We start from the raw sequence: 72,089 nt of genomic DNA on the forward strand, positions 1-72,089 counted from the left end.
TCTCAGGGTCTTTATACCCCGGGGGCCAGACTGTCCGGTCAGGTGCCGGACCATCCGGCCGCTTGAGAACAGGCAGGCCGAGGGCTTCGGTCGGACTGTACGGCTGGGGGACGGACAGTCCGGCCTAAGCAGACACGGGAGAGTTCAAGGGAGCTGAAGCGCGATTCGACGAGAGGTGTTGACTTTGTTTGAGGACCAGCACAATCAACATTACATAACAATGATCCTCAATCAAAAATCAACCTTTTCGCAATCTAGAAAACGAGTTTTCGCAAATCACATAAATTTTTCACAATAATTTTCACAAACCAAGGTTTTTGAAGTTTTGTATTGGGGAAAATGTTCGAGCCTTATTCCTGGTATTTGAGACCAATTCTATACAAGAATTGAACTCTAGAAATACGAAGACTCATGTTGTTCTAACATGTATATGAAATTGGCTTAACTATTGAGAAGTTAAGTCGGTTTTCATGCAATGTTGCGAGAATCCAAGATATTTAGTTCATTTCTCAACTCAAAACATTTTCTCATCTAAGGGCTTGGTGAAAATGTCGGCTAGTTGCTGTTCGATCCTCACATGGGTTAGGGAGATGTCTCCTTTTGGTTTCATGGTCCCTCAAGAATTGGTGCCGAATATCGATATGTTTGGTTCTTGAGTGTTGGACCGGATTGTTGGCTATTTTGATAGTACTCTCATTGTCATAAAGGAGGGGGATCCTAGTCATGGTGTATCCAAAGTCTTGAAGAGTTTGTTTCATCCATAGGAGTTGGACACAACACACACCGGGGGCTATATATTCGGCTTCGGCGGTGGATAAGGCTGTGGAGTTTTGTTTCTTGGCTGACCATGAGACTAGAGACCGTCCAAGGAATTGACAAGTCCCTGTGGTACTTTTTCTATCAACCTTGCACCCGGCATAATCTGAATTTGGATATCAAAGCCTTAGGTTTGGAGTGTGAATAAATACCTTAAGATTCTCTTAACAGCCACCAAATAACATTATTTTGGAGCGGCTTGAAAACGAGCACACATGCATACGCTAAGCATGATATCGGGCCTAGATGCACAAAGGTAAAGAAGGGAGCTGATGATAGAGCAATATACCTTCACATCTACCTCCTTACCATTGATGTCGAGGTCGAGGTGCCCATTTATTGGCATTGGTGTCTTGATCGGTTTGGCACCGTCCATATCAAACTTCTTGAGGACATCATTTAAATACTTCGTTTGAGATATGAACGTGCCATCCTTGAGTTGTCTTACTTGTAAGCCGAGGAAGAACTTCAACTTCCCCATCATAGACATCTCGAACCACTTAGTCATGATTCTACTAAACTCTTCACTAAAGGAAATGCTAGTTGAGCCAAATATTATGTCATCTACATAAGTTTGGCATACAAACAAATCATTCTTAAATTTCTTGGTGAAGAGAGTGGTGTTGGCCTTTCCGATTTCGAAACCGTTCTTGGTTAGGAAATCACGAAGACACTCATACCATGCCCTTGGTGCTTGCTTAAGCCCATATAGAGCCTTGTGTAGCTTGTAGACGTGGTAAGGGTGCTTTGGATCCTCGAAACCTGGCGGTTGCTCCATGTATACCAATTTGAAGATTGGTTCATTGAGAAATGCGCTTTTGACGTCCATTTGGTATAACTTAAAATCATGGTTAGCTGCATAAGCTAATAGAATACGAATGGACTCAAGGCGGGCAACCGGCGTAAAGGTTTCACCGAAGTCAAGTCCTTCGACCTGAGTGAAACCTTGTGCCACTAACCGTGCTATATTTCTTGTGACGACCCTATGCTCATCTTGCTTGTTCCGAAAGACCCACTTGTTCCCGATGACATTTTGCTTCGGCCTTTCCACAAGAGACCACACTTCATTCCTCTTGAAGTTGTTGCGTTCTTCTTGCATGGCCATCACCCAATCCGGGTCTCTAAGCGCGTCTTCCACTTTCACTGGTTCCAAAGATGAGACAAACAAGTAATGTTCACAGAAATTTGCAATTCAGGATCGAGTCGTTACCCTTCTCTCATATCACCAAGGATGTTGTTCACCAGGTGATCCCGTTGTACTGTTTGATGAATTTGAGGATAGTGTACCGTGGGGGCCGAAGCCGATTCTTGCTCACATGCGCCCACGGCATCAATCCCATCTCCAAGGTGTCACACCCGGAGTTTCGTCCTAAGCCTAAGTCGTAAAAAGAAATCCGTAAATAACAATTGGCTTAATTAACTCAGGAAAAATCCCTCTAAAAGGAATTAACTCAATTAAATCGTGGCTCGCAAATCGACTAACAGGATTTAAATTCAAATTGCAGAAGTATAAAATTCGGCCAAACAAATTAATTTAAAACTCGGCAAAAGTGGGGTTTTCCTTTTTCTCTCCTTTTCCTTTCTTTTTCCCTTCCTTCTCAAATTGGGCCGAAGTCCAATTTTCCTCCCTCTCTCTTTTTCCTTTTTCTTTTTCTTTTTCTTTTCCTTCCCGGGCCGGCCCAGCCGAGCCGGCCCGTCTTCCCGCTCGGCCGGCCCAGCCGAGCCGGCCTCCCTCCGCCCGCCGCGCGCGCCCCCGCCTGGGCCGCGGCCTCGGCCCGTCGCCAGCTCGCCCGCTCGCCGCACCGCGAAGTCCGCGCCGCCTCCTCCTCTCTCCCGCGCCACTGACAGGTGGGGCCCACCTGTCAGTGACCGTTCGCCGCGCCGCGCCCGCGCCCGCGCCGAGTCCGACTCCGTCCGCCGCCGCGCCGCAACCGCCGCTGCCGCAACTGCCGCCGCCGGGACCGCGTCGTCGCCGACTCGGTCTCCAACCTCCGCCCGCCCTAGCCGGTCGCCGCCACCCTATAAATCCCGAGTCGCCGCGCGCCGTCGCTCGCTTACCATCGTCGCTCAAGTCGCCGCCGCGCCGCCGCCGTTCGCCGCCGCCGCGCAATCTCGCCACCAGTCACCGGTCGTCGCCGCCTAGCCGCGTCACCACCTCCGTCCCTCTGTCGCCGGCTTGTTGCCACCCTCGCCGTCACCAGGGAGCCTCCTCGGCGCCGCGCGTTCCCTCGTCGCCCGGCCGCCGCCGCGTCTCGCCCGTCGCTGCCGCCGATCGATCTCCACCGCCACCACCGATCTCCCGCACCCGCCCGCGTCGCCACCTTCGCCTCGGTCTCGCCGACCCGTCCGCGCCCTCGCCGCCGCCGGTGAGCCTCCGCACCCACCTCCCCTCTTTCTTCCCCCTTTCCGGCCACCGCCGCCGAGTCGCGTGCCGTCGCCGGACGAGGCCGAAGCCCGCCGCTCCCGTCGGCCACCGTGGTCGTCGTCGCCTCCGCGTCGCCGACGCCTGGCCGCCGTCTCTTGCGCCCGCGCGTGCCGCGCTGCCGCCGCTCCCGCCGGTCGCCGCCGTCCGCCGAGCCGCGCTCTCTCTGTTCCCTCTCGCTGACGAGTGGGTCCCACTCGTCAGTCGCTCCCCGGGCCCGCGTGTCAGCCGCCCATTCCCTCTCTCTCTCACCGACAGGTGGTCCCCACCTGTCAGCCGTCAGTACCCTCTCTCCTCGCTGACGTCAGCAGCCCCATTAATTGCGCAATAATTGATTTAGGACTTTTCTGTTTAGTTAAAAACCCAGAAAACTTCTAAAATTCATAAGTAATTCATCTAGTCTCCGTTTAGGTCCATTCAAATTTCATTAAATTCATAAAATTATCAAGAATCCATTAAAAATAGTTTCTTTTGCTGTTTCAGTAGAGTTTGTGCCTGTTTTATTTATTTTTGTGCTTTGTCGCTTAGATTCGGACCCCGCCGAAGAGCCGGTTTACTTCGAGATCGTCGCCGAAGTTCCCCAAGGGCCAGAGCAAGGCAAGTGACACTCATCCTTGAACATATTGAACCCATTATTGCAAATTCCCCGCTTTATTATTTCAAATATGCATTGTTTTAATTAAAATACTTACTTTATGCTATTTTCGGGTAAACCTTGTTATTATGCCGTTGTTTATCCAACTTTGTTCGTTGCTGGACCAGGGGTAACTTGATTAGAGTCAGGCCTAGGTTAATGCTTAGCCATGCTTAGAACAAATAGCTCATGGGATCACATATAATTATGCTTAATTCTGGATAGCCGAGATAATGATTCACTACCCGGTTCGGGTTAATGTCAACTAAAATATTGATAATGGTGGGCTGTGGGTGCATGGTTTCGAGAGTCGCACCCATGGTAATTAAGGACCGGTTCACGGGAAACCCTGGAAGTAAATAAGTGCTAACCACATGCCGAAATGGGTAAGGTGAGATTTGAAGCATGACTTCGAACTATTTGACGTACCCAGGCAAGGGTAGGCGTGATGGAGTATGGACGGGCAATCGTGGTGTAACGAAAGCTTCTCCTGCTTCCGGATCTACTGAGGCACAAGAGGGGACCGCCCGACTTGGTGTAAAGGAGGGGGTGAAACCTGAAGTGTGGTACGATTAAATAGGGAGGGTTGTGTAACGGGTCCTATCACGGTCTCCTTTCCGGTATGCCGTGGTGGTATGTCGGCGCACGTTCAAGTGTAGTGGAGTCGTGTCTTGTGGGTACAGTAGTACACCTCTGATCAGAGTATAAACTATTCGAATAGCCGTGCCCACGGTTACGGGCGAACTCCCAGCTTCACTGTGATTAGTGAACCCTAATAACTTGAGTAAAATCTGGTATCACTTGGGACTACTGCAACGTGGTGTAACGTTGAGTAGTGGTTGGGCCTGTCGCAACGTGGTGTAACGTTGGACAGTGTTGTGGAATTTTACAACTGTTTACCTATTTATGCTTCACTGTATTTAATTACCTTTATTCTTTAAGCTCTGTTATTTATTTAAATTGCTGCTTTATCGCAACTAACCCTAGCCTGTCCTTGTTAATCCCTATGCATCATTTGTTTTCCCCTTGTCCGTGTTACTTGTTGAGTACGGTGGTTTGTACTCAGCCTTGCTTAACTTTCCCAACCCAGAGCTAGAAGCAGAGTCCGATGGAGGTGCCTCTCAGGAGTGAGCTGTTCCGCCGTCGAAGTGTTGCCTGTGGACTGGAGCCGTACCCGCTGGAGCTAGTCTACCCCTTTGTTTTTCTTTCCGCTGCATTTCCGCTAGAATAAGTGTAATTTTCAGTTGTTTCTAAGAACGATGGTTATGTAATCAACATTGTCTTTTTGTGTACCCTGGCTGGTCCTGGACAGGGATTTAATACACAATTAAGTTCAGAAATTCGTGTGAGGAATTTCTGGGCGTGACACAAGGTCCTTATTGTCACCATCATCATCAACTTGTACAGGATCATCTTGGGTTGAGGACTCTTGTTGAATGTCTTGTTCTTTCTCTTGCTCCCCCTCAACCTCCCGGGGTTTTATGTCTCCAATTGCCTTGTTGTTTATGTCCTCCCATGAGATTCCAATTCCTGCATCATTCACTTCAACTTGCTCTACTTGAGAGCCATTAGTTTCATCAAACGTCACATCCCTTGAGACCTCAACAATACCGGTGGTTTTGTTGAAGACTCGATAGGCATGTGCGTTTGCTTCGTATCCTAATAAGAACCCTTCATCGATCTAGTTTGGAAGCAAACTTGGAAGACCTAGGTCTTTTGCTAAGAATGAAGCATTTGCAACCAAAGACACGATAATAAGATACGTTTGGCTTTTTACCGATTAGATGTTCATAAGCAGTTTTCTTAAGAAGCTTGTGGAGGTATAAACGGTTGAGAGAGTGGCACGCGGTGTTGACGGCTTCGGCCCAAAAGACATCTGGTGTCTTGTATTCATCAAGCATTGTCCGAGCCATCTCAATGAGTGTTCGGTTCTTTCTCTCCACAATCCCATTTTGAGGGGGATCATAGGGAGCGCAGAACTCGTGCTTGATTCCCTCTTCTTCAAGAAATTATTCAACTTGGGTATTCTTGAATTCTCATCCATTATCACTCCAAACTCTTTTAATCTTCACTTCAAAATCATTTTGTGTCCGCTTGGCAAATTTCTTGAAGATTTCTTGAGTTTCGCTCTTGTCATAGAGAAAGAAAACTCAAGTGAAGCGAGAAAAATCATCAATAATTACTAGACCGTGTTTGTTACCTCCCAAGCTTAGATAAGCTATTGGCCCGAAGAGGTCCATGTGCAATAGTTTCAACGGTCTTGTAGTTGTCATGATGTTCTTTGAAGGATGAAACGTCCCGACTTGTTTCCCCGCTTGACAAGCACTACAAACTCGGTCTTTCTCGAAAGAAACATAGGTATGCCAAGAATGTGCTCCCCCTTTAGAAGAGTTGACAAATTCCGCATTCCGGAATGACCAAGGCGACGATGCCAAAGCCATCCAAGAGTCGATTTGGCGATTAAGCAAGATTCGAGATTCACTCTATCATTGTCGAAGTCAACAAGATAGAGATCTCCCTTTAATCTACCCTTTAACACCTCCGATTTGTCATCTCTCCTAAAACGGTGACATCTATATCCGTGAAAAGGCAATTGAATCCAAGTTTACACAATTGAGAAACCGAAAGTAGATTATAGCTAAGCGACTCGACAAGAAGAACATTGGAGAGGAATTGGTCCTTGGAGATGGCAATTTTACCTAAGCCCATTACCTTTCCTTTGCTGTCATCTCCGAAGATTATGTCGTTGCAATCTCCACCGTCCTTGTCGAGTGAAGTAAACATACTCCTTTCTCCGGTCATGTGATTAGTGCATCCGCTATCGATCACCCAACTTGAGCCACTGGAGGAGTATGCCTACAAGAGTCAGGTCAAGCATGCAATTTAGGTATCCAAACCTTTTTAAGTTATGGTCCCTTCACAATGTCAATCAAATCTTTTGGAATCCATAAGTTTGCCTTTCGCTTCTCATGTCTTGATCCAATGAAGAGAGCAACCATATTTCCACGGTTGTTCTTCATGATCTCTTATGGGCCATAGAGAAGTCTAAGCTCGGCCGGATCCTCATGAGTTGAGGTCGGTTTTTCCTTGTCGCTCCTACCCTGTTGAGGTCGGACTGTCCGGTCCTGGGGGTTGGATCGTCCGGCCGGACCTCTTTGCCAGACAGAGGGGTCTGGTCAGACTGGCCGGCCCTGGTCGGACTGTCTGGCCTGGCCTCTCTGGTGGGCAGAGGGCTTGGGCCGGACCGTCCAACCCCTAGGTCTGAACCGTCCGGCCTGGCCTTTTTGCTGGACAGATAGCCTCGGCAGGACTGTCCGGCCCTATCCGGCCTTCCTGACCTCAGTGCTTCTTTTACCTTCCTCTTCACTCTTGGACTCCCCTTCCTTCACAAATACTAGGCATGATTTACCATTAATCATGACCCTTTTTGAGCTAGTATTTGTGTTAGGGGAATACCCAAAACCACGCCTATCCTTGTTGTGATGCGTGGTGATAGTCTTGAAGAGGGCTTACTTGGATTGATAAGTTCGAATACATCCGAACCTTACCAACGTCTCCAACCTCTCATTCTCCTTTTTCAACTCCTTGAGAGCTGCATTGTTAGTCTCAACAACACTTAAGTCAATAGTTTTTGCATTTCTCACATTCAAGTATGGTATTGACTATTGTGTTGTCTCTAGAGTCGGAGAGGTTGTGCTTAAGATTGTCAATTTCATTCTCAAGATCATTGTGCCTCAAATTCATGGACACAATAGTTTTCTCAAGAATTCTATTGACATTCTTAAGATTGGTTATGGCTTGATTTGCTAATATGAGTTCTTTAGACAAATCATCCATTTCCTCCTCATTTTTGGCAAGGATCCCTTCAAGAGATTCATTTTTCATTCTCTCGTGAACTAGAAGATCCTCTTGCCTCTTAAGCGAATTTTCTTTTTTCTCTAGCGCTTTCATGAGTTTAGCAATATGATGAGTGCAGGTTTGCTAAAATTTCTAAGCATATCATTGTCATCATCATGATCTACATCATAATCATCACTAGTATCAATACTATGCTTAGGGGCAAGGAATACCTTGCGCCCTTGCGCCATAAGACACAAAGGCGTATGATTGTTGTCGTCGTCGCTCAAGTTGGGAAAGAGCCGCTCCGTGCTTGATGAAGAGATAGCCACGGTGGGGACGCCTTCACCCTTAAAGCCACTTGCCTTGGACTCATCTTCCTTCTTGTCCTTATCATCGCTTGAGAACCATTCTTCTCCAATGTGTGCCCTTCTGGGCCTTCTCTTGAAATACTTGGGCTTGGTTTCCTTGTTCTTGGCGAGCTTGGGACAATCTGCTATGAAGTGCCCAAATTCCTTGCACTTATAACAAGCCTTCTTGGATTGTTGCCTGGATTTGTCTTCACCTCTTCTTCCATTGCTCTTCTTCTAGAGAAAGCTCTTGAATTTGTGAACCAAGAGAGCAAGCTCTTCATCTTCACTCTCCAAGTCGCTTGAGCTTTCCTCCCTTGCCTTGGAGATGGACTTCTTTGCCTTGAAGGCCACTTTCTTGTTTTTGGCTTGAGCGGAGGACGAGTCGAGCTTCTTCACTTCTTTTGCTTCTTCTTCAAGGAGCTCGTGGGAGATGATTCTTGAGAGCACATCACTTGGGGACATCCTCTTGAACCCGCTTGACTCACGAATCAATGTCACCAAGGTGGGATTCCTTGGTGCTATTGCTCGGAGCAAGCGCTTCACCACCATGTGATCCGTCAAGTCTTCACTCCCAAGGCTGTGAATCTTGTTCACGATAAACATCATCCGGTCATACATCTCTTGCGGCGTCTCATCATCTTCCATAACGAATCTACCAAGCTTCCCTTCAAGGAGTTCGATTTTTGATTCTCGAACTCCTTATGATCCCTCGTGAGCCACTTGGAGAGTATCTCATATCTCCTTTGCTTCTTCAAGTTGATCAACTTTATTGAACTCCTCCGGACTCAAGGAATTGAGGATTACGCTTGCCGCTTGAGCGTTGCGGTGGATGAGAAGCTCTTGTGCTGATGTGAGCTCTTCTCCTTCATCCGGTACGTCGTTCACCCCTGTACACACAACCTTCCAAACACTTGGATGCAAAGAGATCAAGTAAAATTTCATCTTGTGCTTCCATGCACCATAGTAAGTGCCATCAAAATAAGGAGGGCGACCGGAAGGTAAAGACACATTAGTACAGGGAGAGGGGTTGAGTTTAGAGTAATCAAACTCAAAGGTAGCTCCCTTCTTGGAGGTATGTGACTTTTGTGAAGAGTCTTCTCCTTCTCCTTCATTGACGTCTTTCGAGGTTCCGCTAGTCTTGTCTCCCATCTTGGATCACTTCAAGCGATTAAGCCTTTTCAGAAGAACAGGCTCTGATACCAATTGAAATCCTAGGGAGATAGCCTAGAGGGGGGAATAGGCGACTTGAAAAATCTTTCGAAATGCAGCGGTTAGTAGGTCCGGACCGTCCAGGCTCAGGGGCCGGACCGTCCGGTCGGCGCTCTCGGGTTGCACCGAGAGCTCTGGCCGGACTGTCCAGGTATGAACACCGGACCGTCCAGTCAGTGAAAGAGAGGACTATTCAGTTCTTCTTTCTTGGTGGAGTTCCTACGAATGTGTAGTGCTTGTGTGTTGAAAATGAACTTAGAAAGAACACAGAAACAACGAAAAGTGAAGGAAGGCACAAATATGAACACGAGAGATCTTTTTTACCCGAAGTTCGGATCCTTCGATCATACTCTCCGTTGAGGCACATCACTGAGCGGGATCTCTCTCGATCCTTTTCCTCTCTTGGCTTCTTCACACAAGATCGACACGGGTCTCCGAATTCACTCCTAGGCACTAGCAAGTCATTGATCGACCACCAAGGTCAAGATCAACCTCTTGCCTAGTCCTTGGATGCAATTTGCTCTAACCTGCAACCTTCTAAGAAGAAGCACAAGAATTCACTAGAGAACTTGCCTTTTTCCTTGTGGGGATTAGGCGCCAACCTTCACAAACTTGATCCCGGGCAATCCACAAGCTTGGAGGCTCGCGGGCGACGCCTATCCGTCTAGGAGCTCAAGCTCCAAGAGTAATAGGCCTGCACGTCTCCACATGCATCCATTTAGTCACTCAAGACCACTTGAACACTTTCTTGAAGGCTAAAGAACTCTCAATATCACTCACTAATCCCTTTCAACACTACCTACCCTAGATTCTCACTCAAATCACTCTAGGAGGTGTTAGGATTGGTGGGGGAGGCTTGAAGAGGGCTAGAACCAGCCTAGGAACCCTATGATTTGAACTGGAAGCCTCACCAACGGCTAGAATCCCGAGGTGGATTATATAGGGCTGTCAAACGTCAGCTAGCCATTGGAAAAAGTTACATGGGCCGAATCGTCTGGCCCACACTTGGGTTCTGGAGGCTGCCTGGGGCCGGACTGTCCGGTCCTGACCAGACTGTCCGGTCCAGGCTTTTTGGAAATTTTTCTTTCCTAGCCTCTAACACTCACTAATCACTCACGGATGCATGTGTTGACTAGGTGACCCCTCTTAATAGTACATATTATCCTATGTCTCAAAGCGAAAGAAAAAAACGTATTTCTAAGGCTTCAAATCCATTCGCTTTTCATCTTGTGGGTCACTTCTAGTCTAATTTAAACCTTTCGCAATAGAGCACAAGTAAAGCTTCGCTTTACTTCTCTGCAATCACAAGCGGTTAGCGTACACATGGTTTGACTAGAATTGTCATTAATCATCCAAAACCCGCTTTAGGGGCTAGATGCTCTTTCAACGGGGACTAGCTGCTAGCGGTCACCGATATAGGCAAGCATAGGGAGAGAGAAGGCGCTGCCAAGTGCTGTGAGAGAGGACTAGGTACTAGGTACAAGGTAGCAGGGACTAGGTACTAGGTACAAGGTAGCAGAATTCGGGCAAAGATGGAGTCAAGGCAGTGACCGGTTGTTGAAAAAGTATATCAAGGCCTAGAGGGGGGGTGAATAGGCGATTTAAAAATTAAACCAAAAAAACGAAAGCCGAGACTTTTGGAAGTTCCGCTCAGGGGCATCGGAACTTCCGGTCTTCGGAAGTTCCGTTGGTCTTCGGAACTTCCGACAGCACTAGATCTAGAACGAGAAATGAGTAGATCTATCCAACCAAACATTAAATAAGCAAACCACCACCAAGCTTTGCACAATCAGCAACTAGAGTACGTGTGGCAATCAAAAGCAAAGCTTTAATCATAAGTTAGAGTGAAATCACCACAACTAGAGATAGAGACATTTTACCGAAGTTCCAATCTTTGAGGGGATTGTACTCTCCGTTGAGGAGCTCAAACTTGAGCCGGGTTCTACAACCCTTTCCTCGGGGTTGCACTCGTACACTCCCCCTCACTCGAGGTGTCTCTTTCCTTTCGGAGGTGAGACCCAACATTCACAAACCTTTCCCGGCGCAGCACAAGAACTCTGGAGGCTCTAGGAACGACGCCTAGCCGTCTAGGTGTTCTCAACCACCAAGAGTAACAAGTTAGCAAAGAGATCTTGGGGATGAATCTAGTGCTCAAGAAATTTCTCACGAAGTCAACACCAAGCACTCAAACTAACTCAAAACAACCAACTCTCGCACACACAAAATCCAAATCACTTAGATCCGTGGAGAGAAGGAAGTGGGAAAGTAAGGCTCAAAGTGAATCTCAAGAAATCAAGCCAAGGGCATATGAATAAGCAATGGGAGTAGCAACCCTAGCTTTGGGGGTTGCGGGGTATAAAACCTCTCAATTTCTGCCCGTTGGGGGCAAAAGATTCTCTCTTCAGAACTTTTGGAGGTCTCCTTCGAAATTTCCGGTCAGTTTAAAATAACAGCCCCCAACACTTAGAAAATTCAAAATCAACTGCGAAAAGTCAAGTCGACGGAAGTTTCGGTCAGAACCTTCGGAACTTCCGTGAATCTAACAGATCCGATTCTGGCTTCTTCGGAACTTCCGTGATTCTTACAGAACCGATTCTGGCTTCTTCGAAACTTCTAAAGGTCTCCTTCGGAACTTCCATGAATCATACAAAACTGAATCTGACCTCTTCGGAAGTTCTGATAGTACCTTCAGAACTTTTATAAATTCCAGCACAACTTCAAAAAGATAGAAAAATGCACTTCAAAAATATTTTCGAGCACCGGATTCATTCCTAGATTTCATTTGCGCACCCCTCTTTATAGTACGACATTCCTAGTTGACTCAAATTCAAAGTAAACACACACGCCAACACGAATATACCAATTTTTCTTCTCTTTCCACGTGGGCGGCGCACCAACTTTTTCATAAGGACTATTTATACCTTCACATTCTCACACACATTATTAGTCCTTATCATTTGATTGTCATTAATCACCAAAACAAATTAGGGGCCTAGATGCACTTTCAGTTGTCGGGTCGACGAAGCGCCCTATTCACGAGTTTCTCTATGCGAGGTCAGAGGATGTTGATTAGGGTCGTGGAACTAAGGAGACGAGTAAAGCGCTAGTGCATTTCTAACTTATGGGCTAAATGGCATTTATGAGATACATTTTCCTACCATGTGTTCTTTTTCATAAAATTTTTATAGAAGTACGATTAATATAGAGCAAGCGCTGAACTAAAAAACTGAAGTGCCAAAACAGAAGTGCCAAAACATACAAAGTTGTAGGCCCATTGAGGCTACCAACGAGTTGCGGAGGGAGAAGCCATTTGACTTTGTTTGTTTTTAATTACGTGGAGAACTATACTCCCGCTAGAGATAAGAGCAAGGTCAATAGAAGAGCTTACTACTAGCTCCAAAATCTTTATATGTTATTAACAACAAACATATAACTAGCTTGTACAATAATTATACAAATATATACTATATCATCAATATATGATCAACCTCTCATACATACTCGTGTCTTAGAGTTTGTGTTGTAGCTGGCTGTAAATCTATAGCCTATATTTTTTTCTTTCGTATCTTCTCGGCATAACATAATAAATATGATGTAGTAATAATTTATATAGATCTAGCTCCCATTAAAGGTGTTAACGGAGCGGATTTGGATGAGTAGTGGTCATACCATATCCTAAACCATAATTTTTAAATAGATGCGGATCTTTTCGGATACGGATTATTGCGGATGTCAGAAAAGGTGCAGAGTCGGCTCGAAAACGGATTATTATGACCGGATGTGATATGTGCATGCAATCAATACATTGTCATTCAATATTGGATGAAAAATACTTAGTGTTATTGATGAGCTTTAGATTGAGTGCTTTATGGGCTAAAAAAACTCAGATTATCTACCAAAATGACTATTAGATTATCCGGTAAGAAAATTAGTTAATTCACATCCACCAGGTATTAACGATATCATCCGTATCTGAATCCACGACTCACTATTTAAATCTAACTACATATCCATTGAATAATAGTTACAAACTCGTACTATATTCTCAATTTAAGCGAAGTCAGAGACCGTTAACACCTCCCAGCGCCCATCGCTTACCATGCACATGCAGCAGGCTCATGCATGCCAGCGGCCAACTGCCAAGCCCATCCAGCTGGCGAAGTGGTCCCCATCACATTGGACAGCGACGCCGATGTGGTTTCGACGGAAGGAGCAGGACTGACTTCTCCGGCCGGCCGAGGCTCCTTCCTTCGCGGCGAAGGCTTTTTGCAGGCCGTTATAATCCCAAATCAACCAACCAACCGTCCCCTCGCGTCGCCAGCAACTCCGACGATGACCGTGGAGGCGGAGCGCGACGGCGAGGAGCAGCGCCGCCCCCTCCTCTCCGCCGCCGCCTCGCCGCAGCCAGGTAGGCTCTCCGATCCCCGTTTCGGTTTCTCGCTTCCGAACCCGTCCCCGGCCTGTCTCGTGACCTCAGCCTCGTTGGGATCCCGTTCCTGCAGCGGCGGAGCACCCGCACCAGCACCAGCACCAGCAGCAGTACCAGTACCTGGGCCGGAGCAGCTCGTCGGCGCTGCGCGGAGGCGGCGGCGGCGGCGGCGCGGGCTGGAGCGTGGGGCCGGAGATCAGCGCCGCGGAGGTCAGGTCGGCCGCGTCGATCTCCTCCGCCAGCTACTACCCTCCGCCGCCCGCTGTCCACCACGACGTGTACCCGCCGGACATCCACCCCCCCTCCCCGTCGACTGCCCCTACACCTCCGCATCCTCACGGTGATTCAGCGTCGCCTACTCTTCTCATCTCTGTTCATTAGCTGGATTTGTGTGCGCTGTACCAACAGGCTGGTTTTAGCTGCAGGAGGATTAGCAATTGTTCCTCAAGGGCCGTATCCGTATGGCGGCGAATACCAGCCCTCTCATGATGGCAGAAGGTGAGCACTTCCAATCGAAATTGTGTATTGCTGCTAGGCCCGTCAACGAGAACCTGCTGCAGCATGATCATAGCGAGAATGGGCTGTGTGAAGTGTGAACATGGTAGGGAATTGGTGATCGAAGACTATGTACTTAACCCCAATGGGTACTATATATTCCCTTTGGTACCTCTTTACACCTTTCCATACCAAGTGCTTGAAAAGGTGCTTAGGGTAGCCAGCTAGTTGCCCAGATATCTTTCCATACCAATCGCACAGGAATGTGCCACATTTCGATTTGGTCTGGTAGTTGCCAGTTGTATAGTACCTACACAAATGGCATGGTCAGGCCACAAATAGTTTGACAATTTGCTTAGCTAATGTAGCTACTAAATTACACATTCTTCTATTGCAAGTACTGAGAATTTTTTCATGTTTGTGTTTAGGCCAGTTATTGTTGAAGTGGTCAAATAGTTCAGTGACCTTTCGAACCTCCAAGAACATCTGCTCTTATCGACGTAACTAATCTTGTCTTCAACTCCCATTATTTCACATGAATAACTATGAAAAGATAATGTCTGTGCCCATCAAATATGACATTAAAAATATCTGTTGGGCTGGCTCTCAGACAAAAGGGGAACACTTGGAAATGAGTGAATGAGAAATAATCACTGGGATGCAAAATATTTGACAAGATGCACCAGAAATATATTATTTCAATTGAGATGGACGGATCCTAGCTCTGAAATGCTGTTTTTTTTTCCGCATCTATCCTTCATGTGCAGCAGAGGGTTCAACAGAGAATGCTGGTTGCACCCACAAGCCAACCCAGAAATAACTTTCTTGATGCTAATAACCTCATATTCTTAGTACATCCGTGCCACAGCCGATATTCAAATCACAATCAATCTGTATTTCCAAACATTAATTATACAATTGTGCATTATGCTTAAGCATTTATCTTTCAACAGCACATGCATGCCTAATTTGTGACAGTACTAAAAATGCATGGCAACAGCTAAATTATTGTCTTTATATTAATCAACTTATGTAGCTGATTGCTATTTGGTTTGTCCTGTTGTCCCAAATCTCAGATAAAAGAAAAAAAAGTTCTACTCTTGGTCTGTTGTCTTGTGCAAATTTAAGGATGTGCCAGGAGGTTATTTGGGTTGTAACATGTAGTTGAGGGATAATGCATCTTCAAGGAAGAAAGCTCTATAGACGTAGAATATTTTTACTACCAGATTGTCAGACAGATAAAAAGGGATTGACAGTGTAATTACCAGTTTTAAACTAGCAGCTATAGTGATTTCCAATTTTTTTCTGATGGCAAGAGAAAAGAAACTATAACTTATCTGCCTATTGTTTCCCTTTTGTTCCTTTTTTTCTTTTGCAATGCTTCCTTTCCCAAGACTATACCAATTGTGAATTATTCACATGGAAATTGGAATATGCTGACAGGGATGTATTGGATGAGGTAGAGATCCGCCAGCTCCTTATTGATCATGTTGGGCACCGATGCTGCTGGGGAAGTAGGCCTGCTCGCACATGGAAAATCACCTCCATTGAGGATTGCAATGTGTATGTTGGAACTTTGGAAACTTTCATCGAGGAAAGGGATACTGTAACTAACAAGGAACCATATCAGGGTGGGAAAATAGATGGACGGGACAAGGGTCATGTGCTTGGAGTTTGGGAACTAGATCTGAGGTCTGAATTTCCTCTACTCTTTGTACCAGAAAAAGAAGTAATGGTCAAGATTCCTCATTCAGAAGTAATTGAAAAATGCTTAGGTACGATTTTTATTCTGTAGTACTCATTTAATCATAGTTTCTTTCGCAAATTGTGTAATTTCTGTATTTCCTAAGTACAACCATGGTGTTTCTTTGTTCTGTCATAGTTCATATCTTTTCTGCAAATATCCTTCTATGCATCAGCTAAACTTCTGAAATGTATTTCTCAGTCCCATCATATATCATCACCTTAATTCTTTTGTTTATGCTGTTACACCATTTTGCCATCATATACCACTTTGCCACCTATTTAAATTTGTAAATCCTTATTTTGCAATAAAAAGAAGAAATGATCCATTTATACTTATTGACTGATTGCTAATATGCTAAACCTAAATCCTAAAGAAAATTGCTGAAACATTTTTCCAGCTATAATCTTTGTCCTCTTACCTTTGTTGATCTCAATATTTGGGGACAGAGGATATTGTGTTAACTGACAGGATAGCAGAAAATAGGAGAATCTTTCTTGATCTCAATATTTGTGGACACAGGATGTTGTGTTAACTCACAGGAGAAAATAAAAATAGGAGATAGAGTTTCAATTGGCGTGGGCCATCTTAAAATTATTTGGAGTTTGGCTCCTTGAATATATTTTTCTTATCAAACACCTCAGCTTCCTCTGTTATACCGTAGTTGTTCTATTGTATCATGGTATATATGTTTCGCATGTTACATTTCATAATTTATTCATCATTGCCCTTTCTATTTTGAAGATTGTAGTTTTCTGAGCAAAATTTTCTCCTAGATTGCGAGGGGCGTGGAGAGATGCCATGTCCTACTTGCAATGCTGGTCAGGAGCACGGATTTTATAAGGCAAATCAGATGACCCGATGCAGCACATGTCATGGGAGGGGTTTACTCGCTCACCAAGATGGATCTGATACAGTGTTAGTCCTGCACTTCTGCTACTAACTTTTATTTCTTTAACTCTACATCTTGCAGTTCATATTAGCACAGAATATAGAGGCCACTATAGAAGCACATCCCACATTAATTGCCTAATTCTGGCTGCCTGTTTTATTTGAGTTTGTAAAATTGTGTGCATGTTAAGGAAGTATTATGGCATCTGTTCTTTGGTCCACTAGACATCTATTTGTGTTACATGTCAATGGTTGCTAGTTTATCAAAAAAAAAAAAATGGTTCATGCTGAATTACATAGAAATAGTACCCTAAGATTTGAATATACTTTCATATTTTTGAGATGTTTTGCATGTCCTGGTAAAAATATCTGACACTTTGTTGTAAATGCTCACCTTTGTATATCTTTGCAACAGATGCGGAATGTGTAGTGGTAAAGGAATGTTGCCTTGCATCGCATGTGGATCACGTGGCCTAGTAACATGCAAGACATGTATTGGCTATGGTTCCCTCCTTGCTAAAAGCACTGCTCATGTTCGATGGTAATTTGATTCTTTTTCTGGTGACGATGTTTCATTAGTGTTTACATTAAGAGGGTGTATACTGTATAGTAACAAGAAAAATAAAACCAAAACATCTGATGGCTGAAAGTAACTTATAATTGCTCTAATGCTTTATGTCATGATAACATGGTCTAACAGTTCAATAATGCTGAAATAATATCGTTAAAAAGTGTAGCAGAGAATTATTTGTTGTAGATCTTGTCAATTGATGCTTTAATTGTGAGCCTGGCCTATCGTATTAGTTTTATACTTTTCTTTTGGAGAGAAACGGGCTATCATATTAGTTTATTCATATTAAATACCTCATTGGTTAATGTTCTGGGAAATTATTTGTTAGTATTTCTCTTGCTGGGGGCTTTACAGTTGTATCTTGAAGCTACTAGTGTATCTCTAACTTATGAACGGCATAGTACGTATGGCTGGGTTCTTTTTGTTGATGCAAGATAAAAGATTATTTGATTTTTTTATAGCTTTTTAATAGTATAAACGATAAAATTAACTACTACTAGAAAATTGAAAATCTACTCTACACCGGTTAGATGATTAACTTCTATATGAAAACTTTTTGTAAAAGAATATACCATTTAGCAGTTCAGGAAGCGTGCCTCCTTTACGACTATTGTTGTCGGTGAGCTAGAGCTTATAACGTGATGATATGTGCATTACAGTTTGAAGGCACACCACTATGATAGCTACAGGGAATTTCTTTTATGCTTTTTCTTCATGTTTTGGGGCAAAAGTACTTCGAGAAGATTTTCAGTAATTACATGATGCCTTGATCTAACTTGCAATTCTTCTATTTCCAGGAGAACACTGTCAGCAAGAAAAGTGAGCGCAACTAGAGGAGCTGCCTCTGTGCCTGACGAAGTATTTCACAGAGCCCAAGGGGTTCAGCTATGCAACATACAGGCGTACCAATGCACTCCTGCATTCTTTGCCGATTCATACCAGCTCAACCAGTTCTCCTCAGAAGTTGTAGCTAGCCGTATTCCAGTCCCACCATCCGCGAGGGTCATTTCCGAGAGACACATCATCTCCGTTGTGCCTGTGATCCGTGTCACAATGTCTCGTCGCAAGCAATCTTTCAGCTTCTACGTCGTCGGCTACAGTAGGGATGTTTTCATAAGGGATTACCCTTCCAAGTTCTGCTGGGGCCTCTGCTGTTGCTTTGAATGGCTGCGTAACTAGTTATTTGTTCCCATGCGACATATTTTGAGTGTGCAGTATTTTCTTTTATATATTATACAAGCTGTGTATAAAGAGGATTGAAATAAGCATGACAACCATGTTATGCATTTTTATACTAGTACAGAAACTGTATCCGAATCTGGTGCTTCTGCCGTGTAGACCATAACTGCAACTACTGCTCGATGTGAATAAAATCAGTCATATTGTGATCAAGATATGGTTGTATTTTAACTTTTGAAAATATTCCAAATGAAATTTAGAAAAGAATTGGCTCAAAGCATAAAAAGGAACATACTACATCCGTTGTTTCAAAATAAGTATTTCTACTTTATTTAACAGAGATTAATGTTGTGAAGAAATGACTCTAGCGTCACTAATGGATGAGGTGGGAGGATAAGTGAGGATCGATGAAACACTACGGTAGTACTGGAAATACTTATATTGTGGTTTAAGATTTTATTTAAATCCTAAAATTACTTATATTTCGAAACATATACTAGAGTACAAATCTCTAAAATATGCATAATTTTATATTATTTTCCCATTTACTACTATTAAATATGTCCAGCAATTAACTATGAACGTCTTTACGGCAACTCATTTAACACATCATCCTAATGACGACTTCGTTTGACCCTACCTCTTCATTTCAATGGGATGATCATAGTAAACTTGCCTTAAATTTTACATAAATTTAAGCTGCTAAATGTATATGCGAGGAGTACCAACATAACATGAGAGGATATGCAGGTCATACAGTGTTGAATACAAGAAAAGGGCAGCAACAAAAATGATGTCAAAATTATTCAAATTTACTTTAAAATTTGAACGAAAAGTTTGTGCTCAATTACATTAAATAATGTATTATCATAATAATAATATTTATTCTTATAAAAATAAATATATTTCTAAAAAAGCACTGATGGTGCGGTAATGGGCTGCATAACTACATTCACTATGATTCAAAGCCTACATGCGGTATATCTTAATAATTGAAAACCATTTCTTGATCATTCTTAGGGGTTAGCGGTTGTGTGAGTTTAGTTTACATGTGTGTGTCTTCCATGTAATAGTAATATAAAATAAATTGATTTGTATTCAAACTAAACATCTTGCTAATTTTATTATCTACTTATTGACTTTTCGACTTTCCTTAATTATAATTTTTCATTTAGGTAGATTGTTGTTTGTATTGCAATTTTTTTAGCTAATTGTCATGTAAAAACATTTAATAAATAAAGAGGATGATATAGACGCACAAATGTGCGATATAAATATGCTAACTAATTTTTTAAAAAAGCATTTTGATTTTTTTTGTCACACCACGGCGGCGTGACCAAACCCTTGGCCACGTCCAGCACAATTCTTTTCAAGATGCGTAGGCGTCTTGCAATCACAGCAACAAGGCGTGGCTGAAAGGTTTAGAAACAAGTTACGGTATTATCTATTTCTAAACCCTTTTATAAAATGGCTCAGATTTAAAAAACAAGAAAAAATTTTTGAATACATCTGCTCAGAAATTTCATATTGGATTTTGGTCAGAATTTCAACAGCTTTCATATTTAACGCGCCGTCCTCCTCGAACGCCTCTTTCTCCTCTCATTTGCAAATAACCCGAACGCCGCGAGAAGAATCCATTGCGAGTTTGCGACATCGTGCGCCGGGAATGATGAAGCTCCACTGGGATCCGCACCCGGGGACGACGAAGAAGAAGCCGTCACCCTCGGCGTCGGCGTCGGCGTCGTCGCCGTCGTCGTCCTCCACGTCCGCTGTGGCGAAGCTTCTCATGCGCTGGCGCGGCCGGAGCGCTGCGGCTAAGGACGAGAGCATCGAGTTCTTCTCCACGCTACGGAACGGCGAGCCCGATCGAGGCGCCTCGGATCATGCCGGTGAGATTGCCCCCGCCATGAATCTTTCCTCGTTCTTGCAGTCGTCGAACACCTGTTCTTGCCTATGCGTCTGATGCTGAAAGACATCGAATTTCTGCAACGAAGGTCGGGGAGGAGCTCCTGAGGGGAGGGGAAAGGCGACGAGCGCCGCAGTGTCCGGCGCCGGCGCCGGCGACGGCGACGGCGAGCAGCTCCTGTCGACGGGAAAAGGGAAGCATGATTACGATTGGTATGGATGAATTGGTGGCGGCGCATTGGGGATGCAGACGTCGACATTTGGGTGAAAAAAATGGATCCTCTTTGTCTTACGTTCCGTTTTCCCGATGTGTGGTGCAGGCTTCTGACACCTCCAGCGACGCCACTCTGGTCGCCGGCGACGAGCGCCGCCGCAGGAGACCGGGTCGCCGCGGAGGCGCCGAGCCGGCTGGGAAGAGCTAGCTCGGCGTCATACGCGAAAGGCAATTCACGGGTACGTGTGCATGTTCTTGTGCCATTCCAGATCATTTATTTTCTCCCTCTTTTTTGTGCTCTCGATCTCGAAATGTAAATTATTCTTCGATCCGTTTTCTCTCCCGCGCAATTGCAACGCAGTTGCCGCCGACAGGGAGGGAGAACGGGATCCCGGCGTCGAGGCTGGCGAGGAGCACCTCGGCCTCGACGGCGTCGCAATTATCCGGTCGGCCTTCGTACGGGCGGACATTGTCGTCGGCGTCGGTGTCGTCGCTCAACACGGTGAGCAACGCGTCCGTGAGCTCCACGCCGCGGGGTTCGTCGTCGGCGACGAGCCCACGCACGCCGGCCACAGCGAGGAGCGCCCCGGCTGCTCGGTCCCGTCACAGGGACAGAACACAGGCGCTGCACGTTTTCGGCTCCGTCGCCGCTGGCAATCCCAACGCGTCGTTGGCGTCAAGGTCCAGACACCCGTCGACGGCGGCGCCGACGAGCGGGGCGGGCCCACGCGCGACACCCGGCGCCGCTGGCACGTCGAGCCCGAGGTCAACCACCGCGGCGTCTCAGCAACCCATTTCCGCGACCAGACGTGGCGCCATCTCCTTGGCACGTTCGGGGCCCACACGGCAGAGCACCGCAGGGTCAACGGCGCAGCCCGCATTTCCGCCGCGTGATGTCAACCTTGCGGCGGGAGCGTCCCGTGTCGCGCCGCCGCCCACCTCCAGCAGCAAGCCGAGGCCGTTGCCGGCGTCGGGGAAGCAGCGCAACGGCATGGCCGCGGCGAGCGCGGCTGCCCAGAGGTGGCGCCAGGCCCCGCCCACGGCGGCTACTGCCGTCGCCGGGAGGAACGCACGGAGAGAGGAGCCGGTAGCCCATGGATCATCACGAAACAGCGACAGCCGCCGGAAGAACGACGTAGCCAACACCAGCGCCGCCGCCCGCCGCACTGCTGAGCTCTCTAGCCCGCGCAGCACGATCGGTGGTTCTCCGGCGAGCACCGGCGGTCGGAACAAGTCGAGGGACACCGACGCGAAGCGCCGCCTATGGCAGGGAGCAGCGGCACGGCACCTCATCGCGGCGGCGGGCCGGGACAGTACTCCCACCCGCCGGAGCAGCCGCTCATCGGTGGCGACAAGAAGCCGCCTGGGGATCATGTCCGCCCTCTCCTCCGGTACCGACTCGATAACTCCCACAGGACGACGGTCCACGCCGGCGAAAGGCAGGCCGGCAGCCGCCGCCACGGACGCAGCCTCCCAGCGGGTCGCGGTGCCGGACGCGTTCCCGAGCACGCGGTACGACGCCATGCTGCTTCGGGAGGACCCCAGGAACCTGACGTGGCTGCACGGATGCGACGAAGACGACGAAGAGGTCGGCAGCGGAGGCCTTGTTGAGGCGTCGCTGGAGTCCTTCGACGTGCCGGCCGGGTTGAGCAGCACGGGGCTGCACGGCGGCGCGACTTTGAATTTTGGCGCCAATTTGGAACGGGGCCACGTGATTTAGGATGCTGTATGTTCTGTACAATATGTATATAGATTTTCCTCTTTTTTTTTTCGTTTGTGGAATGGGATTTTTTTTTTTTGGCATGATGGGGTGATCAAGGATTCTTGATGCCGATTGAGAATTGCTGACCAGAGTGCACAGTGGAGCTAGCCTGTCCGGTTGTAAAAATAAATAAATAAAGGGGGTGATTGTTTTATTTTATAAAAAAGTCAAATGATATATTTACAAATAAAAAATAATTTATGAATAAACTTATATATATATATTTTTAGCAATCTAAAACCCAAGATGGTGGAAAAACCTTAAAATCAACTCTAAATCTACAGACGAGAGTGCAATACTAGTTACCAATCTGGACTTCTTTGTTACCAAAATGGAAAATCAACTTCTGAATATGAATTCGGACTTAGATTAGGACTAGATTCATATCCAGTAGTTGCTTTTATAAAAAGGATAAAACTGCTATTACGCCATCTTCAATATGTCCATTCGCCCATATGGCATCCTAAAATTTGTATTCGCTAGAATAACACTCTCAAACAATTCAGCTTGCTAAATGAACATTTGGCCTCTTTGCTACATATAAAAATATGTGCATATATATTTGTATCAATGTTATGACCCAAATGTCCCTGGTTGACCATACTATAACAGGTGAGTTTGCTGGCAATTTTGCTAGAACGAGGAATTAAATGGAATGGTTTGACTTAAATCCGCGAACTAGTTATCCTATGAGATACTTTAGAACATGTTTGCAGGCTAATAATTTTAAATGCGACAGAGTGATTTAAAATTAAGAACTAATCAATACAATATTGAGCGAAAATCAGCAGCTAATCACTAAAAATACCAATGATAACATTTAAATAGTTTATATGGAGTAAAAATTTGCATCTCACTAAACAATATAAACAATATGGATAGTTCATTCAACGAGGCTACAACATCATGAAAAAAAATCAATACGAGGGGGCTGAGCCTAGGGCGGCTACGGGGACGAAGCCGTGCCGGCGGTGGCAGGGACGACTCAGCTCGCGGCGGGGCCGAGCCCACGCCGGCAGCCACGAACTCGCAGCGCAGCCGGCCGCCGCGCCCGACGACGTCGCAGGCCGTCGCGGTGGTGCATGGCGCCGGGGGCTTCCCACTCCTACGGGAACGGGGAGGGAGCAGGTGAGCGGGGGCGCAGCGGGAGAAGGCGGCGGCGGTGGCAGGGACGAAGCAGCCCGCGCCGGTGACGGAAGGGACGAAGAAGCCCGCGGCGGCGGCGGAGGAGGAGGCGGCCGGGACAAGCCCGCGCCGGCATTGGCAATGCCGAGCACGCGGCAGCGTGGACGGCGAGGTGCAGCCCGTGACGGCGGCCAGATCTGGTCGAGGCGGTGTCGCGAGATGTGGCGGCGGCGCGATGGGGGTGGCAGCGGCGGCGTGCTTCGGTGGCCGAGTCGGCGGATGGAGGCGCCGGCGCCGGTCTTGGGTGGAGAGCTTCGGCGTCGGGCTTGGGTGGATGTGGCGGAGACTGGGAGTGGATGGAGTTGTCCGTCCTATGACATGTGAAGGAATAGGAGGGTAGTTTCGTCCGTATTTTTACAATAATACCTGTAATGTCTTTACTTCATACTAGTATTGAACAAAATCTATTTTAGAGGTTGCTTCCTGTTTGAGAGTGGCATTCCAGCGAATACAAATTCTAGGATGGCATATAGGCGAATGCACATTTTAAAGATGGTATAATAGCAATTTTCTCTATAAAAAGAGTGTCTCTATTTGGGAGAGCTTAGTGCTCCGAGAAGTAGCAAAGATACGGGGAAAGTTAGTTTCCACTTATGCCATGATTTTTCTAGATTCTATAACTATAGATTTTGGATGAAAATTTTGATAATTTACGGGTGAAAATTTTGATAATTTAAGAGTCAGATTCTGGGATAAGATGAGAAGTTGTTGAGAGGCAAATACTTCATCTGTTTTATGTGGTAAAACTTATGTTTAAATACATCCATAGATCCATGCATAAGCCGTATATATGTGTCTAATTTAATAGTATCTATATCAATCTAAGTAAATATAGAAATTTTTATATTATAGAATAGAGAGTATTGAGCATCTATAACAATTAAGCTTTTGACTTATAATTCATTTTTTCGATGATATAGTTGTAAAATATCATAATTTTAGTAAGAATCTTAACTGTTTTAGAACAAAAGAACCTAATAAAATTTGTCAAAAGCTGTTGATAGGGCCATAGCATCGAGTAGACCCATCTGAGACGAGAGGTGAGATGTCATTGAGGTGGGGAATGAGTCCACTTTAGGTCCCTCAACTTATCATCTAGTCTGCTTTTCGTCCTTAGGCCGTAAAACCGGATACAAACGGTCGCTGAACTAGGCCGAAAAACAGATTAAACGATAAGTTAAGGGGTCTCAATTAGACTTATTCCTTGAGTGGTTCCGTGGTAGTGTCTCGTCTTTATGTGTTGGGTTGGGCTTGGGCCTAGGGGTAGAAATGGCTGGTCTGGATAGCTTCGGCTAACCTAGATGATCTTCAAGATGAATCATGTGGGCGTTGATGATATGTATCGAATTCAGAAATGAATTCAAATGATAATAGACTATACTCTTCGTCTGAGAAAAAAAAATCAACTTCTACTCGAAAGTTCGTTCTTTTTTTTTTGCAACGGAAAGAGTACTCGATTACATCCAGAAAAAAGGACTAGTTCATTACACTTACGAGATGTAATCAGCAGCTAGTTTAATCCAACTAACTAGGTTATCCCATGGTCATTCGTGTTTTTGTTTACAGGCCGAGGATCGAGATGGGTGACGTGTCCATGAGGATGGTAGTACACTGATATACTGTATACACGGTTGTTAAATTTAGGAGAGATTATTGATATTGAAAGCACATTTTCAGGGGCTAGCTACCAGACTTGAGAGCACATTTCTTCGACGGTTTTCTGCCCATATGCTATCATGTTTCGATAATTGGCATATGCATATGGTCGATTCATATTTGCTTCTGTATCTATATTCGATAAGTCTAAGGGGAGGGGAGATGAGCAAATGGCCAGAAGGAGAGGAAGGGAGGAGGGCCACATGGGGCTCCCGTTGAGCTCACGGTGGCAGTGACACCCAACAAGAATAGATCAGTGGTCGTCATATGCAACATCCCCTAGGCAACCTCTATGGTCATGGTTAGAGCATCAGGTTTCCCCAACTTTCTAGATTCATAGGAGTGATCATCAGAGTAGGTCCAGGAGTACAATGTGTGTTTGAGGGGCGGGAGGAGAGGAGGGGCATAGCATGGCTGGGCTAGATCTATATGTAACAACTTTAGGTAAAGATGGTTACTAACTCGTTGGATCAAGAGGTGCTTACTGAGCTCGTTATCGTCATAGCCAGATCCGAGGTCTTTCTCTTCCTCTCCATGTCCTCCAATCCCCACTACCACCATGTATTGAGCCTATGAGCTCTCTCTTCCTCTCGCCATCACGTTGCGCCACCTATTATCAGCCAATCTTCTCCACCATAACTCTTTTATCTCTTTCCTCACGCCAACACCAACGCACCATCGATCCAGCGAACCCACTCTCCCTACCTCCCTCTCCTTTTACTATCCTAACAAGCCATCACCGTCAACTCTTGCTACTCGAACTGAGCTCCTCTAATTGTTGTTTAGCCAAGCCTTCACCTTTCTCTATTGGCTATCACCTTCCCCATTGCACTATCCTCATTAACACCTCCCACCATTGACGTCGCGCCCATCCGATAAAATTGATTCCCTACTGCTCTCTTCCTCTTTGTCACACGTTGATGGGAGACAAAGAGGACCAAAGAAGAAGGTTCATGACGAGGAAGAGAGAGAGGTGAGGAAAAAGATGACTTACACGTGGGTCCCACTTTTTGTTGACTATGCCACATGGATGCTATGCTAGGAAAAAAAAGTCAGGTCAAGGTGCGATGGATACCACATAAGTAAAAAAACCCTTGCCTATAAAATTTAAGGGTTGGGTTTTACGTGGGATTTCATAAATTGTTAAGCTAAAAGTTAGTATAAGGTTAAACAAAGTTAAGACAAGACCAAAGCCCTTGGCCCATTGCTACCCGTAGGTATGACGTATATTTAGAGGGAGTTAAATCGCACTTACTCCAATGATAAATGGTTGGTGACTACTGCGCCGGCTAGTGCATGTTGGAGGCCTGTCAGTATGAGCTGCTTACAGGCCTTGGCCCAGTGCACACTGGGCTAAATTTCTAACGTATTTAGGGCGGCGTGGCCAGAGGGTGCCGAGGCCCAGATCCGCTCCTACACAGTGCTTATGAATATTAGCTCGGGTTATCACTCATCAACGGTTATAAGCTGACGGCTACATGCATATCTAAAAGGAGTCAATCTTCCAAGAATTTTAAGTACATGTAGTAAATAACAATTTTTTTAATCACAACCGTTGTTATAGTTTTGCCCCCAAAAAATTAACTGACACATTATTTTGAATAGATGACATGTGATTATAGGTAGAGGTTGTGTTGTTCCCTAGCGGAGCTTCCTACCGTAAGTTAAATTTGATAATCTAAGTATATGGTATGATTTATTGTCATAATTATACTATGGCATATTTTGTTAATCCTTAGCCCCACATGTACCTTTTTGCTAACCAAAGCAGACCATAAATGTGGCGGAGAAATCAGGTAAGGATACTCAGGTCCTGTTTGTTTTAGCCAGAAATTATTACTACTACTTCCTTTTCTTACCCGGCCAAAAAGCTATAGATTTCAAATAAGAGCACATCGACTAGGGCCCAACTATTGCTTTTTTTACTAATAGTTAGCAGGTGTCCTCGTAACTAATCTTATTTCGTTTAACTATTAGTAGATGACCTTCCCTTCTATCAATGTGATAGGAAATCCTACTACCATCGGCAAATCATAGGAGCTAATCCTCACCCGGGAGGGGCCCCGTGGAATAGGCGTACATGGAATTATGGGCCCCCTACTAGTAATTCACCGTCTCGCTCTTATGGGAAGACAGAAAGATTGGATTCGAAAACTGCCTCCTCAAGTGGAGTGCCCTCGGCGGCTAGGACACGTTGGGTACTATTTGTGGAAAGTGATGTCTTCTGTCCATGTTGCAGGCACTTTCAGGCCAAAGTGATCCTTTGCCATACTCCAAAACATTCTTGCATGGTCACATTCCACTAGAGCATGGAACAGGGTCTTCATCTCATGACCGCACAACGGGCAATTACTAGTCTCCTTCATGTGACGTCTTCTCATCTCCCCGCAGCTCGGGAGAGATGAAAGTCGGCCTTAGTGATCCGACGGTGCCGAGTGGAAGGGCCGTCGCTCAACGGATAAAAGTTACTCTAGGGATAACAGGTTGATCTTCCCCAAGAGTCCACATCGACGGGAAGTTTTGGCACCTCGATGTCGCCTCTTCGCCACCTGGAGCTATAGGTGGTTCCAAGGGTTGGGCTGTTCGCCCATTAATGCGGTATGTGAACTGGGTTCAGAACATCGTGAGACAATTCGGTCCATATCCGGTGTGGGCGTTAGAGCATTGAGAGGACCTTTCCCTAGTACGAGAGGACCGGGAAGGACGCACCTCTGGTGTATCAGTTATCGTGCCTACGGTAAACGCTGGGTAGCCAAGTGCGGAGAGGATAACTGCTGAAAGCATATAACTAGTAAGCCCGCCCCAAGATGAGTGAATAAATTTGCTTTGTCGAAATCCCTATAATGAGTAGCATTTGCTGTTGCCGAATAAACCAACTTTAGGATGGGATAAGATGCTCGATAAGGCATGAGGTTCAATATCATAACAGTTTCTTCGTTTTGATGGTACTTATAACAACGAATTGAGCATATATCTGTACATGCTGGTACGCGTGATTTAGTACTAGAGACACATTATTACCTAATGCTACTGATAATGTACTGTCTTTTATAGTTACAAACAACCTATGTTTCCATCTTTTTAAAGTTGTTTACTAGTTATCTGTCCGAGAAACAAAATATCACACAATTAAAGCCTGCAATGCACAGAACATAAGGCACATACATACCACTTTAGCACACTTTGCAGAACGGCATATTTTTTCGAAACGAGGTCCTCGGTAACAAGACATAAAGACTCCTTTTTTTCTTTTTTTTCATTTTCACACAAAATCAAAATGAAAACTGCACTAAAGGATAAACAAAGCAAAATCAACTGAAGTACTAAAAAAATGAATTGTATCAACATCTGGATTATATATCCAACTTTCAGGCATTAGGATACGTTTAAGGCGCGGATGATTATCATAAGAGATTCCCACCATATCAAAAGATTTGCGTTCTTGAAAATCATAACTTCTCCAAATCCAGAAGACAGAGGGGATTCTAGGATTATCCTTTTGGGCAAAGACTTTTATACATACTTCTTCTGGGTTATCTATACCATATTGTATTCTCGTAAGATGATATACACTAGCTACAGATCCACTGGGTGCAACGTCATAAGCATTCGTTTAATACGAGATCGCTTCACCCCTCGCGGTGCTTACACCTCTCGCCTATCGAAGTTCTGTTCAAAAACCTCGTACGAGAACTTGTATAGAGAAGGATTTCCCGCGGCGCAGCAGTTCTTCCATACCAACTTAGCTGCCCGGCGCTGCTATTGGCATAACAATTGGAGATTTCTATTGAGGCTAAACTTATCTGCCTTTCCTGGTACTTCAAAGTCGAATGCCACTGCTGCTACATACAGGAGAAGACAGATTTTTTGCTAGAGGACGGATGTTCAACAAGGACAAGGTCATCGCAAAGAAAAAAAGCTAGAGGTGAGTGAGCCTACGACCACCAATTGCTTATCTCCTATTACCAATTGTAGCAGACTTGGATCTTTGATGGTTATGGGGGTATCCAAAGTACAAACTTGATGGTTGTTTGTTATCCCAACCATTCTTCCTAGCCCTGATACCAATCAAGAAAGGGCTAATTTCTAACAAAGTTTTTCTCTTGTTGATTCCTATTTCTAGGTGTAGTCGTTTTATCCCCTATGCTACCTATTAGTGTAATCTGAATTATTGAGCTAGATTACTATAAGCTAGATTATTATAAACTAAATTACAAAGACGTAACAAATGTGTGTAATTATTTTAAAGTAATCAAGGATAGTGAATTTTTAACTATGAAATAATCTAAAAAAAATCTTTGGATGAGCTTATCAGATTGTAATAATATGTTATAATAATCAATCTGTTTATCTCAGTTTACTCCTAATAAGCCAGATTATAATAATCTCAAGCTGAATTAACCAGAGCCTCAACCACTCAGGAGGGAATTATTATAATCCATACATATATATACATTGGGACAAGGTGAAAAGAAAATGCATTTATATGTTCCACCAAAAAATAGGATAAATAATAAACAAAAATTAACGACATACTTGTCGGAAATCAGAATTCTTATCTCATCGTCTTGCTTCGTTTCTTTTTCTTTTTCAAAAGTACCTAATCTGTCCCACTGCCTCTACCTACATTTCTTCATTTTGAGAACAATACCTAAACCACTTCAGAAACTTCATCATCACCAATCAGCAACGATTTTTTAAATATAATTGGCAATGATTTGACCACTGGTACCTCAAACACATCCTACAAAAGAAATATTCTTTTCGTAATCCTACGCGCACCAATAAGGAAATAAAAATACCACACCTTTTACTAATTCCATAAACTCAAATGTATTTTGTTTTCTACTTTTATAAACTCTAATACAATGATTACTTTAAAATTGAGGTATTCCTGAAACAAATAAAAAGATAAAAATGGAGTGTTTATGAGATGAAGAGAGTACTACTCTAGGTAGCAACCTCTTTGATTAGCTAAGGGGGTGTTTAGTTGGTGAAATGAAATTTTTTGCATGTCACATCAAACGTTTGACCGGATGTCGGAAGGGGTTTTCGAACACGACTGAACAAACGAATTTCACGGCTGGCGTGAAAACCGTGAGACGAATCTTTTGAGCCTAATTAGTCCATCATTAGCGCATGTGGGTTACTGTAGCACTTATGACTAATCACGTACAAATTAGGCTCAAAAAATTTGTCTCACGATTTTTCACATAACTGTGTAATTAGTTTTTCATTTTATCTATGTTTAATACTCTATTTAAGAGTTCAAAGTTTCGATGTGATGTTTTTGGGTAAAAATTTTTGGAAACTAAACAACCCCTAAGTAAAATGCTGCATCACCCCCAACCAGGTGCTCTGATATGCTAGGGTAGTGGTCTCTTGCACTCTACCCTGCACCGTCGCGGAGTTCCCAAGCAAATACTTGGGTATCTCTCCCTCCAAGCCTCCATCAAGAAGCCCTCGAAGGTGAGGCTATTGGTTATGGTGTGATGAGGTCATCACTCCTTCCGATACACATAATACACCTCTGTTGGATATTCAAGGTTCCAATCACTAGAGCTCGCGTACAACAATCACATATTTAGAGGTGAGCTCGTTTCTATGTTCTTCTTCGTATTATTTGGAAAATAGATTGCTACGTAATGATTGTATTATGATTAGGAATTATGGAGAGGACATAGAGACATTTAGAGAGATGCTTGTAGGTGTGGAGGATCATGAAGGACGTCCAAGTCAAGGTGAAGGCCCAAACCAATTCGACTTCGACCACGGTTCGGAGTCCACAACCAATCTGCACTAAAACGGATGCCCAGGTCACATACGTCCTCGGACTGGGGCGTTCTTTATATGGATTGAAAGCTAAGAAGATAAACTTTCCAATGGATCTAGTTCACGTCTAGATTCATTACGAGTCAACGGAAATCGACCGAACAAGTAGGCATCCAGATTATGTTTCGGTGCTGCGTCACCGTCTTTAGGCCTTTTGGGCCATGTATCGTGTCTGAGTCCATTAGGGACGCATCCAGGGAGTCTTGCACGACTCTAGCCTTTATATATCAGTAGCCATCACCTAGGTTAGGGTTGGGTTTTGCTTAGATTATTTCTGTCAATAACAGTTTCACCACTAGATCAGTTTGTGAGACCCCAACTCATGAATTTAATCATTCATCTGCAATTTTGGTTGCTTTCTTTCTTCTTCTTGTTTGCGTTCTTCGATTCGCAAATAGGGATTAGCCTTCTCGGCGAGGCCATCTGTGTTCTGGCACGGTGGTAACCAGAGGAGATGTGGTGCTGCGATTGCGGGGCTCAAGAAGCCGAATCGACATGTGTCGCAACTTCGCCCAAATCGATTATTTATCAGAACCTTTCGGAAGATTGGGAACCCTAGTCCACATCATGGTGGGTAGGTTAACCTTGGTGCAATCCGTCCTGTCCTCCATCTCGTTGCTCCTGTCGCTCGCCATTGGGCTACCAGCCTACTTGACAGGTAGGTCTAGAAAGCCATTCACAAATAAAACGAGCTTTCGGGGGTCGGGGCTGATAGTTTGGCTTTTTATGAAAAAATCAAATGATATATTTGTAAATAAAAAATAATTTATAAATAAACTTTCATATAAGTATTTTTAGTGATCTAAAAGCTAACAATGAAAAATAAACTTCATTAAAAACCTTAAAATTAGAGCATCTTTTTCATCCTTGAGTAGGTACCATGAGGTACCACTATTTTCTATGTAAAATTTGGTACCTTCTAGTATCTAAGGTACCAAAAGATAGCAAATTTTACATAGAAAATAGTGGTACCTCATGGTACCTCCTCAAGGATGGAAAAATGCTCTTAAATTAACTTTAAATCAAATCTTAAGGTTAAAATTTTAAATTTTAGCTTATGAGCATAAGCAGAAGCAAAAAGATGAGAGTACCTCTAGAAAGGTGTCGTATTCAGTCCATGGCATGAGCTGCCTTCCTTGTAGCTTTTTTGAAGTCAGCCTTCCTTGTAGCTTGGTGCAACCGTGCAAGGTGTGACAACCCACGGAGTTGGGGGCCTATGAATCATGAAACTTCGCATCATGAGTTGAGGCTTGCGGATTGTGTGGCCCTGTTTACATTGCACCAGTGACTCCTACTGTGCTGGCTTCAAACTACCGCAATAACAGTCTATGTTGGAGATGTTCAGAGCATGTCATTGTTGTCATCAGAAACAAATGTTGCTCATTGTTTTAGATGGATAGTTGGATCCGTGGCAATTAGTCCAGCTGATCCCTCCAGACCTATTCCTCACCATTGAAACTCTAGTTTGGCGGTTGTTGGCCTCGCTGGCATTGCCTGGTTATTTGATATCATTGGTGCATTAACGGTGTGCGTGCTCTCCTAATTACTCAAGGTTTAGGATAGAGTAAAAACTTTCACAATACAAGACTGTTCATGATGATTTATCTGGTGTTGGAAAAGTGACGGATACAATGCCATTTTGACCTACAGCGCGTTCTTTTCGGACTCAACCTCCTTCCCCGGAGTTGAATTCCTCTGGCATATTGCTGGTTCGACGAAGTGCAAGCTTTTTGTCTAGCTTGCGCTCTAGTGGCGGTGTTGGACAACTGATGTTATGCACAACGGAGGGTTGGACAACCAGTCCATGTGCCCTATGTGCGCGCAAGAGGTATAGATGGTTCACCGTATCTTGGTAGAGTGCATCTTTGTGCGATAGGTTTTCTTGGTGGAGTGCACAAGCTTTTGTCTAAAATCGGCCTAGCCCTATCTCTCCCATCCGACAAGATTTTCTTCAAGTTCGGTTGAAGTTCCCCTTATTACCTATCACCTGTGGTTAGAAAGGAACGCTCGCCTATTCGAGAATCAAGAGAAGATTTCCATTTCAACGATAGACACATTGTTGGACCGCATCATGCAAGAAGGGAAGCTTTGGATTGCAGCGAAGTATAATTCCCTAGGAGTTCTTCTTAGCAGTTAGATACAATACATCATTTCTCTCCTTTGTCTTCCGAAGCACGATTGTCTTTCTTAGCTATCTCAGGGTTTGCAAAGCCGTGTAGGATTGCTGTGAAAACCGCAACAATCACGTCTTACCAGGCAACGGTTTCAGAGTCCTCCATGATAACATAAACCATGGTGCTTCGCCCTCTCAAGGACCTCCGCCAGTGGGTTGCACTCGTGAAAACTTCTCTTCCTGCTGATATATCGACACACAAGGCTTTTTAGGTGTTTGAAAACAAATAACTAAGTAAAATTTGATAACATTCCGTAGGCAACCAAACACGTAATTAGTAGTTTTTTCACCGTGCATGAACTCGGCTAAACAAATTCTGGTGAAAAAGACTGCTTGTGACGTTGCTTCACTTTGTGAGACAACTGCTAGGCCAAAATGGCAGGGGAGAGGTTGGAGCTACTCCAGCTTGGAAGTGTGTTTTTATTTTTATTTGCCCGCAAAAGAGGGATGGACGGATGACATGTCATCACTAATCAAACTAGTGGCGCTCCTATTTAAGTAGTTTCCAAATGGCTTGGACAACTACCAGTCAATAATCTATTGTTAACTGTGAACGACGGATTGCTATTTTTTTTTCATCTTCAAACTAAACATGGACTAACATGTCTCCTTGTCCTCATGCAAGCAGCCAAGTCAAAATTTTAACACATGGTTTCCTCAAATAATAAATTATTACGCTACAAACCACTACAAAAGTAGCAGCAAGACTTCCGCTTGATTAAGACATCAACCACTAGTACACCTACGATGATAATTTACGTACTTTCTATGTTCATAAATATAAATCGAACATCCGTGCTTAAACTTCAAAATCTAAATCACTAACCTGTGAAAAATATTTAAGTGCTGGTATGTGAAAATAAGTTAGTAGATTTATTATTAAAAAAAGTAGATATAGTTAAACTTCTAACAATATCTATAAAAGGAAAAGATAACGATGTGAAGCAGCAACATGGTGGAACCTGTCCACTTGGTATTTATACCTAATTACTTCTTCCAATGGCAGTCGGTGCGTATCCATCAATAACAGTGTTGTCGGAGTGCTGGCTCCTCAAGCAGGAGACTGAAAGACCTCTCTTTGCGAGTTTGGCTAGGAGGATTGTTGCTCAAGCAAGAGACTGAGAGATCCTCCCCTCCCAAGTTTGATGGGGGACTCCGATCCCTTCCCCCCTAGGTTTCTTCCTCCATTTATTGCTAAACAACAAAGTACACAATGTCCGAGAGGTACGTATACATCGAATTAAATGTTAACTGGACAGAAGTGAGTAAAGGCCGATTGGTCGGGACAAGTGGTCGTGGCAACATCTTGCCATATGTGATGCACACGTCTCCTCATCCATGGTAGTAGGGAATCCTGCATGTTATATGCATCGCCCCGCTCACCAACTATTACTGGCGCATTTATTTTAATCAAAGGTTTTATGAAGCCGAAATCGATGGTTAGCCGTAATTGAGTGCCACCTAGCCCTCGAGGCAGCGTAAGATGATGTAGGTACCTAGATCTCATACCTCCAACCGTATCGTATAGTTCTCGTAAAAGTGTGTGCCTGCGTGCATTTATAGTCATGAGTGGTCCACGTATATGAGCATCTATGTTTTCACTATGTTTTAGAAAACTAATGATGATCAAATACGTACATATAATATTTTGAATGTTTAGACTTCGATTTTAGGATTAGTTCATAGGGCTCTTTTTAAAATGAAACTTTTTTCTTCATCCCTTTGGTAGTGAGAAATGTAAATAATCTACCAAAACTTATTCAAAAAGTGCTATTGTTAAAAAAAAAAGAAGTGTACAGACCAATACAACACACAAGTGTTAATTACTTGTAAATGTTCAACTTTTACCGAGTATCTATGAAGCTGGTTCAATCCAAAGCCTTCTATCTTTCCAAAATGCTAAACGATGCATTTTATCATATTTTTGTCGGTTTTTTCTCATCCATTTCTCAAATTACTAAACGGTATGTTTTTTACAAAATGTTATTATATATAAGTTTATCCTATCGATTATAATAGCTATTACAAAATTCAGAAGATATTTCATCTTTTACCAAGTTATTTAATTGTCTCATGCTATTAGGACCTTTTTGTTTCGGTTTACGCTTATCTGCTTAAGCTTTTATATATGACGACTTTTAGCTTTTGTGATTTATAAGCTAATAGCTTAAAAGTTCATATTTTAATAGTGGGATGCCACCTCTGCTCAAAATAAGCCAAAAGGCCACTTAAACGTATCTTTTAACTTAGCAGTATAAGCGGTTGTTTAGATGGGGCTAAACTTTTTAGCCCCATGTCACATCGGATGTTTAGACACTAATTTGAAGTATTAAATATAGACTAATAAAAAAACTAATTTCATAAATGAGTGGTAAACCGCGAGACAAATTTTTTAAGCCTAATTAATCCATAATTAGAACATGTTTACTTAGCATCAGGCTAATCATGGATTAATTAGACTCAATAGATTCGTCTCACGAATTAGTCTAAGATTATGGATGGGTTTTAGTAGTAGTCTACATTTAATATTTATAATAAGCGTCCAAACATTCGATGAGACAATGGACTAAAAATAAGTCCCCTGTCCCAAACACCACCTAAGAGTGTCTTATGGCTTTAAAAAATCAATGAAAAAATTGCTTATTTATTTTGGCTTAAAAGTTTGTCTTGTAAGCTCAATAAGAAGAGCCTAAATCTTTATTTGCTTTCCTAACACAATAGTAGTTTATGGCTTTTAAAAACACTAAAAGTAAATTATCCATCTTTTTATTTACGGTTGTGTTTAAAACCGGTTATATTATACTCCAAAACATAACTAAACTAGTTAAAATATCTACTCCCTCCGTTTTACCATATAAGTCTTTTTAGCATTATCTAAATGCTAATGAATCTAGACACATATACAAATTATATACATTTATCGATGAATAAAATTAGACGTGGCTAAAAAGACTTACGATATATAAAACGGAGGTATTATTAATTTACGTGGCCTTGCTTAAACGCCAAGCGAGAGGGATTGTCACGATGAAGACACTGGCAAAAGATCTTATTGGCGGCTAAATCGACCATGCACGTGACAGCTAAACCTCTCCAAACTCTTTCTTATCTTCACCAACAGAGAAGAAAAACGAAGCACCACTAGCCATTTTTAATATACTTTGGCTGTTTAATTTGTTTTGATGTTCATGTATGCTTTTCCGTGAGGAATGTTCGTCCCTTTGACATGGACCGATATTCTTGTTTTTTAAAATCTTTAATTAACTGAAAGGAAAGCCCCCAGGTTTTGAAAACAAGCGCACGGTTCCATGTTAGATGCGCAACATATGACCTTTATTTTATGAAAGCATTAAGTATTGAGAGAATTATTTATGGTTCATTCCTGAGGGTAGAACTCAGAGACCTCAAACTCGATTCGATGCAAACACAAGAATATATATTTTAATAGAATTTTATCTAGATAAGAGATTTATTATCAGCTGATAATTTGGCTCAGTTGCATAGAAAGAAGTAATTCAAATTAGTAATTCAATAAATGAAAAAAAATCATGAAAATACCCTTTCGTTTTATTTATAGATTAAGCATGTTTTTTATACAAATTAGGCATACCATTATATGTTTGAGATTAAAAAAATATGAGTAACCGTACTATATCGAGAACAACTTAATGTTAATTAACATATTCCACAATAATAAGCCTTATAAAATGGTATGTTTAGAGCACTACTATAAATTTTCATTCACATAGGAAATAGCGGTTGCAATTCAGGATGGTAAAGGCCTATGAATATGTTAATTTACCAAACGCTCTCTTGTCAGTACAAGTCTATGTAATTGCTCTGTTTTTATTTATTTTCGTATGTTTTTTTAAAACTCATGCACTTTATTTAGTAAAAAATATTTAGTAAAGAAGAGTACACATGTCCTAGTTCTCGACACCGAGAATTAAACTACATACACCGGCAGTTATTTATTTTCGTATGTGGTTCATGCATGCCCAATTGTCATCTACTTAACGGACCCTACTTGGTTTTTCTTCAGAAGTCTTACTCCTTTATCCTTTATCTGTTTTAAAATAAAGTCATTTTTGTCTCATTTGTTTGTTTCGAGAATAAATTAAACTTTAAATGAGCTCATAGAAGACGAATGCATTTGAACCAGGCAGAATAGAGGACAAATGCATTACTATTTGATCAAGTTGAAGTGATTTAGTCTCTTAATTTTACATTGATACATGTAAAATAAATGAAAAATAATGTTATTTGAGCAAACGAAGTGACTACCATCCATCGCTATTGTTATACTTATAAGGTAATATTTAAATTTTTTATCTTAAATTTAAAGTTGATTGCGAGGTTTTTATCGAAGTTTATTTTACGGTAATGTCTTTATATTGCTAAGAATATATATATATATATAAGTTTTATTAAAAATTATTTTTTGTTTACAAATATGTTGTTTAGTTTTATCATAAAAAAGCAAAGAATTACTCCCTAAGAGCAAGATCAATACCAGAGCTAACTACTGACTCAAAAATCTTTTCATGTCATTAAAAACTAACCTTGAACCAACTTATATGACAGTTATATATAATAACAATAAATATATATTAAATCGATAATGCATGGTGTACCTATTATATATATATATATATATATATATATATATTGTTTTATAACTTGTGCTGTATCTAGTTGTAAATGTGTAGTCTATGTTTCTTCCCTCGTTTCCTCTCTCTCGTGTAATAAATACAACGTGTTAATTTATAGAGCCACTCGCATCGCTTCACTGGTTGTTGTGCTCGTTCTGATAGTGGAGTCACGAGGGCTACGCGACGATCTCTCTCGGAAAAGAAAACAAAACAACAGTACAGTTACCAGGCTAGTACTATCGCGAAAACGGGCACGTGGAACGCAGACGGAGAGGATGAGGTCGAGCCAAGCAGATGGGCCGGCCACCCACGCGGCGTCACGTTCCGTTCCCAGCGCGTCGCCGTCTCGGCCGTTCCGTCGCCACGTAGTACCGACCCTTTGCTTCAACCGCACCGCACCGCGCTCTGTCGTCCAGTCCACTTGGCTTTCCACCCACCGCGACCGCACCAGCGTGGGTGGGAGTGTGGGACCCATCAACTTGCTCATTTATCCAATTATTATTAGGTCATTCTCAGCAGTCACGTAGCTAGGATGGTCCAGGTGGGCCCGTGACCACCCGGAATTCCACTAATCGATTAATCATAAATTGTAGTATTTCACTAATCGGTAAGCCATGTTCAAATCAACAGACCAAGAGTTTAGACAAATCATATTTTTTGAATTTATTAGGTGACTATGATTCATTTTCCTGTAAATGCTTATAGTGTTCCTTTCCTCTGTTCATTTCTTAGCAAATACACATGTACATTTATTCCAACAGCCAGCAAATTACAATTCTATATATTAATTAAACAAACATAATTGTTGCATCCTGCAAATTTCTTCAGTCTTCGTGCATGTTAAAAAATTATGCACTTTTTATATTGTCAACATTTGAAGACGTAATATTTATAGTCGACGGATATCTATTTATTTAGTACATTTTGGTTAGAATTATATATGCAACTATAGGAAAAGTAAGTCAGACACCCTTTATTTTGCTCTAGCTTCGTGGCTGCCTAAGGATGCGGACCACCCGTCGGTCACTGCCTAACCTCTGGAATCCCCCTGTTTTGTACGTGATACAAACTTGTGTGGAAGGACTACCTAAGCAAAAATTCCTGGCTACGCCACTGATTCTCAGCGTAAGTTTTATGGACACGATTATCTAGAGTGACATGTCATCTAAAATATTTCGAACTGGAATAAAACACATCTCTCTTAATGCATAGTTTCATCTATTGTTATTTCTTAGGTTACATGCAAGACACAAACTGTCTAGGTAACTGGGCATACAGGGTTTCATCTCCATAAAACTCTTCATTAATACGCTGCCACATCATAAAAAATATCTATATAGCATATTATTTATTGCACATGAAATTTTCGTTGAGATTGACCTTGTTATTATTACTAGGGTAGCGGTAACAACTAAGAAGGAAAATTACGGCACTACCCCTGCAGCCCAGCCGTTGCCGTTCTTCCCTGTCCTCCGTGCTCAACTCCCAGCATCGATCTCAGTGAGATCGATGCACGCATGAAAGTTGATGCGATCCATGTCGGATGATCATTACCCATTATGGCCGGTTTAAGGTTGGTGTTTACTCTTGGGAGATTGCCCGTCACTTTCGAATGATTGGTGCTCTCCATCGATATCTTTATTCATTAGATCTTTCCTTCGTTTTAAATTAACTTTAGTTACGTTCGAAAGATGAAAAATTACTCATTTTTAATAGCTGTTTAATGGGATGACAATAGAATTAACTATAAAGTTTAAAATATATTTTAAAAAGTAGAGATGATAAACTTCTATACAAATACTTTTTTCAAAAAAACAGATATTTAGCAATCGGTAAGCGTACGTGTAAAAAATAAGAAATAATCTAAGGATAAAATTCACAAAAGAGCACAACCTTTATAATACTAATTTAAAAACAAAAAGACTAGAATATTTTTATTGTATTAAGTATCTATGTAATTGTCTCTCACTTAATCTCATTTTAATGTATTTATTCTCTACTTTTACGTGCTTACTGCTTAGAAACAAACTTATTTGACACAGACAAGAGGAGCAAAGATAAGGCATGGAATTATTTTGGGTTGGAGGGAGTACTTGATATTTCATGCCTTTCAATATTTTTTAAATTATTCCACATGATGATTAATGTTCCCTGCTTTTTTTCACATGTCATTCGTAAATGAGCTGGCACAATATTTAGGGTTTATTTATCACTTTAGATCCGTGCTACTGCTAACTTATGCATGTTCAAGCCGATAATGCAATTATTTACAATAGGTTGGGTCGCGTGCGGTATTTCAACTGTACGTGAACGGGAAAAAAAAACGCGATTACAAACACGACGGTAATCTAGATGGGTTAGTCATGGACTCCTACGGTAAGAGGCAGCAGCCACACCATCCGGTAGCTAGGCCGCGTCGTTAGTTGGGGGAGGTGGGTTAGTTATCTGGCACGGAAAACGTAGTAATAGATTAGTATATAATTAATTAATTATTAAAAAATATAAAATAGATTAATTTGATTTTTTAAAACAACTTTCCTATAGAAAATTTTTTTTAAAAATACACCGTTTAGCAGTTCGGGAAGCGTGCATACGAAGAAAAAGATGAGTTAGATAACTTACCGCCGCTGCCGAACGCGGCCCTAGATGGGTTAGGCCATGTTTCCCCACCCTATAATGTTTGGTTGGTAGGACATGTCTGGATGGGAGATGGCTGTCTAGGTGTCTAGGTTTTTGATGCATTTGGTTCGTAGGCGAAATTGGATATGGTGGCCCAGAAAGGAAATATTACACAAAGATACTTGATGGGTGTATCCGACTAAATTGACTGGATGAGCTCATCCACCCTCACTAACCGTGATCATTAGTGATTGTTTAGTGATAATTAGCTTGTTTTGTCATTAATTAGTAATTAACAAGTTTAAATTAGTGTTAATTAATGATGATAGATATATTTTATTAATAATTTATACTAATTACGATAATATCTATGATGATTAATTTATATTATTACTTATTAGTAATTCAATAGGATCATCGTATCCATCCTTGTCCATCCAACCAAACAAAAAATTGAATCATCACATCCATCTAACCAAATATAAAATTGTATCGTCATATCCCTAAAAATATGGATTGGTCATATCCCATCCCACCTTGACCACCCTCTTTTTTCGTGCGCACGCTTCCCGAACTGCTTAACGGTGTATTTTTTACAAAAATTTTCTATAGGAAATTTGTTTTAAAAAAATCATATTAATATATTTTATATTTTATAGATAATTAATAATTAATTAATCATGAATACGTTTTCCGCGCCGAGATAAGTTACTTATCTACGTCCAAATGAACGCGGCCTTAGTCATGGACCGGACCAAAGATTTACAAACCACCGGCTCCGTCGATGCAAAATTACGTATGTGGTTAGATATTGTGTATAATATATATACAAAGTTGGTTATAAATAGAACAAACTTTTAGTTGTTCTAGGTGTAGGTTAAATTAGGGGTTATTTAGATGGGGCTAAACTTTTTAGCCCCATGTCACATCGGATGTTTGTATACTAATTTAAAGTAATAAACATACACTAATAAAAAACTAATTTTATAAATGAGTGGTAATCCGCGAGACGAATTTTTTAAGCCTAATAATCCATAATTAGAGCATGTTTACTGTAGCATCGCATAGGTTAATAATAGATTAATTAGGCTCAATAGATCTGTCTCGTGAATTAGTCCAAGATTATGGATGGGTTTTATTAATAGTCTACGTTTACTTATTTTTAATAAGCGTTCAAACATTCGATGGGTCAAGTGACTTAAAAATAAGTCCCTTTCCCAAACATCACCTTAGAGTCTAACTTTGTTTTAGGCTCTGTCTCTTTCAAACATAAAGGCATACCCGTTGTAGACCTCATATCAACGTAGCATAGGTCAGAGATCAATTAATCGGCAACGTTGTCGGTTGAGGGTTGTCGATTTTCTAATACATTGTAACTATGTTGGGTTAGGAGGAGAGGCTTGTGTAATCAGTGGCCCATGGCCCATGGATCAATGTAACCATCATCTAAGTCTCATTAATAATTATCATGGTACGGTGTCCATCAATTTTATTCGATCTTCTATAGTGAACCAACTTGCTACTTCTACATGAGTGAGATCACTTTAAAAGGGTGAGTGCAACTCTATCCACTCAAGTATGGGCGAGGGACAAGTACAGACAACAAACATGTGAATGGTCTGTTAAAATTAGACCATCATGCTTACGTAGATGTAACTTTCTTTTATAATTTTATATTATTACATTCAACGAATTATCTGTCTATTCTTATTTGCATTGGATTGTTCACACTATTGTCCTGATTACTCCTAATAATATATCAATAAATACGAAGTGTCGCCGCCATGCAATATACATGATAAATAATATCGGGGTTGTCATATCATCTACACTGTATCATCGCACATCATCTACTCAATCCCGTTCACCAGCATGCATCGGCCTTCAATGTCCCACACCAGTAAACAACGGATAAGGTGTTTGAAGTGATACACACGAGTAATCATCTACCACGGTTCGTCTTCACATAAAGTTGCAACTCGTCAACACTTGTACCGAATGTTGTGAGTGAGGTGTACTTGTCACGCCTCCTCCACAACAGAACCCTTGGTATATGCTAATTATACCAAGTATGTTTGATCCATTCGTGTGTATCATGATGTATACATGTGTAGGATATACTCATATGATATCATGATGCTATTCAATCCACGTCCTTGGTAGAAGTCAAGTTTCGAGTAGCATAGTAGAAGTCGTGCGGCAATTCGCGGACCGGCAACTTAGGCCACTCATAAGTTATCCAGTGCAGAAAACATAGTAATAGATTAGTACATGATTAATTAATTATTAGTTATAAAAAATAAAAATAAATTAATATAATTTTTAAAACAACTTTCGTGTAAAAATTTTTTACAAAAAATATACCGTTTAGCAATTCAGGAAATCTAGGTTGCTAAAAGAGGGAGAAGAATTTGACCTTAATTGGTTAATTAAGTATGTTCTTCCCCTATAGAAAAGGGACTTGCGCCCTTTAGAGAAAGCACATATATATGTGGTGTTTGGTTTCAGGGACTAAACTTTAGTCCCTGTTACATTGGATGAATTTAGAGTATTAAATATAGACTACTTATAAAACTAATTACATAAATAAGAGCTAATTCGTGAGATGAATCTCTTGAGCCTAATTAATCCATAATTAGCATATTTTTACTGTAGCATCACATAGGCTAATCATGGATTAATTAGGCTTAACAGATTCGTCTCGCGAATTAGTCCAAGATTATGAATGAGTTTTATTAATAGTCTACGTTTAATATTTATAATAAGTATTCAAACATCTGATGTGATAGGGATAAACTTTTTAGTCCCATCTAAACATGGCCATATACAAAAACCTGCAAGAGTGGAGAAGGAATTCGGTGCAGAACTAGATGCAAACCCTCTTGTTCATGCCATCTATCATATCCTATAGTGCACAAACTTATTTTAATTATTGGACAAATCTAACAGCTCAAATCATGTTCATCAAATCGAACGGTCCACGCTCCCTACTTCCTTTTACCGGCTCCCCAAATCACGCGGACTTTCCATCTATCCTCACTATATTAAATTTAATGCATTAAATCTCGGTCAAATATAGATCTAAAATTTAACGTGTTATATAAAAGGCAAGAGGGAATATTACAAATACCACTATGTCAGATCTCAAATCTTCGTCTAACTGTTCATCTTTTTCAAAGTTTTTATACAAACATAGAATATTGTACGTTATTCTTATAGTCCCTTTACTTAATAATGAATTAAAATCATAAATAAATAACTTTTATATGTATATATATATATATCAACATGAATGGTCAACAGTAGTCAACGACGTTAAATAAAAATAGACTGGATATTAATTAGCTGATGTATCATTTATATATTATATAATCTAATATCTATATGTATGTTCAAGTTAATAATATTAAATAACAAGAGATATTTTTTTACACGTGTTGAGATATACATAGATAAGTATTTCAATCTTGTGATTTCTGTTATTAGATATCACCATATATTAGCATATATATATATATTTGTTATATAACTTGAATCGAGTTAATGTGCAATTAGATCTCTTTTAGAAAAATTAATTTAATAACGAAATTAAATAATATATGAATAAAAATATTATTCTCAAGGACACCACCTACGCAATCCCATCGCACCTCTGGCTAGCTACACATAGCCACAAATCTCAGCAATATCTTGCATGATTTGCGCCTTATCATCATTAAGTTGACGAAGAGCTAGATATAATAGTGGCAGCTCGTCCATGTTTTGGAAAAGACTAGAGAGAGATGCACGCATGTGTATTCAAATAGTCGAATTGAAAGCAAACTTTCCAACAGGAGCTGATATTTTCTTTGTTCGTATGTGTAGTACAAACTCTTGATGTGCTATTTCTCGACAGCCTATTGCATATTTGCATCTTCCTCCGACATCATTGTCTAGTTTTCAGTTTCACTTCCGAAGATTAAGAGCGTGATGATTGCCTCCTGCTATATAATAGTATGCCTTTATGGCTAGTATGTTACCAGTATTTATTTTAGAAACTGTATCCACGACGGCACAGTTCACGAGCTACTTTTACTCATTTTATATACTTTATTTATCATTCTTTAAATCAAACAACTAAAATCATCAATCATCATCTTTGTAACCTTGCACCTTAGCACGGCTCAATCCCGTATACTCGTCCAACTTAAATCTTACCCATTTTACCCTTCCTCTATATATCGTCTCATAGCGTACGCGCTCTCTCTGAATCACATCCCTTAAGCTAACCCTTAAAAGGGGCTCTCTCACGATTCCTTGTCCGAGGAGTAATCTTCGACACCCGGCATCAAAGAATTAGAAACAACATAGTGATCATATTATTATTTAAAAATGTTAAAATTTAATAAAAGAGGTATTGCTTGAACAAGGTAGGAAATATTTTGAACCTAAAGAATATAATTCCATCCCTTTATGACAAGATTTGCTTACACCCATGGCGTTACATATTTGGAAGGAAGGAGTAGCAATGAACAGATATATTTCAAATAAAAATATATAATCACCAAAGCTTAACCGTAACGCGACAGCAAGTGACAGAAAAATACCTTATACAAATAAAACCGTGTGTGTGAATCAAATATGTTAAGGCCCTATTTGATCCAAAGGAAGTTTATAGGAATTTTAGGGGATTTCATTTCTATAGGAATTTTTTTCTATAAATCCCTTTGAATCGAAGGAATGAACCCTACGAAATCCTATAAAATTCCTATGGAACACCTCTTCCTATATAAGTTTTGGAGAAAATTTAACAAGAGGTTGAACCTCTTAGAAAAAATTCCTTTGAGTCTTTATCTCTTTTCAAATTTCTGTGTTTTTTCTATGGTCCAATCAAACGGCCATTCCTACGATTTTCCTATGTTTTGCAATCCTCTGTTTTACGCTTATATTCCTCTCAGAATCCTATATTTTTCCTCTTCCTCCGTTTTTTCATTCCTGTGATTCAAATAGACCCTAAATAAGATTTCATAACAATATAAAGGCCGTTAATACGTGAGAATATGCATGCTGCATAATATAGTTTGGCCACTTTCGGCAGCCTCTTTTTATCTTATCTCCCTCGTTTTCCGTGCGCACGCTTTCCAAACTGCTTTGCAAAAAAAATCTATAGGAAAGTTGTTTAAATAATCATATTAATCTATTTTATATTTTTTAATAATTAATAATTAATTAATCATATACTAATCTATTAGTACGTTTTCGCGTCGGATAACTAACCCATCCTCTCACTCTTACCGAATGGGGCCTTTGTTTCCTCTAAGAAATTTACGAGTTTTGTATCGTAATAAATCCAGTTTCAATATTGTCTAAGCTTTACATTAAATACAAACATCTCATCTTTTCACTTGTATTTAGTATAATAAACATGGTTTACTAACAATTAAAAATAATATGTACATTAAAAAATTATATAGGTGTTCTTATTGATCTAAAGCAAAAACTGAAAAAATAAACTACCATAAAAGCCTCAAAATCAGTTCTAAAATTCATATATTGGTTTATAAATATAAGGATAAGCGAAAAGTAAGGCTAACACGTAATTTTAATCAATTTTGCTATGACATGTGGAGCACGAGTTAAGTACAATAAGCATTTTTAATATTTAAATCTTGTACCAAAATACTAGTATTTAAAACTCTCAATGTTTCCCTGTTACGACTGCTTGCAAGTCTAAATTTTAATTTTAGATTTAATTTTTTTATCATGATTTATTTTACAACTTTCAATTTTAAATTGTTACATAGTATATTTATATAATTTTTTTGCAAACAAATTATTTCTAGTTTGGAAAAACTTAGTTTTGACCAGTTGAAGTGCGAGCCTCGCCGGTGCAGGGTGAAAAACCTGGAAAGGAACAGGGGTGTTAACGGATCAGATCCGAATCCACTTAAATCGAGAATGTGGTAGGGGTCTACAACTATTCGGCGGATATGGAGTTGGATTTGGATATTAAGTTACGGATTCGAATACGGACGTGGTATCGTTAATATCCGGTAGATGAGGATTATCTGATTTTTTTTACCGGATAATCCGAGTCATTTTGGCGGATATTCCGAGTTTTTTAGACCATAAAGCACTCAATCAAAAGCCCATCAATAGTCCAAGTGTTTTTCATCTAATATTAAATGACAATGTAGTGATTGTATATACATATCACATCGGGGCATAATAATCCGTTTTCGATCCGACTCCGCATCATTTTTGACATCCGTAACAATCCACATCCGTTGCGCATCAACTTAAAAATTATGACTGTCCATCCGAATCCACTCCGTTAACATCCCTAAAATAAAATAAATAGAAGGCATGTGGGCGCACGCGAAATGACCCATCCACCCCGCTCGCAGCAGCAAAGACAGCACGCACAGGTGACGTCGGCAGGGCAGCACAGCGATTCGGGTAGGCGCGCCGAGGTCAGCAATCCCATGCCCCTGCACGACGACGACCGGTCCATCCAACCCTCTTCGAACATCAAGCAGGGGTCCTAGCTAGGCCATAGGGGAGTGCCTCGGTGATTCGCAAATCGCAAGTACATCCGAACTCCGTTCCAAAATAAACGAATTTATATAGAATTTCTAACTCTTTATTTTATTTAAAAACTTTTTATAATTAATATTTTTAGTGTTACTACATAATAAAGCATAAATATTACTTTACATGACTATTTTTTAATTTTTTAATAAATTTTTTAAATAAAACGAATGGTCAAACTCGAACTATAAAACTCGTAAATGCTTTTTTTTTGGACAGAGTATTACTAGCGATGATTCGTCGTCTCGGCGCCGCTCGGCGATCGAGCAGTGGGGGAGCGTTGGTCGTCGCGTGCAGCTGCCGTGCCATGCATGCTCTGCAGAGCGTGACGTACAGCGAAAACCCAGGACGGACGCTGCGCCGCGCAGGCTGTTGCTTTTTCGTTCCTTTGAACAGACAGGCAAGAGGAGATTGGCCGTAGGACGTTTTGGACCCTAGCATGCGTCAGAAGGAGGAAAAAAAAGGCACAGAAGGTTGGGTGAGCTGTGAGCTGGAGATCGAGATTAAAGCGGTAACCGCGGTACGGTAAGTAACTTGGTTTCAGTTTAAATTTGAGCAGGATTTAAGTTTAAATTTGAGGAGGATTTAAATTTTTTGAGAAAATTTAATGTAAAAAAATATATATTGTATATATTGACATATAGTGTAGTTTTGTCAAAGAAATACACAAAATGTGTATTTTCGGCGTAATTAAAAATCATAACCGAAAATTTCGGAGAAAAAAATTAAACAATAGCCTATTACAAATAATATTTCGTAAGAAGATGGTTAATAATATTTTGTTGTTGAGTTATTATTAATTTATACTGAACACACGTTATACATAATGTTGAAATACAAATATACAATAATGGACATAGGGAAAATATGCATGCAGAAAAATTATATGTACATGTTAGTACATATATAATAGTAGTTTTGTTCGTAATAATAGTTAGTAGGTATATTTGTGACGGAACAATTAAAATAAAGTTTGGGAATTATTTGGTGAACGGTGATACGACGGTGTATGTTTGTATGTTACAATGTCAACAATTTAGAAAAAGTCATGTTATTTTTTTTACCTATAACATGTCCTAAATGTCATAAATATGGTCACAAAATATTCTTCTTCTTTTTAGTATTTTTTCAGATTTTTAAAGATGTTTTTGCATTTGACATCTCACAAATTTTCTTATTTTTAAACTTTGTTCTCCCTACGGTTTTCTCGCGGTAACTGTGGTTTTCGCAGCCGAAATCGCAGTTTTACACGGTTTCCGTCATTCTCATGCACTTTTTGGTTAGCACTATCCACGGTTACCATGCGAAACCATGCAGTAATTACGATTATCGCATGGTTTCGAATTCAAATTTTTAATTTTTAAATTCATCATGGTTTTACGGCATCCACGGTTAATGTACGGTAACCGCGGTAGGGACGCTACTGAAACCCTGATCGAGATTACTACTACAGTGAATTGCTTAGTGCTGGCAAGCGGAATGACGGTGTTCTTTTGGAGTACTCGCTCCCAAAACAAAATATATCATGCCATTATGGGCAAATATAAACCTGTATCAGTCATTTTTAACAAGCATTTAGTGATAAACTAAATTATAATACATTTGTCCCCCAAAAGACTTTATTTTTAGACTTTTGTGTCTATCATTTGATCATCTGCCTTATTTGAATATTTTATAAAAAAAAACTCGAAAAAATTAGTCACACGTAAAGTACTACTCATATTTTATTATCTAATAATAATAAAAATATTAATCATAAAAAGTTCAAATAAGACGAATAGTCATACATTATTTCTAAAAACAGAAAAATAACTTATTTTGGGACAAAGGAAGTAATATTTTTTAATAATTATGTTAATTTTTATAATACGAATAGTTAAGCACCAATCCAAAAATCAACCAAGGCATATAGGAGTATTAAAAAGGAGTGCAATAAGTGAAAAAAACATTTTAGGGAATAATTAATGGTTTACGGATAAAACTTTTATATACATTTACTTAATAGTTAAAAATAAATACTGAAAAGTAAACTACGATAAAAAACCTTAAATTATATTTTAAAATTTAAATTTTTGTTTAGGTTTATAAGTTGAGTGGTACTCCTTCCATGAAAATAATTCAACTTATGAGGATAAATTTCAATAACTATATATTTAAATTCATCTAGAAGTCGATTTTTGCTGTTGTTGTGTGGAGGGAATAAAGATGAGGAGATCTGAAGCATTTCGTTTCTGCTTATGCTTATAAGTCAAAATTTAAACTTTTACCCTTAAATTTGAAGTTGATTTTTGGGTTTCTCTATAAAGTTTATTTTCCAGACTTGTCTTTTGGATCACTAAGAATACGTATATAAAAGTTTTATTCATAAATTAACTTTTATTTATAAATATGTCGTTCGACTTTTTCCATCACCCTTCGTGTTGTCCTAGTGCTTTGTGCCAAGTTCTACTTCCTAGCATATATTAGAGAAAGCCGAAGAACTTTTAAACTTGGTTCTTATATCTCCATTTGAATGACAATCAAAAAATATTCTTCCTCTTTACCAGAACATCATCCATATTGCATGAGCCATATCATATCAAATTATATTTATTGATATATATATCAATTACTTGTTTCTCTCTAAGCATATACTACTTTAAAAATAGTCTTGCACCACATTTGGAGTAAGAAGGAAGGATGTGTTGGAGGAACTATTGGGCCATACTTTTTAACCTTCGTCTCCTATTTTAGAGATGAAGTACGAGATAGACACATGGGCCTGATTGTTTTCCAACAAATTTTTTTAAAGTCCATGTCACATCGAATGTTTAGAAATTAATTAGAAGTATGAAATATGGACTATTAATAAAACCCACCCCATACTTTGGACTATTTCGCGAGACGAATCTATTGAGCCTAATTAGTCCATGATTAGCGAATGCGATGCTACAGTAAACACTTGCTAATCATGGATTAATTAGGCTTAAAAAATTGTCTAATGAAATAGCCTTTATTTATGTAGTTAATTTTATTATCGGTCTATATTTAATACTCCTAATTAACATCCAATATCCGATGTGACAAGGGACTAAAAAGGTCCCTGGATCCAAACACCTGTGAAGCATATATTTACGGGTCATTGATTATTTTTTGGGATAAGCCAAACAACATATTTAAAAAAATAATTTATGAATAATTTTTTTATATGTGTTCTTAGCACTTTAAAAGCAACAACTGAAAATAAATTATGAAGAAAAACCCCAAAATAAACTCTAAATTGAAGATTGAAAATTTAAATTTTATCTTATAAGCATAAGTAAAGATGATGGTATTTGGCAGTGTCTCCATCGTTTTATAGTAATACGACTGGATGCTTGGAACCATCCACAAATTTATTTAATAGCTTGAGCAAATACACATAAAAGGATTCCACAGTTTCAAAATATAATAACTTATATGAATCAAAAGTATACTATAATATAAATATTTATTTGGTACGGTTCTAATGCACAGAAATGTATATATTTTAAACAAAACAAATTCATATATACTTTCTCCATCGTAAAATAAGTTCATTCTTATATTTAAAGTTTAAAGATGAATTTATTCTAGAGAGGAGGAAGCAAAATGTATTAGCAGGGAATCCAAATTCCTGAGTTCCTGTTCCTGTAGCCTCAACGCCTTCCTCCCTACTGCTAGTGCCCATCATCATAGCGCCTAGAGATGGTAATGGGGATTCGCGACCCAAGATCCGATGGGTATTTACTCTATTAGGGTACAGGTATGTACTAAATATATTACCCGTGGGTAAGTAATTGAGCAAATACCTTCACCCGATGGGTACGTGGATATGGAAACGTTCTTATGATCCCATACCCGTTTACCCGTGGGTAATAAATACCCGCAAGTTTAAATGCACGTCATGATCCAATATCAAATTAGCCTAGCCCAATTAACCAAAACCCTAGGTATTTAAATCATCCATATATTTTTCCACTACACTATATAAATGTTTGATGTCTTTAGTATCTAGTGTCTATTGTAATATATTATATGAAAACTATGTAATTTAGATTGTTTTAAACTATTGCGGGTATATGGGTAACCCGATGGGTAAGGTTTACCCAAACGGGTATGGGTATGGGGAAATTTTTCTACCCGTGACGGGTATGGGTATTTAGATGGTACGAAATTTTACTGGTGGGTATGGGTCTGGGGTACCAATACCCGATGGGTATTTACCCGTTGCCATCCCTAATAGCCCCATGGCTTCATTGGGTACGCGTGCAAATGGTAGTACCGATCAATTTTTTTGATTTTCTTTTTTTCATGCGTACGCTTTTTGATCGGCTAAATAATGTATTTTTACGAAAAAAATCATATAAAACTTACTTAAAATTAGATAAATCTATTTTTTAAGTTTGCAATAACTAATACTTAATTAATCATATACTAATGATTTTCTCTATTTTAAGTGTACTGATTAGTTAACATGGAATGATGCATGTTTGAGAATGGGGCCATCGTACCGAGGGTTGAAGACACTGGAAGTTTAGGGGACTTTGCAATCGGAAGAGGGAATTGAGAGTGTAGGCTAAGTTCTAAGTTGATGTTGCGATCGAAAGAGATGGAGATAGCATTTTGGTCATGTTTTGAATTAGTAACAGAAGGAGCCCAGATGCGGTAAAAAAACAAAATTTTGTGACGAACATGTGTTACCAACGGGAGTTGAGAGCTATGGGTAGTATTTCAGGAACCAGGTAATGATTGGTGGTACACATCTAATTTTCTTTAGGCAAAATTATAGCTCTATGGGTCAGTAAAGAATATGTGTCTTCGATCTAAGGCCAATTCTGACCATTTCTGCTACCATGTTTATATATGGCCTAGCTTACAGTATTTATCCTGGATGGACTTTGCATACTGTAGGTTTTTAACTCGTTCTTCCGAGTTCCGACAGGTGGTAAAGCTACGGAACATGCCAGATATGCCCTATCATACATGTATTCCATACCTGGTATATATATTAATGGTATATATATTAATGTGTATATATATGTATGTATTTTTTCGAAAAACTTATCTGAATAAGAATATAAGTTATTTAGTTTATATACAATGAATCATGTCGTAAGTTTTATAATTATCACCGATTTGCTAAAATATATTTACTAAATTGTATACGATAATTTTTTGGCAAGCATACTTCTGCCACTGCCGATAGTAGTAGTTGATAGCGCTGATGGTGGGTTGGTGGCAACGCAATAAACAATGTTGCTGCAGTAGGCCGATTGAGAGCAGGTACAATAGCAGACTAAGTCAGCTATATAAGCATATTTTAAGGTGACTAGCAAAGTACCCATATAACGGTACATCAAATGTTTCATACATTTTTTGAGATGGATAAATTTGTATTCTATAGATGAAATATGAGTAAGATATTAATAACATGTAGAAATACTATTTTTTAACACTAAAAAACATAGAGTAGTTGATAAAATAAGATATTAAGGCACTATTTAGTTTCTAAAAAGTTTTTCCAAAAACATCACGTCGTTGGACACCTAAATGGAGCATTAAATATATATGAATATTAAAACTAATTACACGGTTATATGGTAAATCGTGAGACGAATCTTTTGAGCCAAATTAGTACATGATTAGCCATAAGTGCTACAGTAACCCGCCTGTGCTAATGACGGATTAATTAGGCTCAAAAGATTCGTCTTGTAGTTTCTTGCCGGAATCTATAATTTGTTTTGTAATTAGACTACGTTTAATACTACAAATGTGTGTCCGTATATGCGATGTGATGTTTTTGCAAAAACAAGTTTTACAATCTGAACGGGCCTAATAACATGTACAAAGACTATTTTTAACACTAAAGAACATAGAGTAGATGGTAAAGAAAAGATAGGTAGTGGGTGACAGATTCACTGCCATCACCATTGCCTTCTTTTAAAGTAGTATAGATAAGAGAGCAAAGAGAAGAGTCGCGAGCTACAGATTTATAGCCAGCTGCACCACGGATTTCAATAAACATGTGTGTATGATATGTGGGACCAGATATTAATTGTGTAGTATATAACTATTGTATGAATTGGCTATTAAGTTGGCTATAGACAATTTGTAGCCAGTAGTTGGCTATACTATCAGGGGTGGATCTACAGGGTATGCCAGGTACTGTTAACACCAAAGTTTGGTAAAATTACTTATTGTATTCGGATAAGAAAATATGCAATCACCGATGGAAATTTTATTCGAAAGAGTTCGAATTCAACGGGGAATCATGAAGACCAATATATCGGCATAATTATGTCTATTAATTAGACTTAGTCCGATCGGGACTCGTGTGTTTTTATCTAGTAGGAATTAGAGATAGAGTCCACATAAGAGTTGTTATTTCCTTTTATCTATTAGGAATCGTGTGTCATGTTCGACATGGACTACTATCCATCCGAGGGTATAAATATATATGCCCAGGGTCGTTGTAAATCATCTACTTCTTATAATACAGATCAATTACTTTCTTCACATTGCCACCCTCTTCACCGAGGTTTCAACACCGGCGGAACTTGGCACCTGACGTGGGGTTGCATCGTCTCGATCTCCAGCGGAGGGGTAAGTCCTACGTTCCGCCGGCCAAGGTAATCGTATCGACTAGATTAGAACTGTCTCGGCTCGGTTTGATCTTCTAATTTGGTTGCACGATTGCTAGTTATAAGTTTTAGCTTAGGATACTCCTATATCTTGGGTTGATCTGGTCGATCACTTTGAGTAATTTACGTCGATTTGATATTTGCCGTTTGACATATTCAATCTCGTACTATTTCGGTTCAGTTCGATCTATTAGATTGCATCTATCAAATAGTTTATAATATGTTGACGTATTTTGCTCATTGTTTTAGCAGAGTACCAACCAATAAGTTATCCATCATCGGCTCATCAACTTAATAGGAACCTAGATCTGTTTAGTACCTATCTGCCATTGCTAGACATAATCTCAAAGTCTCGGTTTGGTCTGACCTTCTATTATTATTCTTAGTAATCTAGGCTATTTATAGATCTTGGTCGTTTATCAGTCATCTATATCCGATGATTTTTGCCGATCTATATGCTTAGTAGCCGATTGTTTTACTTTACTGCTTATATATCAATCTGCTTGATTTACATGTTCACTATATTCACCATATCTAGACGATTCCCTTATTGCATTTTTTTACACCAATCAGCTTGACTTGTTTAGATTGGTATCGTTTTATGTTGGATCGGTTTATGAGGATTGCATGCTAGTTGGTTTTGGCCGATCGTAACACATGATTCATTGTTTATTTAACTATTCAAGTATATTTGTATCGGATCTTCAGTCGATTCAAAGCTTTCAACAGCTGATCTTTCAGCCTATCAGCTAAACGCTATTACACCAACATTCGATCGTCTACTTTCTCGGTTACCTATCGGCTCGATAGCCGATCGGCTTGTTTTATAGTTTATCTTGTCAGTTGCAAGATCAAACTCACTGACACACTCGCGCACCTTATAAGAATTTAGGTCATGTAGTAGAGCGGTCTTAGAGTGACTTACAGACCTTCGTGTGTGAGATATCAACATGCATATTTTGACGTCACCTGAGTACGCACTTGCATACACTGTAATCCGGTGACATACTCTCCAGTATATACAAATTTTAAGAAAGAAAAAAAATATGGCTTGCTGTAGTCTCGGATGGGTTGGACGGTAAGAAAGATTGGAGGCAAGCCGCGAGCGGCCCACGCCCACGCACACGCGCCTGCTTGAATCAGGCCTTGTTTAGTTGCCAAAAAGTTTTGGTAAAAGGGTCACGTCAAACGTTTGACCGGATGTCGGAAGAGGTTTCGGACACGAATGAAAAAACGAATTTGATAGCTCGTTTGGAAACCAAGACGAATCTTTTGAGCCTAATTAATCCGTCATTACCACATGTGAATTACTATAGCATTTATAGCAAATCATGTCCTAATTAGGCTCAAAAGATTTGTCTCACGATTCCCCCATAACTGTGTAATTAGTTTTAATATTTATATATATTTAATGCTTCATTTATATGTCTAAAATTTGATGTAATATTTTTGGAACTAAACAGGGCTTATGTATTAGGCCTAAGGCCGGCAGCAGTAGCAGCACGAGTAGCAGCGATCGGTTTAAGATTTTATGGTGAGATTTCGGTACTTTTTCTTCGGCTTTTCATAAAAAAATAATGTCTAGTTTAATTGCTATTTAATAAATGCTAACATCCTAAATCATTCATCACGCAGGGGCTACAAAGTTAAGTATTTATGTGAGTTGCTTTGAAAGCATCGAATAAAATAGTCAGGAAAATAGTACTAGAAGTCTCTCATACTCTTTTATGTCTATATTTAAAATATTGATATAGCTTTTGAAATATATATATTGTATTTAAGTGATGAATTTAATTTAATTTATGAATTTAAGCCTTAACGTGTTACTTAATCCATATATATTGAATCACGTTGTTAATTTTGCAATTATTATCGATTTCTAAATAAATATATGAAATTATATATAATAATTTTTGGCTGTACATACCTTTAGTTGAAATCCTAAATGCTTTGAGAGAGAGGTCAACATGTAGGGTGTCCTAAGAGAAGGCAAGTGACTCTTCCAATGTGACTTTTGTTTCACGTGATACTAGCATATATTAACCTCTATGTCAAGGTGACTATAGTAACATCAGAGAATTTTATTCATGGAGAAGAGGGCCATGAATTAGCTAGGGTGGATATGGAAAAGAGTGGAACGATTGCAGGATGGAGATAACAATATCACCTTGGTACGAGATAGGCCGGGTGATAAAAGAAGGCACTTGAGAAAGAATAGGATTGTTAGATATGATAGAGATAAGATAAATTATCTAGGGAATTTGTTATCACATGTGATCTTATCCTATGTAACCTCCTATGCCAATGTATGCTCCACGGTTGGGGCTTTTCCAACTCTATACTAATACGCAGGAGGACTGAGCCAAAGGGCATCACTTCCGCCTCTGATTTTTTTTTTTTGTCAAGGGTAACTATGAAGGATGCCATATATAATAGCTACAATGACAATTATGCGTATGTTCAAGGAGGCGCTAGGAACTTCTCCTAGGCATTGAAATCAAAGGACGGATTATCATATGATCCATTAACACACATGAATATATGCAAGACTAACAAATCTTACGCCATGGAATAGAGGGAGCATTAGCTAAAAACTTTAAAAATAGATTTGTATGATTTTCAAAGTAATTTTCCATAGAATCTTTTTACAAAACCATAACGTAAAGGAAAATGGGTGAGTTGAAGATAGAAAAGGAGAAAAATACACACCCTAAAGATATTCACAATATAAGCCCTATCATGTGTCCTCAACATGCCACCTAGAATGAGACCATATGGTAGAAAAGTTGTTCTCCCATAGTGCAAGTATACTCAAACAGTATGTTCAGTTGTGCAAGTCAACCCTTAACATTTTGTGTTTTAGCCATTTCAACTTTTCAATTTACATATAAATCCAAAATGTTATAGTGTAACATTTCGAGTTTTTCCTAAGCCAAGAAATCAATTTTCTAAATTGAAATAAAAGAAATCGTGTTGGTTTAGTCGAGAGTAAATTAACTAAAATAAAGTGTTTAATTAATTTGACCCAAAGGCCGCAAATATGTGTTTTAGTATTTCTCATGTCAAATGCGATTAACTAAACACACAGTTAAAATTTCACCGCTCATCTCTCTCCTAGCCATGTGCCCCCTTGACCTCTCTCTCCCTGGCCGAACTCCACTTCCCCTATTCCCATACGATTCTTAAAATCATATGGACTCCAATCTGATTTGACCATGGCAACCATGGATATAACCATTGCTCACATCATATGCCAACAAGAAGATATTAGATCAAGTTGTCCAAATTTTGGATTCTAGTTCGGATTTCCGGGACGGTGCTAATTTAAACGGCTGCCAAATTTGCATTCGAACTCCGTTTTAGGCCCATGAGTAATCGATGGAAATATTCTAGAGTCCTCTTTCCAACGGATCCAGCCACATTTCCAAATTCCTTCCAAGTCACCGGGAATTAAATAAATAAACGGTTATATCACCTTTTATTAGTCTATATGCTTGTAACTTCGTTCGAGACTCTGGTCCAAGAGGGGCCAAGGGGGGTTGCGCCCCAAACAGGGGGAGGATTCCCTATGACCTCCTCCACTCCTTAAATAGCTAATTGCCCCTTCAGGTTTAGTTGGGTTTTGATTAATTGGAAGTTTAGCCATTGCTAATTCGCTTGTAAATGCGTGTGTCAGCTAGACCGCCCAATTACTTGTTTGGAACCCCACCTTATTAAGTGTTTCAACTTATCTTGAGTTTAACTCATATTTACAATTCAGATTGCTTCTATCTTGTTTTACTTGTTCTCGATTGCTTGCAGGAGTAACGTTGATCTGCACTGACAAGATCAACAGTCCCTAGAGAGGTGTATCGATTGCTAAGACGCAACACAACAACGTCTCATACGGTTATAGTTAGATCATCAGCGTCATTTCCACAAATCGTAGTTATCTTACCTCACCGAAAGATCGGCCCACCCTAGCACACATCAGAATCTATCTATTTCTTTTATCTCCATCTTTTCTTTTTTTTTGTATAAAGAGAAGATTCCTAGATTAGTTCTATCTCTAAGCCCCAATAAATAGAGGAGCCCCCATAAACCTCCACCCAGCCGCCAACCTCATGCTCCTATTTGCACCCTTGTCGAGCTACTGTTTCGCACGCGTCACCGCTTGCCGATTGCCATGCCCCTATCGCCACCAGCCGTTGCCACTCTCTTTCCCGCGTTGTTGCTCTTTTGCTTGCCGCGCCACCCTGTTGTTGGTGTCGCTCTGCCTTGTAGTTGTGTCACGTAGTGTTGCTTCTGCTGTTAGGGTTGTTGTTTGTGTAGATTGTCGTTGTGCGTAGTCGTTGTTTCGCACATAGTTTCCATGTGAACCAAGCAAAAATTATAGATCGTTGTTACCGCTTAGTTTCACACTGGTCATTTAGTGGATCATCAATCTATGTTGTGAATTCTCCATTTTGTACGCGTAAGTTGATTGTCCGTTAGAGACGTTTAGCGAGTCATTCATTTACCAATTTTAGCGAGTTGTTTAAATTCTATTTAGCGGGTCAGTAAATCATGTTTTTAACGAGTCGTTAATCCTATCATCTTTCCTATCGCTAACTCTGTCGTTGTTTCGGCCATGCGTTTCATGACCCGTGTTTCAATAATGTTTTTGTCGCGCGAATCCCAGATTCATGCACGATTTGTCCTAACGTGCGATGTCGGGTTTCATCCGGTGTTTTCCAATCCTGCCATTAACAAGTTCGTCATGCAAACCTGCAATTCATACGTGAGTCGTTAGCAAGTCCTGGTCGTATTCCTATTCAGGTTGCCGTTAAAAAGTCGTTAAATTATTTTTTAGGTTTAGCGAGAATACATCGGAACTTCTAAAAATGATAATTAAATAATCCAAGGTTCGTTTAAGCCTGTTCAAATTGCAATGGATCATTAGTTTTGTCAAGAATCCATTAAAACTAGTTTCTTTTACTGTTTTGAGTGTTTTTAAATACTTGTTCTAGATTTTGGAGAAACCCAGGTCTGGTCTAGTATGAAGTGGTAGCCCAAGCCATTCTAGAGTCGCAAAGCAAGTCACTTTTTTAGCAATTCGTTGCTAAATCCTTGAGCATGTTGATCCTAGTTTTAAAAATTATTTTCTCATTGCTATTTTCAAATATGCATTGTTTTTGCAATTACATGCTTATGCGTTAACCTATACTTTGCTTTAAAGCCATGTTGTTTTATCTACCTTGTTACCTTGTAGTCAAGGGTTTTTTATTTTATTTAAGCTGATTTTGCTTAGCCCTGCTTATTGTCAACATCGTTTAATTTAGGTTTGGGGACATTATATTCATTCTCATTAAAAAGTAGGAACTTTCTTCGGAATGAAAGTAGTTGCGTTTATGGATTTTCTCTAAACAACTAAAACATGACTAATTGTGGGTTGTGAGTGCATGGTTTTGCAAGTGGTGCTCATAGCATCAGTTCATAGCAAATCCTCCGAAGACTTATTCGTACTTACCGTAACCAAGCATGGGCAATGCTAGGCTTGACATATAGCTTATTTCTCTCACAGGCACCTAGGCAAGGGGGGAGTAAAGGTGTTGGGTCAGTCCAAGTATGGTTTGATTGGTTACTGAATTTGTCATGGCACAATGGGGTAGTTTGCCCAACTCGGGTGAGGGTGCGGGAGATACAACTTCCATGTGGTGTTAATGGTTAGGAGTGGGTTATGTGATATGGTGTGAATGGTTAAGAGTGGGGTATGTGATGTGGTATGAATTGTTAGGAGTGGGTTATGTGCAAAGTGTCACGCCCAGAAATTCCTCACACGAATTTCTGAACTTAATTGTGTATTAAATCCCTATCCAGGACCCGCCAGGGTATAAAAAAGATAATGTTGATTACATAACCATCGTTCTTAGAAACAACTGAAAATTACACTTATTCTAGCGGAAAGAAAAAGGTAGACTAGCTCCAGCGGGTACGGCTCCAGTCCACAGGCGAAGCTTCGACGGCAGATCAGCTCACTCCTGAGAGGTACCTCCATCGGACTCAACTTCCAGCTCTGGGGTGGGAAAGTTAAGCAAGGCTGAGTACAAACCACCGTACTCAACAAGTAACACGGAAAAGGGGAGATAAATGATGCATCGGGATTATCAAGGACAGGCTTAAGGTGAGTTGCAATCAAGCAGCAGTTAAACAAATAACAGAGATTAAAAAAAATACAGGTAATTGAATACGGTAAAGAATAAGTAAATAACAGTTGTAAAATACCACAACACTGTCCAACGTTACACCACGTTGCAACAGGCCCAAACACTACTCAACGTTACACCACGTTGTAGTAGTCCCGAGTGATAACCAGTTTACTCAAGTTATTAGAGGTTCACTAATCACAGTGAAGCTGGGAGCTCGCCCGTAACTGTGGGCACGGCTATTCGAATAGATTATACTCTGATCAGAGGTGCACTACTGTACCCAGAAGACACGACTCCACTACACTTGAACGTGCGCCGACATACCACCATGGCATACCGGAAAGGAGACCGTGATAGGACCCGTCACATAATCCTCCTATTTAATCGCACCACACTTCAGGTTTCACCCCCTCCTTTACACCAAGTCGGGCAGTCCCCTCTTGTGCCTTGGTAGATCCGGAAGCAGCAAGGGCTTTCGTTACACCACGATTGCCCGTCCGTACTCCATCACGCCTACCCTTGCCTCGGTACGTCAAATAGTTCGAAGTCATGCTTCAAATCACACCTTACCCATTTCGGCATGTGGTTAGCACTTAATTACTTCCAGGGTTTCCCGTGAACCGGTCCTTAATTGCCATGGGTGCGACTGTCAAAACCATGCACCCACAGCCCACCATTATCAATATTTTAGTTGACATTAACTCGAACCGGGTGATGAATCAATATCTCATCTATTCAGAACTAAGCATGATTACATGTGATCCCATGAGCTACTTGTTCTAAGCACGGCTAAGCATTAACCTAGGCCTAACTCTAATCAAGTTACCCCTGGTTCAGCAATGCATAAAGTTGGATAATCAACGACATAATAATAAGGTTTACCTGAAGAAAATAAATACAGTAAATATTTTAATTAAAACAATGCATATTTGAATAAACAAAGCGGGGAATTTGCAATAATGGGTTCAATATGATCAAAGATGAGTGCCACTTGTCTTGCTCTGGTCCCTAGGGAACTTCGACGACGATCTCGAAGTAAACCGGCTCTTCGGCGGGGTCCGAATCTAAGCGACAAAGCACAAAAATAAATAAAACAAGCACAAACTCTACTAAAACAGCAAAAGAAACTATTTTTAATGGATTCTTGACAATTTTATGAATTTAATGAAATTTGAATGGACCTAAACGGAGACTAGATGAATTACTTATGAATTTTAGAAGTTTTCTGGGTTTTTAAGCTAAACAGAAAAGTCCTAAATCAATTATTGCGCAATTAATGGGGCTGCTGACGTCAACGAGGAGAGAGGAGGCACTGACGGGTGGGGTCCACTTGTCGGTGGGAGAGAGGGGAGAGGAGAGGCTGACGAGTGGGTCCCACGGGAGGAGAGAGGGAGGAGGGCGCGAGTGACGGCTGACGGGTGGGCCCCGTCAGTCGGTGAGAGGGGAACAGAGAGGGGAGCAGCGGCTCGGGCGGACGGCGGCGGCGCACGGCGATGGCGACGACGGCGCGACGGCGACGACCGGCGTCCAGCGACGGCGCGTGGCGCGCGACCGAGGCGGCGGCGCACGCGACGCAACTGGGCAAGGCGACGGCTGGCGCGGCGACGACGACGAGCGAGCGACGAGCGCAGGCACGCACGGGTGCGGGTGGCGGCGGCTTGACGACGGCGTCGCGAAGGCGACGACGATAGCAGCGGGCGGCGGCGACGACGGGCTCCGCACACGTCTGGCGACGGCATGCGGTTCGGCGGTGGTCGGCCGGGAAGGGAGGGAGAGAGGGGAGGAGGACGGAGACTCACCGGCGGCGGCGACTGTGTGGGCGAGTCGGCGAGGACGAGACGGAGCTGGTGACGCAGCCGCGCGGCGGCTGGCGACGCGCGGCGACGAGATCGACGAACGACGGCGAGGTGACGAGGCGCGGCGGTGGAGAGGATGGAGGAGCGGCGAAGGGCGCGGGGCGTCCACTGGCGGCGACGGGAGCCGGCGGAGGGTTGGCGACGCCGAGGCGGAGGCGGTGACGCGGCTGGACGGCGACGACGGGCGGCCGGCAGTGGGATTGAACGGCGGCGGTGAACAGCGACGGCGCGACGGCGACGGCGCGACGGCGACTTAGCGAAGAGGAAAAGTGGGCGACGGCATGCAGCGGCTCGGGATTTATAGGGTGGCGGCGCCGGCTAGGGCGGGGCGGACGTTGGAGACCGAGTCGGGCGCGACGCGGTCTCGGCGGCGGCCGTTGCGGCGGCGGTGGTTGCGGCGGCAGCGCGGACTCGGACTCGGCACGGCGCGGGCGCGAGAGCTGGCGGGGCTCGGTCGCTGACAGGTGGGCCCCACCTGTCAGTGGCGCGAGGGAGGAGGGAGGCGGCGCGAACTCGCGGGCGAGCGCGGCGCGCGAGCTGGGCCGGGCGATGGCCCAAGCGGGGGAAGGCGCGCGCGCGGGAGGAAGGAGCCGGTCGGCAGGGCTGGCCGAGCGGGAAGATGGGCCGGCCCGGGAAGAAGGAGAGGAAAAAGAAAAAGGAAAAAGAAAGGAAGGGAGGAAAATTGGACTTCGGCCCAATTTGAGAACGGAGGGAAAAAGAAAGGAAAAAGGAGGGAAAAAGAAAAACCCCACTTTTGCCGAGTTTTAAATTAATTTGTTTGGTCAAATTTTATACTTCTGCAATTTGAATTTAAATCCAGTTAGTCGATTTGCGAGCCTCGATTTAATTGAATTAATTTCTTTTAGAGGGATTCTTCTTGAGTTAATTAAGCCGATTGTTATTTACGGATTTCTTTTTATGATTTTAGGCTTAGGACAAAACTCCGGGTGTGACACATAGTCATGTCACAACCTCTTTGCGGATGTTGTGGTGACATATCGGCCTGCAGATGCTATGTGGGTCTATGTCTTGTGGGTAAAGTTATACACCTCTGTTCAGAGTAAAACTATTTAAACAGTCACATTCACGGTTATTGGCGATCGATCGAGACTTGCTGTGATTACTTTCACAATTTTCATAATTACATAAATATGGCAAAAAATTGTTAAGATAGTGAGCTAGTACTATGTGGTTTAGCATGGTAGCAGTGAGGCACTGGTATTGTGTGGTTTAGCGCAGTATTAGTGATAGACCTAGTGTGGTGTAGTTTAGCATTGACTAGTGGTTGGTTCGATACTGTTATTTAATTACTATTTTACTATTGTTTTTTTGCTAAAGTAATTGTTTTATAACTACTTTTTTTGCAAAACTGAGACTTAGCTGTATTTCCTTCGTACACCCTGTCCACCTATTATTTGCATTTGTTGGTCGCTTGTTGAGGATGGTGGTCATACTTAGTCTTGCGTTTTCCCTCTTTCCTTAGAAGCCAAAACTACTTCCGACGAGTAGCAGTTCAAAGATTAGGTGTGTTGCTGCACTCAAGTCTTGTCCGTGGGATTGTGCTGATGATATCTTTTCTATGAAAAAGCTTCGGTAGATTTTCTTTTTCCGTGGTGTTGTGTAGACTATTTATTTTATTTATTTATTTAAGATGATGAATATGTACTAAATTGTCATATTGCATATTCGTACTGATCCTGGACCGAGATTTAATACATGCTATTATTCAGAAATTGGCGTAATTTTTTGGACGTGACATAGTAAGAACCCTAAGAGTCACAAAATGGTATAAAATATACCCCTTGAATAGTTGGCCAATTCATCCCCTCCCCTCATCATCACTATGAATCTAGGTAGTGCTGGCCCCTTGGCCCCTTGCTCACTCTCATCGTCACACCATCTTCCCACAATGATAAGTTGCTCCCATCACTCCTCTCGCTCCCACAACGAAGACTATGACCTTAGCCACTTCAACGTGTGGCCACCGATCCTCTTATTCCTCTGCCACACCTAAATGGGCGACCGTAGTTCGGTGACATGTAGATTGAGGTGGCACTATCTGTGAGATTCAGGGCCAACGGATCAAGACATCACGGCCTAGTGAGCTTCAAGACCAGCAATAGAGGGTGACGGATTCAGTCACAATATCGCGGCCCATCCCCTCCTCATGAGAATTTGGCTGTGGGAAGCTCAACAATGCAAACAAGCGGATTGAGGTGCCGTGGCCAAGCTAACACCAAGGGTAGTGATGAAGGGGCTAGATTCGGCCGTGAGCTAGTCGCCCCTCCCCATCTCGTGCATATCTAACTGATAGCTCTTTGTCCTTCCCCAGCTCAATGGTGATGACCATGGTACGGAGCTCAACAACGCAAATGAGCGGATCAAGACGATATGGCCCAGTGAGCTCCGGGGCCTATGATGAAGGCACCAGATCTGGCTGTGAGATAGTCGCCCTTCCCCACCATGTGTGGATCTACCCTCACCCTCTCTCTCTGCTATACTGCTATAGTGGAGTTGGAGCTTATCGTATTTGGAGACACCAAACAGGAGGTATCTCGAGCGGCATTAGTGTCATAGGTCTTACTGTGAGCTCCCCAATGGCGCCTACTATGTCACAACATGCCACCCATGCTTCATCCTCATGCCGTTGATGCGAGTTCGGGGCAGAAAGTAGGAGTGGTAGTCAACGGACCACGATGTCTATATATTATGTAGCTTGAGCTATTGCTCTATAGTTTCTCCACCAAGGATTCAACATTTTGTACAGGGCACAAGAATCCCCCTCAAGCCACCTGGGCCCACTAAAACCACTCGTCACGTAGGACAATGGTTTCGTGAAAGTATTCTACTGTGCCAAGGAGGAGGGATGGTTTGTCTTGATAGTGTGTCCAAAGGAGCTGAAGTACATATGAGAAACATTGAGGACAGTAAATTACTCCCTTATTCTAGATAAAAAAAGGTAAATTTTATAAATAAATCTCAACATAACAAAAATGTTTTTTTAGACGAAGAGAGTATATACTAGAGCATCAAAATGGTACTACCTCTGTCCAAAAATAAATTATTTTTGCCTATTCCAGCTTATTCCAATATGCTACATCTATTCCAAAATATCAGTATTTCTATGTTGCTTAGCATAGACTAAGGAGATGTTAAAAGATTCTCTTTTAGTGAATTAAGTAGTCGACTTTTGAAATTTGAATTGATTATATTTCATTCAAAACATTTGATTTGTTCTGGAATTGTTGGTATGGTTGAAATCATAGGAAGCATTGCATAAATGCTTATATTGAGATGCAAAATTTGAAACCTAGAAGAGCTTATATTTTGGGAGGAAGAGAGTAAGTCCATTTCTGAATAATCGTTGCATTGGAGTTCATGAAAACAATAAATAAATATATTCAAAACAGATAAGATAGAGGATAATTGTATTAAGATTTGATAAAGTATATACTATTATAATCTTTTAACTTTTGTATTGTTATACGTGTGACGAGTAAAACATAAAATTAATTTGGGACAAAAGGAGCAGATACAAACATGAAAAAAAAATGGATAAAGAGGTCTAATACAACATGGTGTCCATCTACTTTCATTGAACGCAACATTAATAACATTTCAGTAGTACAAAACATGTGTGCACGCAGACATGTGCTTAAAAGGTGGGCACTTAAAAGAGGATTTGAATTAAGCTTTTGTGGGTAACCTCACAGTACAGCTCGACTTTACTACAACTGTATGCACTCACGGATTCACATGTGATGGAATAATTAATGAAACCCAGGTCATTTCTGGCCTACATAGAGTTGCAGTTACTGCTCATGAGGCTGCGTTAGCTTGTACCAAATTATTTGTTGGTTTTTATGTATGTGTTTCTCGAGCTACTAAATAGCATATTATTTTAGAAAAAAACTCTATATAGCAGTTTAGTATCTTATCTTTGCAGAGTAGATTTTAGTTTTATAGTTGTTAATTTTACCCTTTACCCTATTAAATATTTATAAAAATTCAGATAATCTTTTATATTTCATCTTTCGTCAACCAAAACAAACCGTAGTATCATCTCATCTTTTCGTTTCTGTTTATAATTATAAGCCAAAATTTAAATTTTTAATCTTATATTAGAAGCTGATTTTATAATTTTTTCGTTGTAGTTTATTTTCCAGTCTTGTTTTTTGATAGCTAAGAAGAAGCTACGAGGGTTCCCACGAATTAGGTTTAGAAATATTTTAGCTAAAATTCATTTATGTTTTACCAGACGTACACGCTGGTAGCCATCTAGATCCGGTTTAAAGCACTAAAATGATATATTTTAGCTCCATCCCATTAATAATAGGTATAAAAAAGTTACATTTTTTAATATAATATTTAGCGATCACCCCCGTATCATTCCTGTGCAAGCAGTGCGGACCCCAAGGATCGATGGATCGAGGGAATCCCAAGCCGGACGGTACAGATGCAGTGCAGGGTACTACTGTACACATGTACACGTAACGAACGTACGGGCCGTGTGATCTTTGAGCGATCCCTATTTATTGGAGTACTAATTAGTACCACACGAGAAGTAATTGGAGCGTGTTAATGCGCTGGGCATCTTCCGTAGCTTCCGTGCTTCCCCCTGTACGTACGGTGGCATAATGCGCTTCCACGTTTTCATGCCCCTCCTGCAGTCCTGCTGGATATGGATGATCTAGGGCTGTTTTTTAACTCCTTCGGTCCTAAAGCATAAGATTTAAATTTTAAATCATTATATATATACATATATATATATATATTTCAATTGTTCTAACGATATAAATTTAGTGGATTCTGTTATCATACTTGATTGAAGTGGATTCTGTTATCATACTATCATTGAGGAACATGGCTATTGAACTTCAATAGCAGTACATCTAAATTTAAACAACTTCAAACTTAGGACACGTTTAGTTAACAGAAAATTTTAAAAGAAATGTCACATTAACGCATATGGTCACACATTTGAAATATTAAACGTAGTATAATTATAAAATAAATTTTAGATTTCACCTGAAAACAGCAAGACAATCTTTTAAGCCTAATTAATCCGTCATTAGCACATGGTGGTTACTGTATCACTTATGACTAATCATGTTCTAATTAGGCTCAAAAGATTCGTCTCACGATTTTTCCCATAACTGTTTAATTAGTTTTAATGTTTATGTATATTTAATACTTTATTTAGGTGTTTAATATAATATTAATGTGATGGTTTTAAGAGAAGTTTTTGCAACTAAACGTATTCTTAAAAACCACACACGTTTCAATTGGAAGTACCATGAACGAGATGCAACGGGGGTCGTATAGACACATAGACCAAAAGCCCAAGTGTCCCATGCGCCCCGGTATTTTTAACTGTCAGCGGCTCAGCGCGGTCCAGCTGGACCGAGCAGCATGTGGGCACAACAGTAATTTCGCTAGGCGTGATAAGATCAACAACAGTGGCAGTGTGCTAGTGGCATCCACCTGTGCCATAAATATATGCTCCACCTCGTCTCCCCTCTTTTCTCGCACGAACCCAACGAACCCCCGCAGCCTCTACCTTTCCCGCCCTTAACCTCTCCCCTAAAACCCTCTTAAAACCCCCGGATTATCCCCGAGATCGAGAGTGGTTTCGTGCCTCCTCGCCTCGATCAGTCCGGCAGGCGGAGAGTGGGGTGTTCTTGGATCTGATTTTGCTGTGGTGGTCTCAGGTTTTGAGGCTTTTTTTGGGGGTTTGGGATTCGGGTGCCTTTGCTTGTTTGACCCGGTTCTTGGAGAGTGAGCAGTGAGCTAGTGGTGAACTGGTGATAGGTAGTAGCTCACTGGGAGTGCCAGATCCGTGGCTGGCGTTTGGTCCTGGGAGGAATCTTTGAGATTTTCTTTGTGTTTTTGAAGTTGATTCTGCAAGTTTTGAGGAGAATTTCGAGATTTTGTTTGAGTTGTTTGGTCCCAATTTGAGCGGGTTTGTTGGGTGGGTTTCTTGGTGGTGCGCTTTCTTGGATGAGATTTGGGGTGTCGTCCTTGTAGCGTATGGATATGCGGCCTCCGATGGTGTCTCCGGCGGACTCCCTTGCCGCCGGCAGGAGTCGCCGCGTTGCTGCCAAGATGCCGATGCCCCGCCCCAAGCGCGTGCGTGTCTACTTCGTCGACGCCGACGCCACGGACACGGACTCCTCCGGGGACGAGCGCTCCCGGCGGCGCGTCCGGGAGGTCATTGATATCGACGTCGGGACCGCCTCGCCGTCTCCGGCGCCGGCGCAGGCGCAGGCGCACCCGAGGCGGCTGGTTCCGTCGACGGCGCTGGCGCGGCGGCGCGCGGGGCTGGCGGTGAGCCGACGGTTCCGCGGCGTGCGGCGGCGTCCGTGGGGCAGGTTCTCGGCGGAGATCCGCGACCCGAGCCTGCAGAAGCGCCTGTGGCTCGGCACCTTCGACACCGCCGAGGAGGCAGCCGCCGTGTACGACGACTACGCCCTCCGCATCAAGGGCTCCCACGCCGTCACCAACTTCCCCTCCGACTCCGATACCCCCTCCACAAAGGCCAAGCCCCGTCAGCGGCCGTCCGGCATGAAGCTCCGCCCTCGCAGGCTACCCACCGGGGACACCACGGCCACGCGCATCACCGCCCCCGCCTCCACCTCGGCGCCGGCGCCGCCACGGGAGCCGCAGCCCGAGGAGGACAACCGCGCCGCCGCCGACTCGTTCAACCCGTTCGCGTCGCCGACCTCCGTGCTCCGGTACGCGGCGGACGAGGTAGCCGCGCCCTCCTTCGAGCACCTCCTCGTCGAGCTGGGCGACCTCTCCGCCCCGCCGCCGTCCACCAAGGCTGCGGAGTTCGACTGGCTGCCGTGGTGGGAAGGGGAGGACTTCGTGACGGCGGGGCTAACGGCGAGCAACGCCGTCAGCGTGAAATGATGCCGTTGCCCCCACCCCCATCCCCACCCGTTTCGCGCGCGCAAGGCGGGAAAAAAGTGGCGGGAGACGCATGAAGGCGGCCACCGAGCCAGCCAACCCAGGAATAGTAGTATTATATTAATTTTATTATTATTATTATTTCGTGGCAGTAAAAAAAACCAGCGGAGTTTGAACTCCTAGTGAAGTGAGGCAGAGCGGAGCAGCCGCAGCAGTAAATGGTGGTGGCGTGGGGCCCAAGGCGGGTGGGCCGGCGCGCGCTTTGTGCGTGAGCTGCCTTGAATGGCACGGCTCCCGCGTGGAAACGGAACAGTGTAGTTGCGTGGCAGATATTTATTTTTTTCCCTTTTTTTTTTCTGTTTTTGTTCGGAGGGAGTAAAAATTAAATGGTGGTGGCGTTTGTCTCGTCTCTCACGTGCCGGTCAGACCGTGTCAGCGCTCAGCAACCGGCGGTGAATGGGTGTGATTAGTGGCTGCTGATGTGGGTGCTTACAGCTGTTAAACTGCACTCTGGTCGTCCCCTCTCCTCCTGTGATGACAGGTGACAGCGACCACGCCGGCGATCTGTGGTCGGGGCTTGTTTGTTTAACGTGGTTGGTGATTTTAAGCGATGAAAAAAAATGTTTTCCGGATTTACTACCTTGCTTGTTTGTCTCGTCTCCTGGATGAATCCCCCTACTACGATGAACAGTCTTCTACGCCTCGGTTGCTTTCTTCCCAACGAGCGGATTTCTGTTTGGTGGTAAAAAAGAAAAACTTTTTCAAGGAGTACATCTTGGCGAAAAGTCAAGGAAAGAGCGAAGACGCTACTAGTACTAGTCCGGGTACATCAACGCATCACCTCGGCTGCGACGAGCAAAAGAGCAGAGAGGACACAAGGCAGGCAGCGCGGGGGCGGCACCCTTCGCCACGTTTCCGCACCGCACCCAGCCATCCCATCCCATCCAGCGCCTTCTCCGGGGGGGAAGGTGGGCCCCGCCCGGCCGGCGTCGGCGCGCCACGTGGCCTGACCCGGGCCGTCGGATTTGGTTCCAGGGGAGGGGTTGCCGAGCCCGAGGGTGGGGCCCACCACCGCGCAGTGGTATGGGGGATTGGGCGGGAACCCGACGTGTACCACTCCCTCGCTTTCGCGCCAATTCCCGCCACGGCGGCGGCCGAGGGTGAAATGACGGGAAGGCCCCCAGTGGTCCGGTCCGGTCCACGAGGCGGCGAGGAAAGGCGCCACGGCGGTTGGTTGGTTCGGGGGAGTCGCGGTCAGCCGGATAGAGACAAGGAACTTTTTTTCTCGTTTCTTTCTCTTTTTTTTCCTTTTTTTCGTTTCTTTTGTTGGGTCTGGGCGATCTGATTCTGGGTTGGGCTCCACCGGTCAGGATTCTTAGGGAACAGTACTTTTGTGTTCCCAAGATTACTGACCCGTTTCATCGGCGGTCGTCGAGGAAGAGACGTTTCTGGCAAGAAACTCCCTAGTCCCTACTCCTACGGTCCTGCCCAAATGTGTTTCTTGAGAGTTGATAGACAAAAGTGCCATGGTTTAAGGCCCCGTAGTTTCTAAAAAATATTCCAAAAACATCTATTAAATATATATTAATATTAAAACTAATTACATAACTAGAAATCGTGAGATAATTTTTTTAGCCTAATTAGTACATCATTTACATAATTGCTACAGTAACTTACATGTACTAATGACGTATTAATTATACTCAAAAGATTCGTTTTGCTGTTTTTGACAGAATTTATAATTTATTTCGTAATTAAATACGTTTAATACTTCAAATATGTGTCCGTATATCTAATATTATTTTTATAAAAAAGTTTTACAAACTGAACAAAACCTAAGGATTACTACTATGCTAAGGCCAGGTTCAGCTATGGGGATAAATTAACTAAGTCCTATCGTTTTTTACGCGGACGCTTTCTAAACTACGTCTGTAGGGAATTTTTTTAAAAAATCATATAAATATATTTTATATTTTTAATAATTAATAATTAATTAATTTTGTAATAATCTATTATTACGTTTTCCGTGTTGGGATCTCCTCTCTTCGCTGAACGCAGTCTAACTCGACCTAAGAGCAAGTTCAATAGTATAACCAACTAATAGCTATAATTTATCTGTAGCTAATCTAATAGATAATTCATACAATATATATGTACAAAACATATAGTACTATGTCTCATCTGTCATACACACATTATGTATTGTGTTGCAACTAGCTATAAATCTATAGTCTGTTGTTCTTCTCTCTACTCTCTTATGTCTTATCTTCTTAAACTATGTTAATAGCTAATTTATAGCATGCTATTGTATCTGCTCTAAAGCCTGTACTTGCCAAACGTGCCACCATGAAAACGCACACGAGTGAGGGTATTAAAAGATGACATGAATTGATTAAAAGAAGAAAGAGAAGCAAACTCTTTCTTACATAAGATATACTGTAGTTTTTACACAACACTTAGAACATAATGAAAGATAGTAACCATAAATACATATGTGAATTGTAGTGTTTGTATATGTATGATTACGGCTAACCCTGCCACAACCAAAATTATTAAGTTTGTGGCAAGTTATATAAAGCAAGACCATCTATTTTCTTAGCTACAAGTATGATAAGATTTGGTTAAAAGATAAGTTTATAATAGAGCGCCATTGAGTTAGAAAAGTATGATTTTCTATAATTATAGTATCCAACAAAAAAATCTACGTGATAAATTGTGGCACGTCAAACATGTGGCGCGATATACTGTGGTTCCAAAGTAAACTGCCCCTCAAACCGTAAAAAAAAAGGAAAAAAGAATCAAATTTAGTATGAATTTTGATGTACAATTGTCTAAATTCATATTTACAATTTAATTTCCTTACGGTGGAGGGTGCACGCCTAATCGCGCCACACGCGTTTTCTTGGGGGTGGTGTGGTGCGGACCATCAAACATATCTTGTAATCTCGTGATATTTTGAGCGAAAAAAAATGTTTGATTTATTCGTAAAACTCGGCTCATAGTATCTAACATCCCGTCCTGGGTAATTGATCTCGCCGGATTGCTTTCTCCGCCGGAGACAAGATCGCTCAACAACAGCTAGCGTCGCTTTCCCCGCCGAACGTGACAGCGGCGGCTGCGCCGTGCGCGGGATGATGATGATCGATCCGCGCCTTGGTTCGCCGAGACACGCAGAGACCCAAACCCCCACACGCCGAGCAACACGGGTAGCGACCGACCGACCGACCGATCCATGCGAATTGGGCGAATGGCCGGCCTCCTATAGCAGCCGCAACCACGGTACGGGGCAGCACGGGGTCCCGATACTCCGCATTACAGCGTTGATATGAGTGGAACAGTGAAAAAATTCTATGAACAGTGACACAAAT

General features: G+C 41.7%; 3 protein-coding genes across 4 annotated transcripts; all 3 read left to right on the forward strand.

Moving 5' to 3' along the window:
* Positions 1-13,500: 13,500 nt before the first annotated feature.
* LOC102709463 (protein SSUH2 homolog) lies at positions 13,501-18,793 on the forward strand. Of its 2 annotated transcripts, none has more exons than XM_040524227.1 (7): positions 13,501-13,679; positions 13,774-14,040; positions 14,120-14,198; positions 15,639-15,970; positions 16,716-16,857; positions 17,246-17,371; positions 18,199-18,793. In XM_040524227.1, the coding sequence occupies exons 1-7, from the start codon at positions 13,604-13,606 to the stop codon at positions 18,578-18,580; spliced, it is 1,404 nt and encodes a 467-aa protein (XP_040380161.1). In that variant the 5' UTR covers positions 13,501-13,603; the 3' UTR covers positions 18,581-18,793. The 2 variants fall into 2 exon arrangements, with proteins under 2 accessions (XP_040380161.1, XP_040380162.1); XM_040524228.1 differs by having other exon boundaries at positions 13,502-13,679; positions 14,126-14,198.
* A 1,453-nt stretch (positions 18,794-20,246) lies between these two features.
* On the forward strand, positions 20,247-22,597 carry LOC121054428 (mucin-5AC-like). Its single transcript, XM_040523938.1, has 4 exons — positions 20,247-20,469; positions 20,575-20,698; positions 20,806-20,938; positions 21,061-22,597. The coding sequence occupies exons 1-4, from the start codon at positions 20,247-20,249 to the stop codon at positions 22,417-22,419; spliced, it is 1,839 nt and encodes a 612-aa protein (XP_040379872.1). The 3' UTR covers positions 22,420-22,597.
* A 44,750-nt stretch (positions 22,598-67,347) lies between these two features.
* On the forward strand, positions 67,348-69,347 carry LOC121054454 (ethylene-responsive transcription factor CRF3-like). The gene has a single exon (XM_040524245.1). The coding sequence runs from the start codon at positions 67,843-67,845 to the stop codon at positions 68,722-68,724; it is 882 nt and encodes a 293-aa protein (XP_040380179.1). The 5' UTR covers positions 67,348-67,842; the 3' UTR covers positions 68,725-69,347.
* Positions 69,348-72,089: the final 2,742 nt, after the last annotated feature.

The sequence above is a fragment of the Oryza brachyantha genome, chromosome 5 (assembly GCF_000231095.2).
Source record: "Oryza brachyantha chromosome 5, ObraRS2, whole genome shotgun sequence".
Lineage (NCBI taxonomy): Eukaryota > Viridiplantae > Streptophyta > Magnoliopsida > Poales > Poaceae > Oryza > Oryza brachyantha.

Excerpts from the sequence above, each read along its gene's own strand:
- LOC102709463 (XM_040524227.1), top strand. The coding sequence starts at position 13,604 with ATGACCGTGGAGGCGGAGCGCGACGGCGAGGAGCAGCGCCGCCCCCTC. Across the intron at positions 14,041-14,119 it reads TACACCTCCGCATCCTCACG|CTGCAGGAGGATTAGCAATT; the intron begins GTGATTCAGCGT and ends GGCTGGTTTTAG. Across the intron at positions 17,372-18,198 it reads AGCACTGCTCATGTTCGATG|GAGAACACTGTCAGCAAGAA; the intron begins GTAATTTGATTC and ends TTCTATTTCCAG.
- LOC121054428 (XM_040523938.1), top strand. The coding sequence starts at position 20,247 with ATGATGAAGCTCCACTGGGATCCGCACCCGGGGACGACGAAGAAGAAG. Across the intron at positions 20,470-20,574 it reads AGGCGCCTCGGATCATGCCG|GTCGGGGAGGAGCTCCTGAG; the intron begins GTGAGATTGCCC and ends TCTGCAACGAAG. Across the intron at positions 20,699-20,805 it reads GGGAAGCATGATTACGATTG|GCTTCTGACACCTCCAGCGA; the intron begins GTATGGATGAAT and ends TGTGTGGTGCAG.
- LOC121054454 (XM_040524245.1), top strand. The coding sequence starts at position 67,843 with ATGGATATGCGGCCTCCGATGGTGTCTCCGGCGGACTCCCTTGCCGCC.